This window comes from Mercurialis annua, linkage group LG1-X, assembly GCF_937616625.2.
Source record: "Mercurialis annua linkage group LG1-X, ddMerAnnu1.2, whole genome shotgun sequence".
Lineage (NCBI taxonomy): Eukaryota > Viridiplantae > Streptophyta > Magnoliopsida > Malpighiales > Euphorbiaceae > Mercurialis > Mercurialis annua.
The window spans coordinates 54,303,131-54,375,219 of record NC_065570.1 but is presented as its reverse complement, the minus strand read 5'-3'; the positions used below and the strand labels follow the sequence as shown (position 1 = coordinate 54,375,219).

General features: G+C 32.7%; 5 protein-coding genes and 2 long non-coding RNA genes across 8 annotated transcripts; 2 read left to right on the top strand and 5 right to left on the bottom strand.

Moving 5' to 3' along the window:
• Window positions 1-264: 264 nt before the first annotated feature.
• On the bottom strand, window positions 265-14,264 carry LOC126656727 (acetyl-CoA carboxylase 1-like). The gene is made up of 31 exons (XM_050351333.2): window positions 13,945-14,264; window positions 12,955-13,327; window positions 12,306-12,512; window positions 12,067-12,228; window positions 11,869-11,961; window positions 11,673-11,768; window positions 11,007-11,180; window positions 10,482-10,575; window positions 10,198-10,385; window positions 10,069-10,119; window positions 9,928-9,967; window positions 9,112-9,236; window positions 8,868-8,984; window positions 8,683-8,757; window positions 8,547-8,603; window positions 8,312-8,416; window positions 7,843-8,121; window positions 7,573-7,761; window positions 7,252-7,362; window positions 7,081-7,167; window positions 6,813-6,989; window positions 6,119-6,196; window positions 5,884-6,006; window positions 5,343-5,612; window positions 4,916-5,256; window positions 4,359-4,596; window positions 3,891-4,243; window positions 3,596-3,809; window positions 3,057-3,233; window positions 774-2,927; window positions 265-686 (listed from the first exon to the last, which is right to left on the bottom strand). Exons 2-31 carry the CDS (start codon window positions 13,324-13,326, stop codon window positions 630-632), a joined length of 6,804 nt encoding a protein of 2,267 aa, XP_050207290.1. The 5' UTR covers window position 13,327; window positions 13,945-14,264; the 3' UTR covers window positions 265-629.
• Window positions 14,265-20,995: 6,731 nt separating this feature from the next.
• On the top strand, window positions 20,996-24,326 carry LOC126665089 (uncharacterized). Its single transcript, XR_007637522.2, has 3 exons — window positions 20,996-21,350; window positions 22,843-22,994; window positions 23,883-24,326. It is a non-coding gene; the product is annotated as an uncharacterized LOC126665089 (long non-coding RNA).
• Window positions 24,327-34,340: 10,014 nt separating this feature from the next.
• Window positions 34,341-36,290, bottom strand: LOC126681536 (non-specific lipid transfer protein GPI-anchored 4-like). Of its 2 annotated transcripts, XM_050377085.2 has the most exons (3): window positions 35,787-36,289; window positions 35,155-35,181; window positions 34,341-34,679 (listed from the first exon to the last, which is right to left on the bottom strand). In XM_050377085.2, exons 1-3 carry the CDS (start codon window positions 36,175-36,177, stop codon window positions 34,456-34,458), a joined length of 642 nt encoding a protein of 213 aa, XP_050233042.1. In that variant the 5' UTR covers window positions 36,178-36,289; the 3' UTR covers window positions 34,341-34,455. The 2 variants fall into 2 exon arrangements, with proteins under 2 accessions (XP_050233042.1, XP_050233050.1); XM_050377093.2 differs by lacking the exon at window positions 35,155-35,181 and having other exon boundaries at window positions 35,787-36,290.
• Window positions 36,291-39,495: 3,205 nt separating this feature from the next.
• On the bottom strand, window positions 39,496-49,849 carry LOC126664228 (uncharacterized). The gene is made up of 5 exons (XR_007637381.2): window positions 49,158-49,849; window positions 48,032-48,133; window positions 42,004-46,874; window positions 40,878-40,979; window positions 39,496-39,720 (listed from the first exon to the last, which is right to left on the bottom strand). It is a non-coding gene; the product is annotated as an uncharacterized LOC126664228 (long non-coding RNA).
• A 7,764-nt stretch (window positions 49,850-57,613) lies between these two features.
• LOC126664975 (uncharacterized) lies at window positions 57,614-59,199 on the top strand. The gene is made up of 2 exons (XM_050357613.1): window positions 57,614-58,249; window positions 58,429-59,199. The coding sequence occupies exons 1-2, from the start codon at window positions 58,189-58,191 to the stop codon at window positions 59,034-59,036; spliced, it is 669 nt and encodes a 222-aa protein (XP_050213570.1). The 5' UTR covers window positions 57,614-58,188; the 3' UTR covers window positions 59,037-59,199.
• Window positions 59,200-59,645: 446 nt separating this feature from the next.
• On the bottom strand, window positions 59,646-60,487 carry LOC126666218 (E3 ubiquitin-protein ligase SINA-like 10). The gene is made up of 2 exons (XM_050359224.2): window positions 60,401-60,487; window positions 59,646-60,326 (listed from the first exon to the last, which is right to left on the bottom strand). The coding sequence occupies exons 1-2, from the start codon at window positions 60,485-60,487 to the stop codon at window positions 59,646-59,648; spliced, it is 768 nt and encodes a 255-aa protein (XP_050215181.1).
• Window positions 60,488-61,949: 1,462 nt separating this feature from the next.
• Window positions 61,950-66,815, bottom strand: LOC126677667 (uncharacterized). Its single transcript, XM_050372412.2, has 4 exons — window positions 66,298-66,815; window positions 66,022-66,178; window positions 63,525-65,665; window positions 61,950-63,337 (listed from the first exon to the last, which is right to left on the bottom strand). Exons 2-4 carry the CDS (start codon window positions 66,161-66,163, stop codon window positions 62,042-62,044), a joined length of 3,579 nt encoding a protein of 1,192 aa, XP_050228369.1. The 5' UTR covers window positions 66,164-66,178; window positions 66,298-66,815; the 3' UTR covers window positions 61,950-62,041.
• Between the last annotated feature and the right edge of the window lie 5,274 nt (window positions 66,816-72,089).

The window sequence follows — 72,089 nt, the reverse complement described above, 5'->3', positions numbered from 1 at the left end:
AGAAGAGAAGAAACAGAAAATGAGAAAAAAGAGGAGCAGCAAGCAAAAGAAGAAATGAGAAGGAAAGAAGAAAAGTATAAGAGAAAACTTGAAGAGTTGAAAAGAAAAGAAAGAGAGAGGAGAGAAAAACTAAAACATAACTTCAAAAACAAGAAATAGATTACAATCCCTCTTCTTTTAGCAAATTTCTATTTTACTCCAGCACGAGCTTTACTTATACTCAGAGGAGAAAATGTATTTGTGCAAATCAATGGAATTCGTGCATTTTTCAAAGATCCTAGTGATTTTTTTATTCTACCTTATATAAATAATGATTAATACATGTCACAGATTATTATTACAAGTCAAAAATAATCACAGCCATGGAGAGCATAGGCTGCCAATTCTCACTAATTTCCCCTTTAACAATGCCAATCTACTCTCCTATACTTACATTTACACTTCTGCAGCTATTCTCTTCCATTTAACACCAAGTTCTGCTCTTGCTTATAAATTACAGTTGCCTAAGACAGGCAGCTACATTCATTTTCTGAGCCGGACAGCCCTTACAGCTGTACGGCTTAAAGACAAGCATACTGTACGTACAAAACTATGTTTTGCAAGTAGAACACGCTCCATATATCACAGTATCAATTAAGCACCTTTCGAAGCCCATCGATCAACTTTTCCCGAGTTGACGGTTCCACCTGCATTAAGTAGCAATCGTTAGTTCTCGGGTCCCACATATAAACAATAGTTTTCAGAGCAAAACCAGAGATGACATAAGAAGTTACCTCTCTTAGAAGAGCAGCAAGACCTTGAGGTAGAGCTTTTAAATCTGGTACAGATTCACCAATGTTTGTTAACTGCAGAAACACCTTCTGCACCCTCAACTCTTGCAGCTTTTCTTCATAGTTCCCTGGAACATCTTTCCATGCAAAAAAAGCTTCGTCATTTACCCAGGCTTCCTCTTTGCCACTTGCAATTTCTGATTCCAAATACCATTTTTTGATCAACTCTAGTGCAGCTTTATGCGATAACTGGTCACCAGCTGCATCTTTCACCGTCCTGATCATTGAAGCCTCAGCAATTCTCCTACATAATCTTTTGTAGAAGTAAGCACGGGATCTAACCCAGTCCACAACTTCTTTGATCACCCCTTTTGCAGCCATCCTTAGGGAAGAATCATGAAGCTCTGCAAATTTGGTGGCAATCTGAGTGTAAACTGGCAAAAGTTGCTTTTCTCGAGATTTAATTTGCTGCTGTGTAGATTCAGACATTCCATAAGTTCCACTAGTTCTGGCTTCCTGAATTTTTTCTTTCAAAGTGATTAGCTGTTGATCGAGTCTACCCATGCACTCGAGCAGCTCCTTTGTCCTGAATTTGATCTCAATCATTCCTTCTGGCTCGAGGACATTACCTTTAGCCGTCCGATCTGCATACATTTCGATGTTGTCTGAGTTGATCTGACTGTCCACAACAACCCATGCCCCACCACGAAGCTCACCCATCATGGGGATGTATACAAAAACGGGTTGTTTGTATGTCCTAAGGTTCTCGACTATGTTTGAACCAGCCTGAAGGATACCTTCAAACAGGTCCCTTTGTCCACCTGAAAAGCCTCTCCAGTTGGCAAGAATAAAAAGTGGAAGCTCTTCTCTGTTGAAATCCAATATTGCTTGAGCTGTTTTGGTCGCAGAATCCGGAAACCATACTTGTCCAGCCTGCGGGACAACCCTCTCATGGGAATCGAGCTGTCCGGGATCAGCAGGAATCACTTGCATTACAGTTTGTGTCTCGACAGCGATTACTCCGACGGGAATTCCTCCAAGTTTTGCCCGTCCTGTCACAACCGTCCGCGCCCAGCCTTCCAGAGTTTCAACAAAGCTGTCCTTATCAAAAATACCCCCAAGCCACTTCCCGTTATCATCCACAACACCAGATATAGCAGCGCGTGGGTCACATGAGTTTTCTGGAAAGTATTCCACAGGCCTTTCAGTTGGATCCGAAGGACGTAAAATTGGAAGCATGCCTCCAACATAAGGAGGAGTACAGCTTAACCACTTCAAAATAGCCGAGACACCTTCTAGATCATCTGAGACAGAAAGATGCACAACCCCGTTAGTTGCCATAATTTTTGGTCCACCTAGTTGCATGTGAGAGCTGTACACCTCACGGCCAAGGAGTTTGTTCAATGCAGAGAAACCAGTCAATATGATGGGCTGATCAAGCCTCTGTATACAACGCATCCCAAGCCGAGCAAGGTAAGCGCCAATTCCCACTGTCCTGCCTGTCACATATGTTAAGGTAAATGTTTCCTTGTACGCCCTGGAATATGCACTAGCGATGGCCCCACTTCCAGATAAGTTCTCTACTCCCAAACCATCCTCCTTTCCAACAATTGTATCTATGACCCATCTGATTTCCCCACTAGGAAGCTTTAACTCGTGTGCAATCACAGATGATTCGATGTTATTGTAATCCTCAGGACTCAGATAAATATACTGAAAGCCACGCTCTGGACTTGCTTCATCGGACCAACCCACTTTAAAGCAGGATTTTACTTCTTCAGCAACCCCAATTCGAGCACCAGAGTTTGCTGCCAAATATATCAATGGAATTTTTTTAGTGCATGCAAGATCAGTTACTGCAGAGAAAAAAGCATCCTCTCTGGGGCCAAAAGACCCAGCTTTGAAGGTCACATCATTCGCTACTATCAGTACAGTCCTTCCAGAAGGGAACTCAGGGGTAGACATTTCCATGCACCATGCTACCATACCAACATCATTGAGTCCAGCCCGGCGCTCCATAGGAACAAGTGGAGTACCCCAACTACCTTTCTGATCAGAAAATACAAGCTCAGTGACTTTAAGAAGATCCATGTCCATAGGTTTTTCAGTTCCCGATAACTGGGTTGCCCATATCTGTTCCAAGGCGGTTTCAAAAGCCTGAAAGTACAATGCAGAATAATTTGAGCTATAACTTATTCTTGTGCCTAAAACAAAATGAAGTAACCAATGCTGCTAAAACATTATGAAGTAACCAATGCTGCCATAAATAAACATTAAACAACCTACCAGTGGAAAATCGTAGCAGTACGTGGTGCTGTTTCTCCTTGCAGTCAGACGTTTCCGATCAAGAACTCCTAGGGGCTGATAGACTCCATTTGCCAACGCACCATGCAGAGGACCATGCACAGAGACCGAATGGTAGATCACTCCATGTTTGCTAGAATCCTCTAGTTCTCGGTATATCTGATTGTCATATCAAACAGGAGGATAATTAGACTCTGCTGCTTTCCAATAAAAAAACTTCAAAGCTAATACAGAAACCAGGCCCATTATTTGTTGTTACCAGGCCCATTATTTGTTGTTTCTTCAATACAAATTTCCTTGGTGATTATTTCATACCTTATTTATTATTATTGTTACAGCAGCATTACGAACAAAGTTTTCTATGAAAAGTGATGGGCCAAATGTTCTCCTTAATGATTTAGGCCCCTCTTACTTTAAATAGTGATAGTAGTCGCTGTTATGTCACCCTAAAGGATCAAAATTGAAATGGACAGAAAAAAAGACATTTATCCTAGAACATGTATGAGATGGCATGCGCTTACATGAACTGCGCAAGTGTGGCCCGTTACATTTGTGATGACAACTCTCCAAGCACCATTTGCCTGACCAGATGATGTCATCCATAGCTTCACTTCCCACTCACAAACATTTAATCTATGCATCCTCACACCAACAGATGTATGTATTTCCCTAGCCATTTCTTCTAAGATTCTCTCAACAGCAGCTTCTTCCTGGCCATCATCTACATCAACTCTCCTGGTAACAACCTCAACATAAAAACCCATATGGTTTTTTTAAAGATGTAATAAAAGCAAGCAAGAATAGAGACATAATTACTTGGGGTATGGCACAAGATCATTTATTTGTTGTTCCCTCAAGATACAGAGGTACATATGTGCATGGTCAGAACTGACAATAGCATTGTGCACATTAAGCTCCAACTCCTCCATTGCAGCAACTAAAGACCTCAAAATGCTCCTCGAGGTAAACGACAAGGCAAACTGGGTACGAAGTGCTTCCACGCCCAGCCCTTGATGTGCAGTAAACCCTTCACTAGTTGTGGGCTGCCTCACAAGCGTCCTAAGAAACATCCTCTGAGTTGGCACTGGCTTATCTACAACAGTATACAAGTGCCATTGTCTGTCCCGTGATGGAGTATAGTGTATGTTCCTGTAGCCTTTAAGCTTGTCCTGGATAAAATAAATCACAAGCTTCAGATAAATAATCTAAACTTATCTTATTTTTACTTGTTCTTCATTTTTTTTCCTCCAAATCAATATGATGGGTAGGCATATGGTAACAAACCAATTCAAGGTAGATGGACAGTGGGGGTTCTAGATGTCGTAGTAGAGGCTCTTCCTCATAATAGAGCTTTTCTGCTGACCAGTGAAAGGAGTGCCTCATAGGGGGTCTCCCTTCATCCCTCTGGATGATACAGCTAATAACCCCGACACCTGCAGTGCGCAAACTGGAGCCTACTTCTTGATCTTTAAGAATTTTGGCTAACTTGTTGATTCTCTCTTGAGCCTGATCCTCATCACCACTGCAAAATGTCAAAGAATAATGCAGGTAAGGAGGAAGTTGTGATAGTTTGAAAAAAGTTGTATATGGCATATGAGTGTATGTGTCTCCGTATACTTCTGAGTGATTGTATGTCTTTATAAGTTAAGTAATTATTTATTCTTTAAAGACCTTATCTTTAATGTCATAAAAGTATTACTCCAACCCATCTGATGTCCAAATGAATTAGAAAGCCCCACATGTTATCCTACTACACTAATTGCATATTTTTGAAAATGTACTATGATGATGTTCCGGCTTTAACAGAATTATTCAATAATATAATGTCAGAAGGGATGTACCTATCCTGGAGCAGACTCATCTGGTTGTTAATCCCCACCAGTGCAATATGCATCATATTACCAAAGTTAGCTGGCTGCACTGATCCATTTGAAACCGCTTCATGAAGATTATGGGTTGTTTCCCTTAATGCGGCACTAACTATTGCAGGCAAAAACTGTAGATATTTTATGATAACCATGGCTCCCCATTTCCTCTCACTGTGTTTCTCAACCAATGATTCGTCTGACGTTTGGACTTCAGAGCCATTATTTCTACCAATATGCTCTTCCAAAAACTCCCATGAAGCAATAAGACCAGATCTATGCCACTGCATTCTGACACTTCCCTTTATAAGATAGGGCTGATGACATATGCAAATGGTTAATTGAAGAAATCTTGCCTAGAAGGAGAACAAGAAGAAAATATTACAAACTCAAAATATGTTACCTGATATAGGCGACGGACATAAGTTTCCACAACCCGCCTTTGAAGGGTGTGATCACTGTGATCAAACAAACCCACAAGGGCATCTTCAACAGCCAAAGGAGCACTTACAAGATCCTCCATTCGTTCGTTGATGGCACTTTTCCTCTTGGGAGTATCCATATTTTCACCATCCTCAGTAAACATCTCTAATTCAGAAAGGCTTCTAGCAATGGTGGAACGGAGTTCACTCAGTTTGGTTTGTTCCAGCAATTGACTTGCTTTCAGTGCCAACTGCCAATGCCAATTTGGTATCAGGATTTTGAAAAAAATATTAAGGATGCTGTTGACTCGAGCAACAAAATAATCAACAAGGCTTGAAAAAAAGAGATGGATGAAATAATCCTTGAAGAGAAGAGATTAGAATCTGCTCCCTGTCAACCTTGTGACTAATGGGAAAAGAATAAGAACAAACATATAAAGAACCTAAGTTGAATAACAATAGAACTATATATGTTAAAAAAATTAAAGTGATGTGCAATTAGACCCGGTGCCAATAGCCAACCTCTGAATAACTTGTATGGTTAAGTCGTGAAAACCGGATTAGTTTCTCTCTATATGCAGCAGGGTTAGGGTAAACCAATTGTTCCATGAGCCGCAGTATCAGCTTATTTTTACTCCGGACACCCTACAAACATAGAATAAAACAACAATAAAAATAATATGCAAGATTTTTTATACACAAATGCAGGGAAAAAGATAAATGAAGAATGAGCTAAACACAATGGAAACTTAGTTACCTGATGAGAAAATACAATGTCCACAATCCTCAGTAAATCTTTCTTATATTGAAGTCTAAGACGTTCGATCACATCAGCCTGAAAAAAATATAGATTTATGATATTAGAAAGTAATTATATTCTCAAATGTAACTGCAAAGTAATAGCAATGTTACTGTGGAGTCGGCCTCCATGTTCCTAGTAATGTATATTTGCAAGTGCAATTATCAAACTTTGAGTAACATATATAAGAACCAAGACTGCACGTGGAGTGCATCAACCACTCATCTCAAGTATTTTTCTTTTGTGCATTATTAAATTCATTGGGTTTGAAAGCCAAAAAAAGAAAAATAAAACAAGTACAATAAGAGATGTTCATTGTAAATTTGTGGTGAAGAATGTATATATGATAATTTAACAGTATAATGACATGAGGAGCAAACCAAATAACATTATCTGTTTAACTAGCATGTTTTACTAAAGGAGCCGGCAATGATCACTTGTATACTCACAAGACAGGTTCACACCACAAATAAACAATGTGAAAGATTAACAACACAAAATGAAGGCCAGAAATCTGAACAAAAAATATCCAATGTTCTGCCTGATTGAATCAGAAGTGTTCCTAAAGCTAAAGAAATTTATCAATGCCAATGAATTATAAGAAGAAATTTTTGCCATCAGGTCGTGCTAAATCCTAATGAAACAGGATTACCTGTATGTTGTCACTGAACAATTCTTCAACTGATAAATACTCTCCAAAAAGCGACTGAACAATGACGCGGGCATGGCTCTCCCGCCCTCCTTCATAAGACTTTACAAGACTCATCAAAGGTTCAACAAGCCTTTCCTGGGCTCCCTTTTCTTTTTCAGGGCAGGAGGATAGATGAGCCTGGACAATAATGCAAACGCCATGTTCATTACAGTTAAAGAACAAAAAGAAAAAGAAAATAAAACTGAAGAACATGAGTTAAAGAATTGACCTCAAGGATTCCCCTTAACAGTTTGGCTGGGAAGTCAATGTTCTGAGAGCAAGAAAGTCCCTCAAACTCCTTACATTTGGATTCCAACTAAAACAATTGGTCTAAGAAAAATCAGATCATCTTCTGAGACTAAATCCAATATACACCTGAAAAAGTGGATATGTAATTCACCTCATTTCTAAGATCTTTGGGAAGGCGAGTTGCCAAAACAGACAAGCACTCTAGCCATTGAAGGAAAGGAAGTTCAGGACTGTCAAGACAATTGAGCAAGTTTTGCACTACCTGCAAAGTTGTTGAGAAACGTCAGATTTTAATAAATGTTAACATACAAAGTACGTGTATTTTTTTGTCTTCGTAACATAAGTTAAGAGTTTACAAAGGAAAGGAGAAGTAAACAAAGAAAGGAATGTTGATCCGTGATGAGGAGTTCAAAACATATTAATATTTCCATCAAGCAAGGAACACTTCTTGAAACATAAACATAATACTTACTTCGTCAATATTGTGATCATAGCCAGCAAGAATCATTCGAGCAGCAATTAGACTTGCAGCACATCTCTGATGAACTTTACCAGAAATAGCAGTTGGAGGCTTCAATACAGGGAAGCTCCCATGAAAAGGCTCAGCCTTTCGTACAGCTGAAGGATCATCAAGATCAAGCCGTGCTATAAGCTCACCAGCCTACAAGAAAACAGACTTCTCAAACTCCACCAAAACTGATCATGAATACACTTGTGTAGCTGTTGAAGAATCATAACTTACCTGCATTGCTTGACCTTCAGACATTTTAAAATGAATAACTCCAGAAGCAGGTGAAAGAAGAGGCATGCACATCTTCATGACTTCAACCTCTGCATATGGGATGTCAGCTTCAATATGACTACCATCTGAAATTAAATATCTTAGCAGTTTGCATGGTGTCTCTGCCACTAATTTTGATGGATCGTGATCATTCTGTAGCAAGCAAGTCCTTCCATCAATAAGAAGGCGAGTTCCAGCAGCTTCTTCCTCTGCATAAATCACATGGCTATTTCCATCCAGCTGTAAATAAGTAAAAGCGATATTATTATGCAGTGTCGAAAACATAGTAACAGAAGAAGAGGGAGAAGAGAACTAAATAACTAAAGAAAATAGAGGAAACAGCTCAGGTACAGCATAAAAAAATAAAATAGAAAGGGAATAGAGCCCATGAAGAAATAATAAATGAGCTATAGGGAACTTGAGTGATTGCCTGCATCAGTAAACCTCCATCACGTAAAGTATGTATTTCTGCTTCAATTTCTGATTCATTCAATCTCAACCTATAGCTTCCTGGCCCCCCTCTGACCATGTCAATCTGGTAAGTTTTGCAAAATGTTAGCAACATATAATTTCGAAGCCTAAGATCTACAATTTTTCAGTAATGATAAAAAATAAAAACAAAAGTTCATATTTGAGAAGGATAATGACATGAAAGGTACTCATACCATGTATTTGCTTCCTTCAATATTCAATGAAACTTGAGAGTTCACAAGTGATATGTGCTGAAAACACAATCAGCTGGCATTACAATCGCTAAAAATATAAGCAATATATTAAAAGTTATGAACTCTTTAATAATACCTTGGGAGGGATTTGCCCTTTTTCGAGGTAACCAACGTAATCTGAAACCATAGCTGCACTGCTAGCAGAAGCTTTCTGATTCACAAAAAAAATGGAAGGGGTGATGTATCCAACAAGAAAGAAATTAGAAAAATTGCAGAAAGAAGTTATGAGTTCTCCTATCATGTCAATGCATGACTACTTACATACAGAGCCCCTCCGACAACAGAGAGGTACCAAGGGGGCCTTTCAGCTCTAACCCGCATTGCGATTCTACTGTCCAACCAACCTGTGTGAATTTTATTGTCTTTATAATCAGAGGCCTGCAAAGCAGTTCAAAACTTCAAACCTGTAACCTTTACTCCAGAAAGATCTCTTCAAGTCCAATGTCTTAATTTGTGTTAAAATGAAGGTAAACAGTAATATATCATCAATTGGTAATGAGTGTACATGTAAAAGATCAATTGAGTAGTCAACGTTCGTCCGAATTTCTCCACGAATTTGAATTTCTTTCAGCCCAAGAACCATATTTGCAATAGCCAAAGCTCTGGACTCGCCAAATGCAAAAACATGTCCTGACATATATATATCATAATCGTTAGCGACACTGATATTTAAAACAAATGAACTAAAGGAAGGAAAATGCATACACAGAAAACTTGATGGAAAACAGCCATTGTCTAAGCATTATCAATATATACTTGCTCACTCGAATTTAAGAGCTGCCTTATCCAGTTTGGTAAGCCACGTGAAAGGACTCAGGATTTATATCCTTTTTATGCTTTGAATTTTACTATACTTTGCTACATCTTAACCTTTACTAAATCAAGTCAATATTACATGCAGCAGCACTGAGGACGTCAATAATCATTATTACGTCATGCTTAGGGTGCATAAACATATTCTTATAGTTAACAGTAATTGACAAGGGACGAACAAGATTGCTACCTCAAGTCCATAGCAAATTCTGAGCATGACAGAATTAGAACACATTTGAAAAGATAAATGGAAAGTTTTTTCTTGGCAATAAACTATGTGCTTCAAACAATACAAATATAATTTTTTTCTCCAGTTTCCAGGAAAATCATTTAGGCAAAGAGAAAAAGGCATATTAAACCTCTTGCAATCATTTGGAGTGTCAAATTTACTGATATGAAACAAGTCTAAATTATGAATGTCAAAAAAATATACTACTTTCAATTTCTCAAATAGTCAAATAATATACAGTTTCTTGAAGTATAAACGATTCTAGGAGCTGCTACTTACCAAATTGAGAATCTGAGAATTCATGAATGCCTCCACCGGACTGCACATCAGAATTAAATTATTCTGGTTAGAAATCCAAGATTCCACCAACAGAAAAAAAAATGTTATAGCTTTAAGGAAGGGGAGAAAAAGAAAAAGTACCTTAACGGAGAAGTAAGCCCACACATTTGGCTTGCTTTTAAAACTTAGCTCCTGTAGAAGTCCAAACATAGAGTGGCTGAATATAACAAAACAAACTTCAAACACTAATTGATAATCTGAGAGCCTTACCTGTACTTTTCCACTTGTGGGCTTAAATCCGTCATCTGGGTCCTCACTTGTCACACGCACAGCTACACAGTGACCTTTTGGCCTTATGGACTCTGCCTTGTCAAAATCAAAAGGAGTTGCAGCAACTGAAGTTTTCCTCCAAGCATCATATCCTCCACCATGTTCCATTCCATAAAATCGCCTTATCTCTAATCAAATGGAACCACAAATACAGAATGTAAAAACAATTGTCCTAGGGCTAATGAAAATATGTCGCTAACTTTCCAATCTTGGTTAAGTCATACCAGGAATCTGCCATAGAGGAATTCCCATCCCAACAGCTACCTGAGCTGCTGGCAAATTTATTTCAGCAATCCATTCCGTGACAGGGTGCTCCACCTATGTCCAGATAACATTAAAGATTAAAGATCTTTAAGAACTCAAGAATAATTAATTATAGAATAGATTAGTCATTCACTCATAGGTCATTAGCATCACAATTTAGCAAAATGAGGTAAGAAACCACTCTTTGGTGTCGTTTATCTATGCCTTAAAACACTCTTAAACAACCATGAAAAATTTATCATAATTATTGTAGACAAAAACATTATAAATCATTTCAGCATATCAATACTATTTTCCTATTATCTAGCTATCACGTATTGTAATAGCTTCCCGCTTTCACATCAACTTCAGATGTAGCAATTTATTAACGCAAGCAAAAGCAACAAATGTGGAACATATATTGCAAGAACAAAATGCAACTGCATGAATACACCCTCAACAATTATGACATGAGAGAGAACTGAAGTCTGAAAAAATTCACATACCTGTAACCGAGGATTGAGCTCTAAAAAGTAATACTCGCCAGTGTCCATACTGTACAAATACTCAACTGTAGCAGCTCCGACATAATTCACACATTTTGCTAACCTTCGAGCTGCCTGCTCCAGTTTTTTAACTGTCTCCAATGGTGCAACGGTAATTGGACCCTCCTCGATTATCTATTTAAAGCATATGAGCAAGTTGTATTATGAGAAGATCCTCAGGCAATTCCATCTTAAAACCAATTGGTATCAAGTGGAGGTGTCCAACCAATATTTAAACACATGTCCATTCACACACACAACCAATGTGAGATTCCCACTTCAACACTCCCCCTCACGCGTAGCGTGTCCGGGCCGAGTAACCAATCCCCCCTCACGCATCTTACGTGGGCCGGGCCAAATTCAAATTGTGTGAATGGACAAGGCTTTGATACCATGTTAGATTCCATCTTAAAACCAATTGGTATCAAGTGGAGGTGTCCAACCAATATTTAAACACATGTCCATTCACACACACAACCAATGTGAGATTCCTACTTCAACAACTTATACTTAATATTAGTCTTGCAACGTAAAAGAATTGAACTAATTTTAGAGTGATAAAAAAAGGTTAAAATTAAAGCAATGATGAGTCGGCCAAAACTAAAATTAGTTCAGAAACAAATTTACCTTTTGGTGTCGCCTCTGAACACTGCAATCACGGCTATGTAAAGCGGCTACATTCCCATACTGATCACAGAGTAACTGGACTTCTAAATGTCGACTCTAAATGAGAGAAATGAAATGAAAACATCAAAACTAATGAGCAATCCTGGAAACACAGTGCCTAAGCTCTTCACTCAAATTAAGAAGAAGATAATCTAACCTGGGAAGCAACCTTCATTATAAATATCGGTGATCCTGGAACTTCACCTTGAACTGGCTTGAACAATGCCCTAACTTCCTCATCATTATGAACCTGGCGAATCCAAAAGAAAACATGATAAGTCAGTTCACATCATTTTAGTAGTGAAAATATTTCCAAATTGGGACATGCAAAAAAACTGTTATGTAAAGGGCAGACCTTTCTTATGCCTTTACCACCACCACCCCACGAGGCCTTGATCATTGCAGGGTAACCAACAACTTGACAACTTGCAATGGCTTCCTCTGTTGTATATACACATGCTTCCCTGTATACCTCATCAGGAATGGTAATCAAACAACTATCTGGAGGAATTTTCACCTGAAGAACAGAAACATAGCACTAAAAATGTGGATGACCAGCAAAATTAAATCACAATTTAAGCAAGAGATACGTACATGAGAGCCACTCCAGGGAAGAGTAGGGACATCTGCAGCTTGGGCAATCAAGGACGAGCCAATTTTATCACCTAATGCTGCCATAGATGTAGCTGGGGGCCCAAGAAATAATATTCCTTTTGCATTTAGTGCATCTGGCAGCTCAGGGATCTCAGATGCATGGCCCCAACCAGGCCAAACTGCATCTACATGTGTTATCTCTGCCATCTGGTAACCACAAATTACAACTTTGTAATGAAGCCAACAAGAAGAACGAGGAGATCATAATTGGTAGTGCAATTAATTCATTTTATTAAACAAATAATCAGATAGAATACTCTAAAGCTACGAAATAGCATCATATCTTGAAAGAGTAGAAGCAATTTCATACCACAAATTAGTCTTTACGATATTCTGATATGCCTAATGAAAGATAGAGTCCAAGTTTTTAGTTATAGACTACATGATAGCATTTTCACTTCCAGCATACATTTAAGTCACCAGTTTAAGTTCATTCTCGTCTTCTTTATGGAGATTTGATTGATTCTAATTGAAGCAACCGATACCCAATAGCATTTACCAAGTCCCTTGGTCGACTTAATGATCCTAAATGCTCTTTTCTACATTAAACAATTAAAGAACACCAAATTACAAATGTCAGTATACCCACCTCTAGAATGAGCTGTACATTGGCATAGTTATTATTGTTTGTCCCGCCAGGAACTTCCACAAACTGATCAGCAATTCTGATATGTTCTGCATTAATTCTCATGTCTTCTGGAGTTGCCATGGCCACCAATAAGATTGCTTTCTCAGTCCCGAATGTTTCATAAGCCCATGTCCTAACACTACGTATAAACTTGACAGCTGCCATTCCATTGTTTGCAATTAAAATACTATGAATTGGCTTCTTCCCACTAAGAGCATAACAAAACTCATCCACTTCGGATATAGTTGCAGGGCTCCTTACCCCATTTACATAACCATTCCCTCCTCGAGCAGCAGCCATCGCCGCTGGCGGTCTCCTCTGTGCTTCCAGCATGCTGCTTATAGACAGAATTCATGTTAACAGAAAGAAAAAAAAAAGTTTAAAATTCACTGTTTAAAATCAAGTCATTATTCACTCTCGTTTTCTGTACTTAAACATAGTTTATTGGCAGGCTGGATTTCATCGGTAACCTTTAACTCCAAACTGTAAATAGCTTACAAGCACCAGTTCACAGATTAAAAGACACCAAACTAAATCAAAATGACAGTGATTGGTGAAGTTAAAGGAGAGTGCTCAACTACATCAAGTTTGTGTTTGGTTGCAAGGAATAAAAAACTCATTGATTCATCAGCAGTAGGGAGTGTAGTTATGATAGGAGAGTAGTTTTAAATTAAAAGATTCACATAAACAAAACAGAACACCATATCCATTAAGCATCTCAGATTCAGGATCGCAAACATAAATGTACTCAGAACAACGAAAAGACACTTTAAAGAAAAACATAATTAGATTCCTAAATCCCTAATAAACTAAAGTAAAGCTTAATCAATAAAAAAAATCCAAAAAGCACCATCAGAAAGAACATCACTAAAACTTGCTACAGCTTTTCTAACAAAAAAATGCAGCAAAAGAATTCATAGAAGAGCATCAAAAAATGAGCAGAAAACTAACCAAGGGCGGAGAGAAAGAGAAATAATTGGAAGCAGAATGGGGGTAAGAGAGAATTAGTTGGGATCAAAGAAAGAAAAGAGGAGCAGAGATCATGAATAAAATGCTGAAGTTATAATATACATTGGACAATATTATTTGTGTGAGTAAGTATGTACGAGTTGAAAGAGTGGGGGAGTTAGGTTTGAGTTAGAGAAGAAGGTGGGGTCATTAAGTGTTAACGGCTTTAAATGAGACACTGCACGTGGAACCGCCCACACCCATCCTCCATTCTTCATCGCCCTCCTTCATCTTAACAACCACCTCCCATCTACCTCCTCTCTTTTTTTCCCTCTATTTTTTTTTTAATCAATCTTCTCTGCTTAATTTACTCATTAAAACGTAGGGTTAAATGCAAATAAAAGTCAGAGAAAATTAGGAAAAATACTCTCTTTTTAAAAATAATAGGATTTTCTATCTCAAGAAGGAAAAGATAGAGAAAATACCTCACCCTTTTACTATAATTATTTTTTTACTTTAAGACATATTTATATTATAATTATACCTACTTTTTATTATTATTTTACTCTAATCATATTTCTTTTACTCTAATCATATACTATCTGTCACTTTTTTTTCTTTTTTTCTTTCATTTCTCTTTCTTCTTCTTTCTCTTCTCTGCTTTCTTTCTTTTTTCGCCATTTTTCTTCTTCTTCTTCTTCTTTATTCTTCTTTTCTTCTCCATTTTTATTCTTTTTTTCGTCATCGTTCCTTCATCGATCCGTTGTCGCTCCACCATCGTTTCGTCGTCGCTCCGCCGTTCTTTCATATTTGATTTTAGCGATTTTTTTCTTAATTCGTGGTGATAAATACAATTCATTTTAACTTTCAGATCTAAATAAATTAATTTTGATTTTTTTCAATTTTAGATCTAAAAAGCTGCATGAAAAACGATTTTACGATGAAAAAAACTATTTTCTGCAAACAAAACAGCATTTGATTATCATATGAGTATCACTGCATTATCATCACATTATCATAACACTGCAGAAAAAATTATTTTTTTTATAAAAAAAACAGCCTTTGATTATCATATGAGTATCACTGTATTATCATGTAGTTATCATAACATTGCGGGGAAAAAAATTCTGCATAAAATAATGTTTGATTATAAAATCGTTATCATAATATTATCATATTTCATTATCATAACATTATCATATGATACCGAGATGATGATATTTATGGTATCAAGATGATAATGTTATGATAATATCTATGATTATATTATGATAAAACAATATTTGATTATCATGTCAGTATCAGTATATTATCATGTTGTTATCATAACACCGCAGCAAGATAACTAGATGATAATGTTATGATAATATCTATGATTATGTTATGATAAAACAGTATCTGATTATCATCTCAGTATCAGTATATTATCATGTTGTTATCATAACACTGCAGCAAGATAACTAGATGATAATGTTATGATAATATCTATGATTATGTTATGATAAAACAGTATCTGATTATCATCTCAGTATCAGTATATTATCATGTTGTTATCATAACACTGCAGTAAGATAACTAGATGATAATGAAATATGATAAGATTATGATAATTGGATGATAACGTGCGCAAAAATATAATTACAGAAGGATTTATGATAACCAGATGATAACGGAGTAAAATCATAAATATTTTTAAGCCCAGAGTAAAAACATAAATCTGAAAAAAAACGTGAGGTATTTTCTGCAATTTTTTTGTGTTGAGGTAAAATGTGCAAATATTTTTATTTTTGGAGTAAATACCTAAACTTCCCTAAAAGTTACTATGTGTTTTATAATTGTAAAACGAATTTTTTACTTAATTTTATTTTAAATATAAACTTTTTTATACTATATAATTAAGATATCAACTGTTGGATCTGGTTGTATAGCCTCTACCACAAAATAATTAAAACAGCTGACTCAATAATTTGTCCATCGGCAATTGCTTGCTTTGAGAATTAAGATGGCAACTGTTGGTTCAAAAAGGGATATTGAGCTTTTGAAGCTCTTTCGAGCTAACATAATGATACAAAACTTTTGTTACGTCCATGACTAAACTAGGTAATGCAAATTTTGAAGGTTGGTGCATTGATGACAGTGAGTTAGGTGATGTAGTCGACCAACCAATCAAATTAACATTTTTCTTCTACTTAATTTGCATAAATTTAGAAAAAGGGACAAATATATCTTTAGTCAGGAGCAAAAGTAAAGTCTAAAAAAGATCTGTTAGATTCCATCTTAAAACCAATTGGTGTTAAGTAGAGGTGCCCAACCAATATATAAACACATGTCCACTCACACACACAACCAATGTGGGATTTCCCACTTTAACAAGATTAAACAAGCCTCTAATACATTTAAGGCTTAATTCCTTAAAAAAACCCCACCTTGTATTTTTTTTCGTTTATACCCTGACCTTGTAAAAATACCATTTGTACCCAATTTTGAGTTTTTATGTTTCATCTCTACCCAAAAGCATTAAATTGTACTCTTTTCATTTGAAAAAGAGTTTAAAACAATCCTTCATTTTTAACTTATATACTAATTAGATATTAATGTTATTAATTGTACAAAAATACCATCTTCTTCAAAAAAATTAAAAATAATATTAAATTTTTTTTAAATTTTTTCAAAAGTATTTCAGATTTTTTTTAATTTTTTTAATTTTTTAAATTTTTTTTAAAAATATTTCCGACAAAAAATTAAAAATAATAATATTTTTTTATTTTTTTATTTTTATAAAATAAAAACAATTAATTGATTATTTGGATGTATTTGATTATTTTTTAAGTTTAAGGACTTATTTGTATTTTTTAAAATAGAAAAAAGTATGTTTTAAACTCTTTTCCAAATAAAAAGAGTACAATTTAATGCTTTTGGGTAGGGATGAAACATAAAAACCCAAAATTGGGTACAAATGGTGTTTTTACAAGGTCAGGGTATAAACGAAAAAAAAGTGCAAGGTGGGGTTTTTTTACGGAATTAAGCCTACATTTAATAAGAGGCAAATAAATTATTTTTTTAAACGACTCGTCAATAATGTATGCAGTTGTTTAAAACTTGTATGCAGCCGTACTCATATATGCAGCCGTTTAAAATTTGGGGCCAAAATTTACCCCCCGCACGAGACCTACACGGCTCGAGTGGGTATTAGTCTGAATGTGGAAGACTTAAAGGTGCCGTCTCATAGTTGAGATCCGTTCACAAAACCTCATCGACAAATATCAAAAAAAAAAAATAGTGCATGCATGGCATGTGAAAGTTGTTGACATGAAAAACTTAAATCCTCTCTAGCATTTCTAAATTTACGAATTGCATCTATTCAGCTCTCTTTAAAATGAAAAAAAAAATGATTTTAAAAATACAAACCCTAAAATTTCAAATTAAAAACTCTAATATATAACGTGAAAGTGAAAATTTTATTTGATTTACTTTCACACCTTAAATTAAGGTTCTTAATTGAATTGCATTTGAGATAGAACTTTTATTTTTAAAATTAATTTTTTTATTATAAAGAAAACTGAAAAGAAACAATTCGTCGATTTTGAAAAGTATTGTAGGATTTAAGTTTGCCATGTCAGCAACTTTCACACAACATGCACATAATTTTAACGAACCATTTAGGAGAAAGACTTATATGCCCGACGTTAGGGGCTTATTTTTCTCCTTTTAGACTTTAAGGGCGTATTTGCACCTGATCCCAAACGTTAGAGGTATATTTATCTCTTTTTTCAAAACTTTACTCATAAAAATAAAAAGATTAATTTTTTTATGTAAATAAAAAATTAATTATTTGTAATAGTTTATTATAATATTTTTATAATATTCTTTTAATATTTTAAAAGTCTATTATTATAGAATCACTATATTTAATACTCACAGAATAAAATTTAAAAAATATTTTAATAATTATATCGCTAATTAATATTAAATATATATGAGCCTACACAAATATCAATTTTTTACTTTTGTGTGAAGGAAAAAGTACGAACAAATGATCACTTTACCTTTTGAAATTGGCACAAAGTATCAAAAACGTCTAAATTAGCAAAACGGAATCACTTTTACCCTGAACTTGGCAAATTTGGTACAAAAATCTCCCTCCCCACTCTCATCTAAGAGAGTGAGATATACTCTCCGGTTTTGACTGTGGTTTCATTTTACCATGATGGTTTTTGATAGAAAAAGGCTTAAAATGGTCCTAATTTTTTTAACATTTTAAATTAATACCTAATAATTAGAAGAAAAAAAAAACAATTTCATCCCTTTAATAATAAACTTAAAATAACAAATTAGCCCTCCAATTTTAAACTTTTTACAAAAAAAATATTTTTTTTAATTTATATAGATATTATTAATTTCATAAAATCAAAAACCGTAAAAGAAAATTATACACTTAAAATTAAAATTGACCCCGGCGAAAAAAATTTTGTTCTCAGGCGAGGAGGAGCTTGCCTGAGAAGAGAAGGTGTTGCCGGAGCAGCAGCTCCTATGTTCTTGCTCGTCTCAGATGAGCAAAGTGTTGCTCGTCTCAGACGAGCACCGACCTGCTCGTCTCAGACGAGCACCGACCTGCTTGTCTGAGACGAGCAGTAGCAGGTCTCCGGCGAGGAGGAGCTCCTCCTCGCCGGAAATTGTAAAAAAGAATTGATTTTTTTGGAAAAAAGTTCATAAAAGCCCCTGATTTAATTAAGATTAATGAGTATTTAAGTATGATTAATGAGTATTTAATTAAGATTAATGAGTATTTAAGAAATCCACTCTCCAATTAAGGTGTCACATCAGTATAGGGATTTTTTTGACTCGGTTTTGCCAAGTTCAGGGTAAAAATGATCCGGTTTTTCTACTTTAAACGTTTTTGATATTTTGTGCCAAGTTGAAGGGGTAAAGTGGTCCTTTGTTCGAAAAAGTACTATTATGGTATTTAATTTTTCAATTTATGTAGGGATATAATGGTCGTTTTGTTTAAAATGATTGAATTGAAAATTGAATGTTGTAGGTGAGGGTGACGTATTTGTGTATTAATATTTGCATGGGATGGTGCGGTTGTGGTTGGAAGATTAGGTGGTGCATCCATGCTATCTTTTTTTTTCCTTCTCTTCATTTCGCACCATTATTACATTCTTTTTTATAATTATTGTTTTCTTATACGTAAGTTTTCTTTTTTCTTTTGGAAATGGATTATACGCAAATTATACATGAGTTAGTGTTATTTTTATCATACTAGATTCTACTTAATTTATAATTTTACAAATTCTAATGTGATGAAATTAATTCATTTTCTAATAACTATATATTATATTTTTTTTATATTACACGGCTTTTAATATCATTTTAAGTATTTTTATATTTGTCCATAAAAAAGTATTTTCATATTTGATCTTGCTCATTTGAAGTCTTTATGTGGCACGACGACTTTCATAATAGAAATGCCTTATTAGAAGAAAAAAAACAATATTATTATGGTGATATTTTTCAATTGTATAAATTACCGCGTCGGCCGTCGTGCTAGATAGGACACACTTCATATAGTCAAGAGTGAAAATCATGATCACTTAAAAAATATTAGATCAAATTGAGATGTTATCTCTACTAATATTTTATTTTTCAAAAATAGAATCTAATCTTTTTATCAAGAAAAAAAGATTGACTCTAATCTATGTTAATCAGTTGTTAGGAGAAATTCTTATATAGACTTAGTCTACCACGTCATCTGTGGATTAAACCAATCATATTATAACACTTCATTAAAATGAGGATATTCTTATAATTATATTTGTTATTTGCATACACTTTTGAATAATGATATTACAAGAATACCTTTATTTTAATGAGGTGTTATGACATGATTGGCTTAGTCTACGGATGACGTGGTAGATTTAATCTACCTAAGAATTTCTCTAGTTGTTAGTGACTTAGAATCAACCTAAATTTATTGCATTGAAATTCGAAGTTGAGACCTCTAAAATATATTAGAATATACTTTTCGGAAAGTTAATTACTGAGGAAGTTAATAGAAAGGAAATTGATAATTGTTTTACTTGGTTTGCTTACTAACTTCCTGGGTAGTTGTAATTTAATTTTAATTAATTAAAATTTAAAGACGATATTATCCTTAATAACTAATTAGGCTAATTAATTGTAGGGATATATTTGTATTTTCTATCAAGTTAATTAGGAAAATTCTACTTACCTAGGTTTGGTTAGGGAAGTCAAATTGCTAACTTTCCGGGAAGTAACACGAATAAGTTGAAACAAGTAAGAAAATCTTGCTACTTTCCGGAAAGTTAAAACTTTCCTTACTCACTTACTCCCAACCAAGCGAGATAAACTGTCAGTAAACTAACTTGACTTTTTTAATAAATTGATAGTAAATTATTAGTAAATTTGTTTTTAAGTAAATCAATAGTAAACTTATTTTATTGTAATAAAAGTAATAAAATAAAAACTAATTTAGTACATTTTTTATAATATGGCTAGTAAACTGATAGTAAACCGTTAGTAAATTTATTTTTAAAGTAAACCGATAGTAAATTTATTATTATTTAAAATAAAATTAATAAAGTTGAAACTAATTTAATATGTTTTCTATGATATTGCTGGTAATCTAATAGTGAATTAAATATTAAAATTATATTTAATATTTTATAATTTAAAAATAAAATAATAATAATTTAGTTTTAAAGTAAACTATTAGTAAATTGTTAGTAAATTTCTAATAAACGGATTTTTTATAAACTGTTAATAAACCGTTAGTAATCTGAAATCGTATTTTTGCAAATGAAAAAAAAAATTAAAAAAATTCGGTCAACCCGTAAATTTCGACTAGTTTTAGTCAATAAATTTGTTTGATAATATTTAGGGGTATCTGTCTAAAAATTCCTTATGTCAAGTTTTTTATCATGAGTGTATAATTTGTTTTTGTTGATATTATAATATACTTTATTAAATCAAATGTTATTAAATTTCAGAAAAGAATAACGTAAGCTATTACTAAAATAAAAATAAGAGGAAATTAGGCCCAGCACGATCAAAAGCTTATTTATTCTCACACATACGACGACACACGTTTTCCTTCAAAAATACGATCACCCTCTTTTCTCATTTCTTTTTTATACTTTAACTTAATGTTTCCTCTGTTCAGAATATTGAAAAATATGCTACTGCTTTTCTCCGTTTCTCCGTCAACAATCACCAGCTAAGTTTGCTTTCTCCATAAACGGTCACCGGTCGGTTTGTACTCTCACCGATCTGTTTCAATCACGGACCAAAACCCATCTCCGATTCCCGCACCTATATGTCATACAGCGAGGAGTTTCACTTAGTCTTGAGTAATAAATTCAACATCAATAAAAAATGGGACTCATTTGGTACGTTTTCATTTCGCACCACTTGTAGTTCAGAGCTCTAATTTAATAGGCTAATAATCACCCACGGCCCCTGACTTTAGGGGTATCTTACGCTAAACCCCCTGATCTAAAAAAAGCTGCCATAAACCCCCTAAACTTTACCTAATGATCAGCTAAACCCCTTTTACCCTAAAACCGCCCCAAAAAACCGCCCCAAGCTCTTTATTTTTTCAAAAATACCTAAAATACCCCTAAGGTCAATAACAAAAACCAAACCAACCTAATCTAACCAAATCTAAAATCATTCACCTAACCAAATCAGATATAAACCATCCAAATGATACTTAAATCACCAATCAACTCAATTAAATCAAACCATCCAACCGAAACTTTCACCCGCCGCCGCCGGTTTTTTCCGGCCACCACCGTCCATTGCCGGAAAAAAAATTATCCAAATAATAACTCCTTTAATTTTAAAAAATAATAATTATTATTTTTAATTTAAATTTTTTTTTTAAAATTAATTTAAACCCACCGCGGTGGGTCTGCTCACCGGAGAGCAGACCCACCACGGTGGGTCTGCTCACCGGAGAGCAGACCCACCGGCCGGTGGGTCTGCTCTGTGCAGCAGACCCACCGGCGTGGGTCTGCTCTGTGCAGCAGACCCACCGGCGTGGGTCTGCTGCAAAGAGCAGACCCACCACGGGTCTGCTCTTTGAAGCAGACCCACGGTGGGTCTGCTATTTGCAGCAGACCCACCGGCGCCGGTGGGTCTGCTGCAAAGAGCAGACCCGCCGCGGGTCTGCTCTTTGTAGCAGACCCGCGGTGGGTCTGCTCTTTGCAGCAGACCCACCGGCGCGGTGGATCTGCTGCAAAGAGCAGACCCACCGTGGGTCTGCTTCAAAGAGCAGACCCGTGGTGGGTCTGCTCTTTGCAGCAGACCCACGCCGGTGGGTCTGCTGCACAGAGCAGACCCACCGGCCGGTGGGTCTGCTGCACAGCAGACCCACCGCGGTGGGTCTGCTCTCCGGTGAGCAGACCCACCGCGGTGGGTCTGCTCACCGGCATGAATTAAAAAAAGTATTTTTTTTTTATTTTTTTATTTAAATTAAAAATAATTATTTATTTAATTTTTAAATAAATTTAGGTTTGATTAGATTTGTTTGGTTTGATTTGATTGGGTCGGTTTTAAGTGTGGTTAGATTGAAGTTGTCTGGTTTGTTTGTATTTATTTACAGTTTTGAAGGGTATTTTGGTCAATTTATGCGAAAAGGGGTTTAGCGAGCGCCGCCACAAAGATTAGGGGGTTTACTGATCGTTTTTTTTTATCAGGGGGTTTGTCGTAAGGTACCCCTAAAGTCAGGGGCCGTGGGTGATTATTAGCCAATTTAATAGCTACAAAGTTTAGTATATTTTCTAACAGTAATAACTTGTATACTCATTTTTGTTTAGAGATTTTTAAATTTTCTTTGTTGAATTTTATTTAATTATGTGTTGTTTGTGGTGTTTATAGATGTATTGAGGAGGCAATATATGCATGCTATCTGTTTGATAAAAGTCCTCAATTGATTTTTTAAAAATTAAAAAAAATTGAAAGGAATTAAGATGCAGGATATGAGAAATTGACTGTTGTTCAGGAGGCCACTCTTCCCCTTATACTAAAAGGTTTGCACCTTTCCTATGTTTGGTTCTTGTTCGTTTGTCTATTTTGTTCCTTATGATAGCAAATGCTATAAGAAAAAGTTATGTTCTAGTTAGGCTGCAACTGATATAATGTGCATGCTTATGTTCTGCCGACTTTTGATAAACTGTGTAGTGCGAGAAGATCTTAATTTCTGGATTTTATGATTGTGATGATTTTGATGTTGGTTACCAACGATTTACTAATAGTAGACCAATAATTTTAATTTTAATAATACCATTAGTAAATCTTAAGTTGATCAAATTGCCTCCTTCGAAATTGATGTTGACGATAATGATGACGATGTACAGTAATTACCATTCATATGGTTCAGCTTTATCACTTACCTTATCTTCTGCATAAAACATCTTATAATGAGAGTATCCTACGATAGGTAATTTCAATTTATTATAAGTTTGCTTTATTTTGTTTATGAATATGTTTTTCTATTGTTCGCAATTAGAGAATTTTTGGGTTGTGATTTATAAATGACATATTGTGATCAAATTGGTTGCTTTACATGTAAAACTGGATTAGTATATAATAATGGGTCCAGTTGCTTTTAATTTGAGATTGAAGATTGGAATTTATACAGTTTAAAGAATAGTTAAAAAATATTGGTGTGTTCTGATTTATTTTTATTTTGAATACTCTCATTAGACATGAGATTCACTTTACATAATTCTAAAATTATGGCTAATAAATTATGCTAAAATCCATAAGATTAAATTTGAGTTCAATGACATCTCTTATGCGTGTTTGGTACACCTGAAGGGTAGTCTATCTACTGTTCTTTTTTATTATTATTCTTTCTAATGTTAGAATTGTAATTTTTTTTTTAGCTAAAATCATGTTTCTTACCCTTAATATAGATACAAGTCAGGACGCAGATGCCATGATTTCCTGCTCATTATCTCTAGTTCTTATCACATTTGATGGCGGCAATGGTGGAGGCGGAGATGGGTTGTCATCCATAGCCCACGATTTCTAAGCCTCCCTCCTCGACGCCGGATCCAGTTCTTATCACATTTTATGGCGGCGATTGGTGTTTTATAAGGTCTATTTTATTATATTTTAACTATATTTGATTCAATTGATAAATCTGGTTATCATTTTTTATTTATAAATATTCATAGTTTACTAATAGTTCACTTTTAGTTAACATTTTTATGATAAATCTGTAATAATTTGTAGTGATTTGTCATGTCAAAAAGATACACGGTAAACACTTGATGAACCTACGATAAAATAATTAATTGAAAAGATTAAGATGTATTTATTGTTTATTAACAATAAACTGTGATTTTCTTGCTTTAGTCGTTTCATTCACTAAATAATATCACCTTGACGTTTCACAAAAAAAAATTCAATGTTATGGTTTATGCTTGTTTTTATCACGATATGTAATTCTAAAACTATTGTCTTTTTAGTAAAAGGATAGTAAATTGTTAGTGAACAGTTAGTAAATTAACTTATCTTTTAGTAAACGAATAGTAAACTGTTAGTAAACGAATAATAAATTAACTGTACTTTTTTTTTGATAATTGGGGAGGGGGGAGCGCTTGTGGGTCGAACCCACGACCTAGCAGTTTGCTGCCAGCGCTTATAACATTTGAGTTATAGCTCGTTGGTAATTAACTGTACTTTATACTTAATAAATTAATTATATTTTTTAATAAAATGATAGTAAATTGTTATTGAACGGTTAGTAAATTAACTTATCATTTAGTAAACGGATAGTAAATTAACTATACTTTATGCTTAATAAATTAACTATATTTTTAAGTAAAACGAATTGTTAGTAAACAGATAGTAAATTAACTTATCTTTTAGTAAATAGATAGTAAAATATTAGTAAACAGTTAGAGGACATAAGATATTTATATAGAAAATAACTAAAAATGAAGAAACAAACATACCTATTTACCATGTATTTAAAAAAGCGAGAATTTCTTACTTTGTCCAATTTTATGCTAGTTTTTATTATGATATACTATCTATATATTTACTTATTTTCTTAATTTACAACTAGTATAATTTCTACCTGTATATCATGATGTTTTAAACTCACTCTTTGATGTAGGCAAAATTTAAAAGTATGGAGTCACAGCTCAATGAAACTCTTCGTTCTAATGATGCTATAATAGATAGATTCGAATTGGAAGAAAAATGGAGTCTCCACCTGAAAGAGAAAAATTGAACCTGTTATGTTTTGTGATTTTATTTTGTAATTTATGATTGTAATGATTTTACCAATGGTTTACTAATAGTTTACTAAGGGTTTACCAATAAATTAAACCATAATGAAGGAAAACGAAAGGCTAAGAAAAAAGCACAGATAATGAACCAGGAAAATCAAGCATTACTATTAGAGCTCAAGCAGAAGCTGACCTAATCAAATTCTGCAGCCAACTACAGCAGCATGATTGACCTGAATCTGAGCTCTAGTAGTTTTAATCAAAATCAGGCCAATTCTAATTAAATCTTGTTACCGGGGTTCTATTTTCATGTTTATTATCTTTTTGGAGGGACTAAGATTATATGGATTTCTCAACTAAACTACTTCAACCATGTATCAGAATATCTGCTACAAATACATATAATATAATGTTTATTATTGTTGTTGTAGTCTTAGTTTTTTAAGCAATTTGTCTCCGTATCTTTTATCCCTCTCTACTCAATTTAATTGTTTCAATGATTATTCACTGGTTGCTTCATCCATATAAAAGAAATTTAAGTAAACTGATAGTCAACTGTTGGTAAATTTATATTTAGTAAACCGATATAAACCATAATTTTAATATTTTATAATTATAAAAAATAAACAATAGTAAATTGCTTTTTAAGTAAACTGATAGTCAACCGTTGGTAAACTTATAATTAGTAAACCGATATAAACCATAAGCTTAATATTTTATAATTTTTATAAATAAACAATAGTAAATTGCTTTTTAATAAACTGATAGTCAATCGTTGGTTTATATATAGTTTCTATTTAGTTGATATAGAAACTGAGTACATTAATTTTTTCCTTGTCTCACATGAAAACCTGTCTATATCATACAATTTTTCTTTACCCATCAACGCCAAAGTGTTTATTGTAGAAAAAAAAAGTTACCCAATTAACTATACTTTAGTAAACAGTTAGTAAACAGATAATAAATTAACTATACTTTATACTTAATAAAGTAACTATTTTTTTAGTAAAACGATAGTAAACAGTTAGTAAATAATTTATTTTTTAGTAAACAGATAGTAATCTGTTAGTAAACGGATAATAAAATTAACTATAATTTAACCTTAATAAATTAACTATATTTTTTAGTAAAACGATAGTAATAGGAGATTATATAATAGATGATTATATATGTGGTGTGTGTGTGAGAACTGATTAATAGGAGATTATATAATGACTTTAATAGTAAATAGATTTTTTAAATAAACCGATTACAATTCATTAGTAAACTTATTTTTTGGTAAATTAAAATAAAATCCATTAAACCACTCCTAAAAAAGACCATTCTTAATGAGTTCAATTAATAGCAATTAAATCAATTCTAAAAAGCAACTTTTTTAGTAATTGAAAATGAATGGGTGTTGGGTAACCAATGATTAACATTGGATAAACCGTTGTTTAATTTGTAATAAATTTTATTTCGAATATATCATTAATAAAATTGTTAGTAAACTGTTGCTGAATTTTATTTTTGTTGATAGTTAACCTGTGGTGTACTAATGGTACACCGATAACCTTATTTTTAGTACACTGTTAGTAGAAGTTAGGTTAACTGTTGGTAAATGTGTAATAATTTTTATTTTGAATATATAGTTATAAGTTGTAGTATTTTGTATAAAAAAATCTATTGGCCTTCTTAGTCTTTTTATAATTTTATTTTTAGAATACTGTTAGTTAACCGTGAGTAGACCGTTTATCTTTTTTTTGATAATTAGTGAGGGGGGAGTGAGGCTCGAACACGAGACCTCTTGCCAGACTGCCTGTGGCTATTACCATTTTTTTTTGAATTATAGTTGCCTATAATATCCGTTCTCTAACCAATTTTTATGTGATAAATTCTGAAAATGAATCAAATTTTGGTGTAGTATGTATTTTTTGTACATTAGTTTAATTTTGCAATTTTTTAACAAGGAAAAATTCAAATCAAAGTAAACAGTTTATACTTAATAAAAAAACAAAATTTACCAGTAATTTCCTGTCGATGTAATAAAGAAAACATTCAACGAATCTAATAGTACTTGCATTAATATGGAATTGGTTTGAGGTACAAAATATTATAATTGTGCACAGCATATTCATGTTGGCATACCATTTGCATAATCTTCTCTTTGATCCTGTCACTGAGCCAGTAAGCATCCTTGACATTGAAGCGCATATCCACCTTGGTGTTCACTATCTCATTTACCAAACACAACACACTAAGTAAAAGCATCAAAAAATCACAATAATCAAATTGTTTGTAAATAAAATCAGTACAACAGACCTTTATTCACATTTTGACCTCCAGGTCCCCCCGCTTCTAGCAAAGCTCATCGTCATATTGTCTGCAAGCAGATGCGTTATTAAATTACTTAATTGAAACCTTATTTAGTTCAATTTTCAAAATATTTGAAACAGAAAAACGAAAAATTGATTAATTGAAAGACCCACCCAGTGTTACCTTTGGAGGCGGCTCATTCCCGGCGGAGCTAGCACGTTCTTCAGCTTCTTGAAGAAGCTGCTGGATCTGCGATAACCGAGACGATACTTTCTTCTCATCGGAGGCGGCGCATCGGATTTACCCGCCAAGAAACGGGTATGGGCTTTTAATCGCGATTTCATATCAGACTCTCACCCCTTTTCTCCGATTGATCTCAATCTTGAGTATAAACCCTCGTCCCACGACATCAAAATCAAACCGATTCAAACCGCCGATCGGAACTTACGACCAATCGATGATGAAGAAGAAGAAGCTGACGACGAGATTTTATGCGCCGTTAGTCAAAGCACAGACGGCGACCCAACAGACCCGATAGTATTCAGAGCCAAGAACAGTAAAACGACATTCACGAGCATAATATTTTAAAGCAATATCAGTAACTGCAATAAATCGTAATTTTCAAAACAGAAAATTTACTTTTGCAATAAAACTTTAGTCAAGCTGTAAATATCAATTAATTTTAGTCAACGGGTGCCCTTGAGAATATTTAGGTGTTCTATGGGTATTTGTCTAAAAATCTCTAAAAATAAAGGCTTTTATGTCAATTGAGCCCATTAAACAAATAAGACTCTAATACAACTTCATATCATGGGCTCAATTGACATAAAAGCTTTTATTTTTGTTATAATAATTGATATTTCTTTTCTGAAATTTAAACATTTGATATTAATAAAGTATATTATAAGCATGTGAACTGTTGGCTACTCTCACAAATGCATCCTTCAGAGGGCAGGGTATCCTCCCTTTTATTGTTAAAAAAAAATAAATTTCTGCTAACTTTCGCTAACCATAAACTTTTCACTCATTTTAGACATTCGACTAATCAAAATCCCTGAATTAAATTTTAGCCCGCTGAACCCCTAAATTTCACTTATTGATCACTTATAACGCTTTTGACTCCAAACCCGCCCGAAATCTCTTATTTTTTCAAAAATGCCCAAAATACTCCTAAAATCAATAAGTAAAATCAAACCAATTCAATCTAACCAAATCTAAAGTCACCCACCCAACCAAATTAAATATAATCCATTCATTCAACCAAATCATACCTAAATTATCAATCCACCCAATTAAATCAGACCACTCAATCAGAAACAATCACCCGCCGCCGCCAATTTTTCCGGCAACCACCGGCCATCGCCGAGAAAAAAAACTTATTTATTTTTAAATATTAAATAAATATTTATTTTTAATTTAAATAATAATAATTACTTATTTATTTTTAAATATTAAATAAATATTAAAATACTTATAGATTTGAAGGGTATTTTGGTCAATTTATACCAAAATGGGTTTAGTTGATTATTAAGTAAAGTTTAGGGGGTTTAGCGGCCGATTTTAAAATTCAGGGGGTTTAGTGATAGGGGCCCTAAGTTGGAATGCCGTAGCTGATTAATAGCCTTTATTTTAAAAAATTAACTAAAAATTACAATCAAATTAAAATTAATTAAAATTTTCAATTAATTTAAATAATCTAAATAAATTTTAAGTATATATAATTAATAAATGCTATACATGCAGAACGTTTTTAAATTTGCTTCAAATAAAAAAGATGTCAATTTAATATTTTAGAATATAATTAAAATATAAAAATACGAATTAAGATAAAATTGATGATTTTTCAACATTGGAATATGATCGAAAAATGACCGAAAGATTGGAATTTTTTTTATGACATTAGGTCTTAAAATTTAAAATAGAAAATATTATTAAAGATGCTCTAATTAATAATGAACACACTAATGAACTAACATAATTTAAAAAGTTGTGTGCTGGAATCATATGCTAAAACCGTAGGATCAAACCTCCGACAAACGTTAGTTATTGGTGAGTGAGATACAATCTATCAAATACATTTTCTACATCAACGAAACAGAAGTTTAGAGTCTGTGATTGACCTCAAGGCATTTGTCTGTTCTTCTCATTTTATGCTTTACCAACTAGATTTTCGAGAACGGCTCAATAACTAGTCTTTTTTTCCTTTTTAGTATTTTGGTTATTTTTTTAATAATTTTTTCACATAAATTATTTTATAGGATACTTTAGCTGTATAAATATTAAATTCAAATTTTAAAAATAATGTGTTGGAATTTTCTTTTTTTCTGATTAAATTCTTTTAATCTAAATCAAAAAGGTATTTATAATGGATGGAGTCTGCCTTTTCGACGAAATTTGAATATGCAAAACAGTGTAAGTGGCTTATCAGATGTGGTTGTCCTATTAGCGCTCCGATGCTTTAGTCAGTCTTTGAATATAAGGGAGTTGTATTCAAAGTAATTGTATTGTAGGTGTACCTCAGATCTTTTATATAATGAGTATGATGAATACCTTTTACAGTTGGAATAGGAAAATGATTTATATTTAGTTGTATGAATTTAAATAGGAAAAAAAAATCCTCTTTAACAAGAGTTTTATTTAAGAATGTCTTCTTAAATAAGATTAGCCTTCCATATAGAAATATTTTCAAATTAAAAAAGTAATTCTGCAAGATCTGGTATTATAATCTACATAACATTTGAGCTATTCACGTAATCAGATCCGCTGACAAACCACTTTAAATGTGATTCTAAAATTCAGCCCTTCGGGGGATTTCTTAGAGCGAATCCTCTTTGTCTTTAGTCACGGTTAGTCCTCCATAATTCGGGCACAACTAGCTTGGGTGAGTCTTTGGATTCGCTCAGTGAGCAGATTCTGTACGACTCAGTTCATCGTATTATTCTTGAGTTTGTTTTTCATCAATAATTTTTGTCAAACGTGAATCATTTTAAATTGCAATAAATTTAATGTTTGGAATAATTGTTGTGACATTGATACCGATTGTTGAATTTTTGGTACCAATTGTCGTGACCGGTTCTTGACCGGATTGGTATGCGCAACGAAATCGAAACCATTCGGTAGGTATTTAATAATAGATTTGATCAACAAACAATAATATAGCAAAATAATAAATAACACAAGAGATTTACGTGATTCTGCTTTAAAGCGTACATCCACGAGCGAAAGATTCGAGCCATCCACTAATCATCAAAAGGAGTACAAAATTGATGGAGAATCACCAAATAGAGAACATCTCTAGTAAATATGTCATTAGAAGAAAAACCCACAAAGTGTTTAACTCTCTACAAGAAGTAACCTGAAAGGGTTAGAATTAACTTTTATTCCTCACACCACACACACCCCCTTTTCCCCTTATTCACATTAATGTCTACATTGTGTGTTCGGTTTTTGGTGTCTTGTAAAAGGTGAATAAGGTAGTGTATATATAGTGAATAAATAGTCTATATGGCATTAGGAATATTAATCCTAATTGGATTTATACTTCCTAATTAGCCAGTGATAACAAAGTTATCCTTCTCCCAAACACTTCATTAATAGAGTCCTAATACAAATAGGAATTAGAATTCTAGGCATATTCCAACAATCTCCACCTTGACTTGAATTCTCCAATAAACTGTGATTACCGTTGAGCTCCACCTTCTCCATTTAAGTCCAAATTGAACTTATTCCAAAAGAGGTTCTTTGAGGAGGACCATACAAGCTTTAAGAACGTCTTGAACTTGCTGAAACCAAAATGACTTGAAGATTTACTATCTTCGGGTGTATCAATCAAAATTTCACGAAGCTTCGAATTTTATTGGTCTTAAAACTGATACCAGAAACAAACGTCATTAGTAGCCTATAATGATTAAATCAAAAAACAAATGTTGAGGTCGTAGCATATCCCTTAATCTTTATAAGTCGACCAACCCAATGAGCATACATCACAAGTGCAGCATCCAATATCACTTCATCGCCAAATAATCCATAAAACTCGTAGTTTTATATATTTGAGATACTATACACGTGCATATAGAAATCATGTTGAACATTCATTATTGTTCTAACTGTCTCATTATGCATCTTGTCCTTGACTGAACCAATATCCCAAAATTCTGCATGTATTGACCGTTGCGCATAACTACACTCCACTATCAACTCAGTTGTAGTCAGAAAACCAATCGGAATTGACACATATGTGATATGAACAACCTAAATCTGCATAAATTTTGAATCAAAAAATATTATGCTGCAATTTTAGCCTAGACCGATCCATAAGCCGGTTCGTCTATAATTGCTAGCACACGGTCCTCATCTAATTATCTTCAAATAAATTGACTTATGAGTGATCCAATAGTGACGCCATTCCAAATTACAAACGTTGTAATCCATCTTGTGTCTAAGATTGCTACTTAATCAAATAAAATCTCTTTTGCAATATCATGATTTTATCAAAATCTGATTATGCCCAAACAAACTCTTCCTTCAACAAACTCTTAAAAGCAATTTTTAAATTCAAATCAACAATAGAATTTCATGAGAGTATAAAGAGATTATCCCAATCATTCATCTTACAAAGGTTCTATAAAATCCTCAAATAATTGTGTGTTTAGAAAAGTCATACCTTTCTTCTTTGTAGTTTAAAGTAGCATATTGATCTCCATCATAAAAATCTCCTAAATAATTTTAATACCCAAGTCTGTCTTTAATCTGAATCAACGACTTTCGGCACTTCATAATTTGTGGCTTCTCTATCTCCAAAACATCTTCTTTGTGTCAAGTAATTGCGTCTTGCGAAATCCTCCAAATAATAATTTGCCATAATAATCATAATCCAAAATTAAATATGAAAACCAAATTGGCTTTGATACCAATTGTTGTGACATTGATAATGATTGTTGAATTTTTGGTACCAATTGTCGTGACCGGTTCTTGACCGGATTGGTATGCGCAGCCAGTGACGAAGCTAGCCCCAAAATTGAAATAGGGCACAAATTAAGATCGTCTCTTCAAAAACTCAAAATTAAATGAAAATAAAATTAGTGATGAGTTTTTATCAATTGATTATGAAAAAATAGTAATTTTTTTAAAGTTTACTAATTGATTATGGAATTTAATTTTTTTTCACATATATTTTTAAAAACTCTATTTAATTTTTGCTTTTAAATTTTTGATGATTTTTTAATATACAATAATTAATAATTATATAAATCAACTTAATTAGCTCCAAATTAAAATAACAATTTTTTATTCAAAAGTTAATATCTTCAAGTTGAAGTTTGATGAGTGATGAAAACCGATGATCGGCTCTGAACTTTCATATTAACAGAGGAGCATTAGAAAAAATAATAAATTAGAGAATTAGTTAAATTGTTAAATTGCTAATGCACGCCGTGTGCATTTATGGAATTAAATTACCGTATTCGAAAAGGATTAGGAAATTAAGAGTATGTTTTTGAATAAGAAAATGCTAGAAATTTTGGAACTCGAATTTAATTTGAATAGGAATTATGCAACTTAAGGAATTTTCAAATTGATTTATATAATAATTAGGATTTACTTATACATTTTTCTTTGTTACACACTCTAACCTTAATAAGATATTTTAGGCTAATCAAAATTGCACATTAAGATTCAATACAAAGCAATTTTTTACGCCAGTCTCACAACTTTCCTTTATCAGATTAAATTGCATGTTAACTTTTGCAAAGTTTAAGCTAATTCGGGAATATCAGGGTTATTTAGTTTAGGTAAAAAGAAAAAATGAGGTAGGGCCCAGGCCCTGCCTGGCCCTACCTCAAATCCGTCCCTGTGCGCAGCGGAATCGAAACCACTCGGTAGGTATTTAATAATAGATTTGATCAACAAACAATAATATAGTAAAATAATAAATAACACAAGAGATTTGCGTGATTCTGCTTTAAAGCGTACATCCACGGGCGAAAGATTCGAGCCATCCACTAATCATCAAAAGGAGTACAAAATTGATAGAGAATCACTAGATAGAGAACATCTCTAGTAAATATGCCCTTAGAAGAAAAACCCACAAAGTGTTTAACTCTCTACAAAAAGTAACCTGAAAGGGTTAGAATTAACTTTTATTCCTCACACCACACACATCCCCCTTTTCTCCTTATTCACATCAATGTCTACATTGTGTGTTCGGTTTTTCGTGTCTTCTAAAAGGTAAATAAGGTAGTGTATATATAGTGAATAAATAGTCTATATGGGATTAGGAATATTAATCCTAATTGAATTTATACTTCCTAATTAGCCAATGATAACAAAGTTATCCTTCTCCCAAACACTTCATTAATAGAGTACTAGTACAAATAGGAATTAGAATTTTAGGCATATTCCAACACTAATTAATGTTTAACACAATTTGATGTTCATAAAAAAAACGATAAATTTCAATTTTTTCATTAAAGATAGAATTTTAAATGAAAAATTTTGAGGGACGAGGGATTTTTGCAATCCATGGATTCCAATGCTGTTTTTTCATGTACCAAATAATGAGATTTTATTTTTTCAAATCTCTTAATCCAAATGGTGTCTAACTCTGTAGACGGCAATCATTAACGAGGCGGGTATTTTTGTTGGACTAATCGGCAGATTATGGTGCATCAATCTTGTATTACGAGCCAGCAACATAAATCACAAATGCCATACCAAGGATTTTGTTGATAGAATATATTCAACATTGTCAAATTACTAATTGAACCAAAAGGATTCCAGAACGAAAATTAATTGGAACGACAGGAAATGAAACTTAATACTAATAAATTAGATGGTATATTAAAGAAAAAGAAATTAATCCACTGGTGCAACCAATAAATTTTAGTTAAGAAAGAACATGAAATTAAACAACTGCCAAAGGAGGAAGCCCTAATTAATGGTGCAAAATAATTGACTAAGCTAACACAAAGGAGAAATAAACAGCAAATAAACTAATGAGACTCAGAAGGGAGACTGAAGTTGAATATGCTCCTCCTTTTGATGGGCTTGGAGCTGCGTTTCCGTTAGCCGGGGCGGATGGTGAACCATCAGAGGGTGGCTCTGTCGATGGAGATGTTGGTGGCTTAGTGGACGGTGAGGTTGGTGGGAGCTCCGGTGCTGCTGCATCTGGAGGGCCAGCTGCATACATTCGTTCGAACCAAAACGAATGTTAATTATACATGTAGAGATACACACTTGCATAATAAAATTAAATTTATTTTATTTATAATAAGAGATATCATTACAGCTATTTTGATTTTAAGGACCAAAATCGTGGTCACCGAAACCTATAATTTTGTCATTGAAAGTTCAAAGACCAATTAATATTGTCGCAAAAAGGAGTGTCAATTTGGAAGGCGACAATACAATTTTTTGCAACGAAGTACATTTTGTCAGTATTAGACTATTGGACAGTGAGATACATTTAATCTCTTTTTTTATAATTTGAAAAGGGCAGCACTTGTGGAAGGATTTAAATCCACGATCTAACAGTTTGTTGCTAGCGTTTATACTATTTGAGTTATAACGCATTGGTTAATTCATTGTTAATTGACTATTGCACAATATAACACATTTCGTGCATAATTAACTGAAACAAATTATATGTATGTACCTGGTCCTGCACCAGGAGCGGGAGAGACTGCAAAAAGTAATACATTTATTAAATTTTAGGCCTAATCACTCAAAAACCCCTCACCTTTAAACTTTTTTTCAATTCCAACCCGACGTTGAAAATTTGTCAATTTTACCCACTTTTGAATTTTCCGTTTTCAATTGTATCCCAATATTTTAATTTTTGTTATTTTTTTAACTTAAATGATGAAATCATTCAATTAATTAAGTCTAAACATTAAATTAAATATTTTTTTATTCAAAAAAGTACAAATAAGTCCTTTATTTTTAAAAACTAACTAAAAATCATAATCAAATTAACACTAATTTAAATTCTTAATTAATTTAACTAAATTTAAATAAATTTTAAAAATATACAATCAATATATGCGAGACATGAAGAATGTTTTAAACAAATTTCCAAACGCAAAAGACGTTAATTTAATTTTTCAGGGTACAATTGAAACACAAAAATGCAAAATAGGGTAAAATTGACAAATTTTCAACGTCAGGATATGATTGAAAAGGGGCTAAAAGGTCGGGGTTTTTTAAGACTTTAGGCCTAAATTTTAATACAATTAAAAAAAATACTTAGTTTACGAACAATAAAATCATAGGTTTAGATTTAATTACCGTTGCAGTTTTGAGCAGAAGGAGGAACATTAACTTTACAAGCACGAGGCAATTCAGTGGCTCGAGTCATATTCACACTAATTCCCATTTGATTAGCCAGATTATATCCTTCACATAAGCAATCGGGACTTACTTCCACAATATTCTCGAGTCCGGTGCAACAACTCGAAGACGGCTTCGTGGTATTACTGCCACTTGTCACAAAATCTATGCAGTCGTACATATCCACCACAATGCTATCGCAATCAGCCGATGGCGCCGGCACTGACGATGGCGATTCACCGCCACTCGGGGGCGGAGCCGGTGAAACCGCGGGTGAATGATGATGGCGTGATGTAGCTGACACAGTGAGTGTGGCCAAAATCAATATAGCAAAACTAATTAATCTCATTTTTGTACGCTAAGAGAATAAATTTAATGCAATATATTGAGATTTGGAAATGGAATTGAAATGATTATAGAGATGTGAAATGTTGAAGTATTTATGATAACAATGTTTTAGATATGTTTTGAATTATGATTTGACTGTATATTTTCTGTTCAACAGTATAAACAGAGCCGAACATATAGGAAAGTTTGTTTATCAGTTATGATCTCTTTGTAGAGTTCTGTTAAAAGTGGTATTATTCTTTTATTTTTTATTTAGTTAATAACTATACTGGAGGAGACTTATGTAAATAATTAATGGTGGAAGTAGATTTTAAAATCAAATCAAGGCTGTATTTGATTAAATTGCTGTTTGCTAATCAATTTTAAACACTTGATAATTTATTACTGATTGTTATTAGTTTTATGTTAAATAACTTAACAGTAGATATTTAATTTCGTCTTTCTCTGTATATATTTACTATTTATGAAATAACAAAAAACGAAATACATAGAAGACTTAATCAAAAAACAAAAAACAATACAGAAGAACAGAAAGAAGATGTTATAGATTTTTAACATACATAAAACACTATATCCAACATTTTTATAAAACCATGATAAATATAATTACTATCATTTGACGAGTCCCACTATAAGCTACATGTGTAACACGTAAAACGACATTAATTTTTTTTAAATACTTAATGTTGAAAGATTTAATATGGAAATTTAATAACTTAATTTTTTTTAGTAATTATAGTTATCAAACAAATTTATTTAGTTCATCACTTAAAATAATCAGCAATCATTATTTTAAGCACTTAAACTTAACACTTAATTTTCAGTTTTATCAAGCGTCACCTTAGACTTGATGTTTATAATTGTGAAGTTCAAAGGTTATTTTTGATATTAATTTTTGGATCATTGCACTTTAAGAATTATACTGAATCGATTGATTTAGCCTCCAATTTAATTCCTCTTAATAGTTAAAAAATATTGTTCAACCGTTTTAAACCGAAAAAATTATATGAGCTTGTGAGTCACTAAATCGATTAAACCGTAAAACTATCTTATTTTCATAATTTAACTAATCTTTATTTATATTTTATTTTAAAATAAGAAAACACATATATAAGTTCTGTGACGAACAAAAACTTCCTCAATTTAACGAAACAAAATCATTTTACAAATTGTTGTTTTCTTTATTTCAGAAGAGAGATTTCTCTTAGAGTGTATTAATTTTCAAAAATATTGTTTCGAGATGTAAATACCCATTTCCATACTTCTTTGCGTCCATAACCTGTGGAGCAACTCTATCAATAAATAAAATCTGTAACCTTATGTGCCATGATTTGTTGGAACATTTGGTGTAACAGGAACAATCTGGTGTGGTCTTTGAAGGGAGTTTCAGCTGTTGAAGTGGTGAACAGTGCTGGGGTTCAGTTAGCTGCTTGGTATAAGGCTCGGGGTGCGACATCTCCTATGGCTGCTGTGTTGCTAGAGAAGAAGGATGGGAAGGTGAGGTGGTGTAAACCTGATGAGAATTGGGTGAAGGTAAATGTTGATGCTAGCTGTGATCCCAGAGGGACATCGACAGGGGTTGGCTGTATTGTTCGAGATGCGCGGGGCTGCATTATTCAAGCCAGAGCAGTTAATTTCTTGGGTAACTTTGAGCCAAGGGTTGCAGAAATTTTGGGTATTAGAGAAGTGTTGAGTTGGTTGAAGGGGACTGAAAAAGTGGTGATTGAATCCGACGCTTTGGATGTTATTTTGGATATCAGAAGTCCAAGCCACGGCGAAGTAGATTTTTTGATCTCAGATTGTGTAGAGTTGGCGAAACAGTATTCCAGTTTAACTTTTGTCTATGTAAGGCGATCTGCGAATTAGGCTGCGCATGTGTTAGCGCGTTACGCCCGTTCTTTGTCAGGTCATCAGGATTGGTATAACCAATTTCCTGAATTTCTTACAACTGTTGTCGATTCGGATCTGAGTTAATAATATCGATCTTTTTATCAAAAAAAAAAAGTTTATAACATTTATTGTCAAAAATAAAGGGATGGGCTCAATTTCGTCCCCTTTCAATCTGGGCCTAATAATAAAATTCATAACTTTTTATTAAAAAAATTCAGAAAATGACAATGTTTTCTAAAAAATATGCTCTTTTAAAAACGTTTTTATTTAGATTTTTTTTTCACTTGTAATCTAAAAGCTTTTGCTTTGTATATTCAGCAATGTATATGTGAGATATCAAATATATATAAAAATGTATTTTTTTTCTCTAAAAATAAGTACGTAAAATATGAAAAAAAATCTCATATTTTAAGTAAAATTGATACTTTTACTAGAACATATTTTAAAAATTAAGTGATTTTTAGTTTTTTTGTTTAATCCAACTTAAAATGTTTCTATCTCCCTTTTTTTTAGTATTTGTATAAAATATTTTAAATTGCAATAAATTTATAACTTTTTTCTTTATGTTTAGACACCGTTTGAATTGATGGATTCTAAACGATGGATTCTAAACAATCCATGGATTTGGACAAAATCTATCGTTTGTCTAGAAAAAAAATTAATAAAATCTATGAATTTACAAATTCCCTCATTTTCTACAATCCATCATTTTTGAGGGTTTTGATTTCCCACCTACTAGGTGGGAAAGTCCAAATCTACCATTTTTTTATAGATGATGGATTGTTATACTATTTATTATTTTCCATAAATAATATTAAAAATCCATTAATTTTATATTCAATCCAAACGATGGAATTTTAAAATCTATAGATTTAAATTCCATTGATTTAAAATCTATCGATTTTGCTAAAATCCATGGATTTTAAAAACCCTCGATCCAAACGGTGCCTTAGAGTTTTTATATGTTGCTCCAAAAATATATTTCTTTATATTTTTTAAATTTTCTAAAAAGATATCTAAAAGATTTTAGACCTTCACTTTTTACTCCAATCAATAAATCTTCTTATTTATCCTATATGTATATTTCTTTTATTTTTTAAGAGTTTATCTAAACATTTTTTTTCTTAAATCTCCACGATTTTAAACTTTTTTATTCGACGGTAACAGTTTATTGAATTATTATGGTGCTAATTTCCCTAAATACATGTTTCACCAAAATAATTATGTCACGACCCGAAATCGAGGGCCGCGACCGGCGCTAGGGAATGGGAATTTTGGTTCCGAAACCCGTAGCAAGCCTAAATTTACCAAAAAAATTTTCGCGTATCAAAATCGTTATAATACTTAATAAAACCATTTTCGAAAAATCGGCAATATAACGCCTGTAAACTTAATAAACCACACCTGTGAAAACGCACAAACCACTCTGTATAAAATACCAATTAACCATATATTAAATTTCTGGATAATTCATTTTCCCAAAATACATCATTATGTCATGGCATAAAATAAACGTAAATTGTTTGCTACAAGCTAACTCTAATATCTTGACTACTGCAGCTCTAAGAAAAATAAGACTCCCCATAATTGAGACTTCCGGAACAATGGTTGGAAGCTCGACCACATCATCAAGTATTAATCCTGAAAGAAAACACTGTTGGGGGGTCAGACAACGCTGAGTGAGTTCACAATTTACTAACGGTATTATAATTCAAACAAGGTCGCATTAACGATAAAACATACTTTTCTAAATATTTCAACAATGAATTTGTATTTAACCATACTTCGATAATAAACGATTAATTAAACATAAATAAACATAAAATATAATGTAATAGTTTCCAATATCGGATCCGTTTGAAACCCTAAACCCAAATGCTATGAACCTATAGAACATAATCAACGATAATTGTTTTTCGAATCATATCGTCCGAGTGGCCGGGTCCCGAGATAATTCGACCGAGTTACCCGCTACCACGTGGCATAGTCCCGAGATAGTTCAACCGAGTTACATCATGCCACTACTTAATCCCAAGTTGTGGGTCCCGAGATAGTTCGACCGAGTTACCCACTAGACACAGGTCCCGAGATAGTTCGACCGAGTTACCTTGTGTCTATCACATTTCTTTTTATCCTCCTTATTCCATTAATCGATCGATAATCATAATTTATCATTTCAAATCATTGACCATAGACGCCTAGACTCGACTCGTATCAGTACTGGTGATCACACAGCCTATTGACGCCCAATAGGTAGCTCGTTTCCCACGGATCACTTATTGGGTTTAAATAATAATTCCACAGGACAAACAATGTATAAGCTCGTATAATAATATACATATAGCGAAGCTATCAACATAACAAGTATTATAATAAAATTATCAAATTCTCTATACTAATATACATGCTTAAAGGTCCAAAAAGAATAAAGAGCATTAACTAAATAATACACGCTCTTTTCAAATAAACGATGCTATTTCAAAGGCGATCTCACGATCTAGCCATCATCAACTATAAATCGCATTATCCATAATAAAGATCAAAGTCTAGTATCAAACATTTTTCAATATATTTCAAACTCAATTTATGCGACCTTTAATAAAATGTAATATATTTTATTCGTTTATAGCATAAAATAAACTATTAATAAAAGTCATAAACTTATTATTTAAAATATTTTAATAAAGCTCTATTAATATCAATATGAGTTCTATAAACAAATATATAGGTTTAAATTAAAACATTCAATCAAATACATGTATCTATTTATAAATAAAAATAATAATACTCGAAAGTAAATCGCGAACTCACCTCGATCGCTTAGTCCAAATATAATAACAAGCAAATAAAATGAACGGCACGTCGTTTAATCACCCACTTCCTTCAAATCATCAGTCATATGGTTCGTAGAATCTATAAATAAAAATATAATGTTATATTATATTTTATCCATAAACTTAGTTTCTTTAATAAACTTAAAACTTATATTTAAGTATATGAACTTGAATCGATATAAACCCTTTCTTTGACGCTTTTCTTCTTAAACACACTTAATCTCCTCAATTTATCTTTTTAACAATTCGTTTAAATAAACTATCTTTAAATCCACATTCAAGTATTTATACTTGAATTAAAACTATTCCTTTACTTTTAATACTTTCTTTATGAAACTACACTTTTGAATATCTAGCATTTTCGTACGAAAATTACTTAACGTTTTTTTTTGTATTTAGCTTCGCCAAATCCTTAACATTTTAAGAGTTTACATAAACCCAAAAAAACTCCAATCTCAAACACATACAATTTACCTTTTAACAACTTGTCCAAATTATTAACATTTTAACTCGATAAATAGCGTGGTTAGGTTGGCACCTAACTGTCACCGCCACCACCATCTCCGGCCTGTCCATTGGCCGGAGAAGGTCTGCTTTTACAGCAGACCTGGGCTGCTCTCAGGGCAGACCATAGGGTCTGCTCTCTGAGCAGCCCTAGCTTGCTCGACGAGCAAGCTGACACTGCTCGTAAGAGCAGTACCTGCTGCTCTTGCGAGCAGGTCGGGTTCAGGCCTCCCATGGCCTGAACTCAACTCCTATTTGGTCCTTTAAATCAGCCAATAATCACTCTAAATCATCACCTAAGCAATTCACTTCAATTCCCATAAGAATTCATCATAAATTTCTTGCAAACTAACTCAAAAACATGTATAAACCATCAATTAAACTTTTAATTATCTTGTTCTTTAATCTCATAACCCTAACCTTTAAACATTAAATTCAGCCCCTAAGACAAGATACCCATCAACACATGAATACCCAATTTAAACTCATCTAATTATGGCAATCTAACATGATTTAACCATCAAAATCATCAATCCACAACTCCATAGCACAAACAGCCCCAAAGTTCTTAAATCCTAACTGAAATTCGAATTTCTTACCTTGAATTGAAGCCTTAGATCAGTAGGAAATCCTTCCCTCGTTCCAACGCCGCGAAAATCGCTCAAAACGGACAAGAAATGAAGCTTTGGTGATGAATAGAAGTTTTAAGAAATTTAGAGAAGATGGAGTTCTTCTTCTCTTTATGTTTGCTGGAAATGAATATTTGAAGAACAAATATTCATATGTAAATGACACAAATGGCTTGGCAAAATGCTTCTTTAGGTCCTTTAAGTTGTTAACTTTCACCATTCAATTTCTAATTTAAAATCCTTAGGTAATAATCTTAGAATTAACCAAGTCGTTTTTGTACCGAGCTGAAATCCAATTTTTTTTTTTAACGACTATAAATTATACGGAGTCCTTTTAACTAATCCAAACATATTAATTATTGCCTTTTTCCTTTAAATTTTTATTATTTAACCGTATAATTCACTTGTCGTGCTTAAACCCGTATTTAAAAAGAATATTCCAATTATTTATGGATTCTCTTATAATAATCCAAATAATAAAATTTGCGGATATTATTTAAATATCCATTTTAAAATCATTTATTTTATTTAATGGAAATTTCTCCAAATTTTCCATTAAATCCCAACAAGCTTATCTCAATATCAAAATATGAGATAAATTTTAATTCCGATTAATTTAATCTAATAGCATAATCAATCTTTATTAAATTTAATCTCTCGATAAAATTCTATTTTCCGTCTTATTTACGGAAATTCTCTTATTTTAGCTCCAATTGGCTAAAATAATATAATTAATCCAATCAAATACTTTTCCAAAAATACGGGGTATTACATTCTTCCCCCCTTAAAAAAAATTCGTCCTCGAATTTTCTTATTATATTTATCGTCCAATTTGTTTTTAATATCGCCTTTTTCTTCAGTAGTACTGATTACTTCCGTCACTTTCTCGGGGCACAATCTCATAGAATATTTTATTCTATGATTCTCTAAAACTTATACTTATTTTATTTTATGTTATTCATATATCATGTAGTTAGTTTTCCAAACTAACTAAAAATCACTTTTTCTCAACTTCGTAAAATTTTTAGGTTTTTAGCCCACTTCAGGCCACAAAACCAACGTCCAGAATCTGTCCAAATTTTAGTTTGTCACTTGAAACTCATTCTATGCAAGGCCGTCTACAACTTTCATTTTGTTCTCATGTCCAAAATAGCACATCTTGAGATCGGAAATTGATCCAGAAATAGTCTTCGTAGGTTAGCTTTAAAATATACTTAACCTTTAATTTATAGGCTTACTTAAATGTGTATGTTTGCCTGCTTGCCTAAGGCAGGTCTTACTTTTCGGGATTAATTTGGGCTTGTCGTTATCCTTTCCGACATATCCTCTTCTGCATATTACTAAGAACTTTTACGAAAAACTTTTGCGAACATGTCCAAAATTACCTCTAAAATAGCTATCTCGAACACCTATTACGATCTTTATTTTCACATCCTAAATACGATAACTCTCTTAACGTTAACTAATTCGCAATGTAAAATTGCGTTTTAAACTCAAACGAACTACAACTTCTTCCACAAATAAATTCATGGTATTCTAATTGTTGAAATTTTGATATTATAGCTTCTATCAAAGTCAATGTATTCCAAAATGTTAATGATTTAATGGTAACTTTAAACCATTAAATGAAACGCTTAAAATCGTCCAATTGTCTATTACTTTCTTTAAACGCACTCTTTGCACTTTCTCTACAATTTCCATTGAGATTTGAATTGACTTTGACAAGCGTTAGGGGTCGGAAAACTTGTCCAAACTACCTACCTCGGGCATCTAAACTTTTCTTAATTTGACATGTAGTCTCTTTAGTTGAATTCTTTGAACTTTTTCGAAATTAACTACTAGTCCAAACGTAGTTATAAGTTTTGGATTATCCCACTTGATATATAACCAAAATCCATATGAAATGTTCGTAGTCACATTCACCTTCACCTCACCTTGACAATGAATAATCCATCAAAATATCTTTATTTAGTGTCTGTATCCATTTTGCGGACGCCTGAACCTTATATTATAAATTCATTAATAATTTAACGCTGACAGCTAACATGCTTACTCGCTCCTCCATATCTCTTCCTCTACTACGACTTTATACAACTACTTTAATGGCTTGTCTCTTCCTTAAAGTTTTACAACTCATATACCATCCTTCCGTCTTACTTCATTGATCCGGGCACATAATTAAATAAGACTTATTATAAAACATGATTTAACTATCCTGCAATTAGCTTTAGTACTTGTGAAGTTCCGTTACTTCAATCTTTTCCATTAGGTTTGCATACCTTTGCGTCTTTCATGTATCTTTTTTTTTTTTCAAATCATATGCCTTCATCATTTCTAAAAAATTTACAAATAATTTGTATTATTCCGTCCTGAGTCATTTCTCATATCCTGTTTCAACACTTATCTTTTAATATATAAATTCAGCGAAGTTCGACGTCACGTTTCTTAACGTTTTCCGCCTTCTTTACGTTCAATCATGTACATGTTTATACATGATATCTTTATCGTTGTTCTATAGTAGATGGGTATATTCCTTCTTTGATACCAATTACCCATTTCATGATCTCTCGTATTGAATCTTATGGAGTTGGATCTATACTAGATATCATTTAACATACATCATACCCTTTCCTCATTTTATTCCCTATAGTTTCAACTGTAGAGTAACTAATTCTGAAAGTTTACCCTCTTCAATTCCTTATTCATAACTATCATTACGGCTTATGTTCTTATCCAGTTACCTTCGTCTTTAATACATTATATACTTTAAACATTAATTTACTTTGATTCCTTCATTGGTTCTAATATATAAATCCTCAAATAATATATTTGGTACCATCTGCGATATGAAACATGTGCTAACCTTTCACACGCAGTGTTCACGTTCTCCTTTATGAGTCACCGACAATCTTTTATAGCTACCGTAGTATAACTTTCATTCTTTGCTATTAGGATTCTCATGACCTTATAATTACGTTCCTTAATTCCTTAATCAGCACTTCTAATTTCCTAACTTTCTCCGTATAATACACATGTCTCGTCTCTTAATCTCATTAACCAAATACTTCATAGTATTCGTATCTATACAGAATTTCCATTAATACTCTTAATATACTATATATTCTTATAACTTGGTCCTTTCTATATATATATAAATCTTATAGTACTACTTTTTATAAACATGTTGCCTAACTCTTCGTTTGACAATCACCGCAGTTCATTTCTAAATGATCTTCTTAGGAAGGTCATACTCCAGCGTCAAACCGATCCAACGGTTCCATTAAAAGATACTTTAGTTTTACTAATCTTGGCGATTCTCCGATATCGCTTAAAATTCGCTTCTTTAATTAGTAGAGATCGTCTTGTAAATCTACAACTTTGGTCTTACAATTCGTTTAATAGGTTTGGTTATCTTCCTTTATACATCTATTATCTGATAGCATGATGTACTAAACACCTCATTTACAGATAAGAAAATCTTAACTCATTGCTTAATCATATATATATATCGCTATACAGATACGCCTTACTATTCTACTCACACTATAGTTCGTTGAACTACTACCAACGTTGTATATTCAAAACACAATTCTTCATTTTGTGTTTTAATACACGTTTGTCGTGCCTTTTAGAGTTGCTTGTAACCTAACCTCGAGCATTTTACCTTCGTTACAGAGTTTCGGTCTAGGTATACTTACGTTTAATACCAACCTCTTAAAAAAAAATAATTCAAATATCTTTGCAATTCAAAGAAAATGACCCTTTATAAAAATCACATTCAAATCCTTTAAAGATTAGCATAATTGTGCTCTAGGGTGATGACGTCTCTCATCCCCAAGGAGTTGCCACAACTTACCTTTTGTCTAGGCCAAATGAGCATGATGCATGTCCTACTAATGTATGAATTCATTTATTATTCTTTCCATTTAATGTGTATGTAGTGATGCAGTTCTATTCATGTCGTGGCAATAATGCATTTCTATCTCGGGTCTAGGCACAATTATGCTTTTAAAATCGTTTAAACAATTAACTTTAATTCATAAACTTTTAACTTTGTAAGTTCTCCAGACTTTAACTCTGTAACTTGGTAAGTTCTTCCGCTTCTTTAAATCTACACCTTTCTATCAGTCATCCGCAAACGCTTATATCGTATGCTTATCATAACATCCCCACACTATACATTACTTCCTACCTAAGCCTAGTCACCAAGTCGCATAAATACTAATTATTTAATTCGCACGCAGTATCACACGATAATTGCGGCTTATATCCTAAATAGGAAGGTTGAAACTATAGAGAACAGAAGACAACCTGCAAAAGACATGACTCGAATCCTATGTGCTGCAGTAGTTTCCTAGGTAGACTCACACAAAGCAGTGGTATCCTGGACCAACTGCTCTGATACCACATTTGTCACGACCCGAAATCGAGGGCCACGACCGGCGCTAGGGAATGGGAATTTTGGTTCCGAAACCCGTAGCAAGCCTAAATTTACCAAAAAAAATTTCGCGTATCAAAATCGTTATAATACTTAATAAAACCATTTTCGAAAAATCGGCAATATAACGCCTGTAAACTTAATAAACCACACCTGTGAAAACGCACAAACCACTCTGTATAAAATACCAATTAACCATATATTAAATTTCTGGATAATTCATTTTCCCAAAATACATCATTATGTCATGGCATAAAATAAACGTAAATTGTTTGCTACAAGCTAACTCTAATATCTTGACTACTGCAGCTCTAAGAAAAATAAGACTCCCCATAATTGAGACTTCCGGAACAATGGTTGGAAGCTCGACCACATCATCAAGTATTAATCCTGAAAGAAAACACTGTTGGGGGGTCAGACAACGCTGAGTGAGTTCACAATTTACTAACGGTATTATAATTCAAACAAGGTCGCATTAACGATAAAACATACTTTTCTAAATATTTCAACAATGAATTTGTATTTAACCATACTTCGATAATAAACGATTAATTAAACATAAATAAACATAAAATATAATGTAATGGTTTCCAATATCGGATCCGTTTGAAACCCTAAACCCAAATGCTATGAACCTATAGAACATAATCAACGATAATTGTTTTTCGAATCATATCGTCCGAGTGGCCGGGTCCCGAGATAATTCGACCGAGTTACCCGCTACCACGTGGCATAGTCCCGAGATAGTTCAACCGAGTTACATCATGCCACTACTTAATCCCAAGTTGTGGGTCCCGAGATAGTTCGACCGAGTTACCCACTAGACACAGGTCCCGAGATAGTTCGACCGAGTTACCTTGTGTCTATCACATTTCTTTTTATCCTCCTTATTCCATTAATCGATCGATAATCATAATTTATCATTTCAAATCATTGACCATAGACGCCTAGACTCGACTCGTATCAGTACTGGTGATCACACAGCCTATTGACGCCCAATAGGTAGCTCGTTTCCCACGGATCACTTATTGGGTTTAAATAATAATTCCACAGGACAAACAATGTATAAGCTCGTATAATAATATACATATAGCGAAGCTATCAACATAACAAGTATTATAATAAAATTCTCAAATTCTCTATACTAATATACATGCTTAAAGGTCCAAAAAGAATAAAGAGCATTAACTAAATAATACACGCTCTTTTCAAATAAACGATGCTATTTCAAAGGCGATCTCACGATCTAGCCATCATCAACTATAAATCGCATTATCCATAATAAAGATCAAAGTCTAGTATCAAACATTTTTCAATATATTTCAAACTCAATTTATGCGACCTTTAATAAAATGTAATATATTTTATTCGTTTATAGCATAAAATAAACTATTAATAAAAGTCATAAACTTATTATTTAAAATATTTTAATAAAGCTCTATTAATATCAATATGAGTTCTATAAACAAATATATAGGTTTAAATTAAAACATTCAATCAAATACATGTATCTATTTATAAATAAAAATAATAATACTCGAAAGTAAATCGCGAACTCACCTCGATCGCTTAATCCAAATATAATAACAAGCAAATAAAATGAACGGCACGTCGTTTAATCACCCACTTCCTTCAAATCATCAGTCATATGGTTCGTAGAATCTATAAATAAAAATATAATGTTATATTATATTTTATCCATAAACTTAGTTTCTTTAATAAACTTAAAACTTATATTTAAGTATATGAACTTGAATCGATATAAACCCTTTCTTTGACGCTTTTCTTCTTAAACACACTTAATCTCCTCAATTTATCTTTTTAACAATTCGTTTAAATAAACTATCTTTAAATCCACATTCAAGTATTTATACTTGAATTAAAACTATTCCTTTACTTTTAATACTTTCTTTATGAAACTACACTTTTGAATATCTAGCATTTTCGTACGAAAATTACTTAACGTTTTTTTTTGTATTTAGCTTCGCCAAATCCTTAACATTTTAAGAGTTTACATAAACCCAAAAAAACTCCAATCTCAAACACATACAATTTACCTTTTAACAACTTGTCCAAATTATTAACATTTTAACTCGATAAATAGCGTGGTTAGGTTGGCACCTAACTGTCACCGCCACCACCATCTCCGGCCTGTCCATTGGCCGGAGAAGGTCTGCTTTTACAGCAGACCTGGGCTGCTCTCAGGGCAGACCATAGGGTCTGCTCTCTGAGCAGCCCTAGCTTGCTCGACGAGCAAGCTGACACTGCTCGTAAGAGCAGTACCTGCTGCTCTTGCGAGCAGGTCGGGTTCAGGCCTCCCATGGCCTGAACTCAACTCCTATTTGGTCCTTTAAATCAGCCAATAATCACTCTAAATCATCACCTAAGCAATTCACTTCAATTCCCATAAGAATTCATCATAAATTTCTTGCAAACTAACTCAAAAACATGTATAAACCATCAATTAAACTTTTAATTATCTTGTTCTTTAATCTCATAACCCTAACCTTTAAACATTAAATTCAGCCCCTAAGACAAGATACCCATCAACACATGAATACCCAATTTAAACTCATCTAATTATGGCAATCTAACATGATTTAACCATCAAAATCATCAATCCACAACTCCATAGCACAAACAGCCCCAAAGTTCCTAAATCCTAACTGAAATTCGAATTTCTTACCTTGAATTGAAGCCTTAGATCAGTAGGAAATCCTTCCCTCGTTCCAACGCCGCGAAAATCGCTCAAAACGGACAAGAAATGAAGCTTTGGTGATGAATAGAAGTTTTAAGAAATTTAGAGAAGATGGAGTTCTTCTTCTCTTTATGTTTGCTGGAAATGAATATTTGAAGAACAAATATTCATATGTAAATGACACAAATGGCTTGGCAAAATGCTTCTTTAGGTCCTTTAAGTTGTTAACTTTCACCATTCAATTTCTAATTTAAAATCCTTAGGTAATAATCTTAGAATTAACCAAGTCGTTTTTGTACCGAGCTGAAATCCAATTTTTTTTTTTTAACGACTATAAATTATACGGAGTCCTTTTAACTAATCCAAACATATTAATTATTGCCTTTTTCCTTTAAATTTTTATTATTTAACCGTATAATTCACTTGTCGTGCTTAAACCCGTATTTAAAAAGAATATTCCAATTATTTATGGATTCTCTTATAATAATCCAAATAATAAAATTTGCGGATATTATTTAAATATCCATTTTAAAATCATTTATTTTATTTAATGGAAATTTCTCCAAATTTTCCATTAAATCCCAACAAGCTTATCTCAATATCAAAATATGAGATAAATTTTAATTCCGATTAATTTAATCTAATAGCATAATCAATCTTTATTAAATTTAATCTCTCGATAAAATTCTATTTTCCGTCTTATTTACGGAAATTCTCTTATTTTAACTCCAATTGGCTAAAATAATATAATTAATCCAATCAAATACTTTTCCAAAAATACGGGGTATTACAAATTACAACTTTACATTGCAAGTTTTGAGTTTTATTTTTTAATTTTTTGCCCTAACTTTATTTACCTGTTTTGTTTTTTTATTTACCAAAATACCTTTTTCGGTTTTTCAATTTCGGTTTTCGGTTTTTTCGGTTCGGTCAACTGAACCGACCGACAGTTTTTTTATATAGTGTAAGATTAGTGTATATATAGTGTTAATTTTTATTTTTTGTAGATTTTGTTTCCTGAAATTTTTTATTTTATTTTTTATAGTGTAACAGTAGTGTATATATAGTGTTTTTATGGTGTTTATATAGTGTAAATTTAGTGTATAAGTAGTGTATAAGTGGTGTATAAGTAGTGTATTTATAGCATTTTGTAGTGTTTTTTGTGGTTTAACCATGAAACACTGCAAATACACCATAAACACTGTAAATACACCATAAACACTGTAAATACACCAAAAATACACTAAAACATAAAGATATTATAAAATTATTACAAATGCACCATAAATCAATATTTTCTTTACAAAATCAGTAGCAATAAACAAATCTATGAATAAGAAAAGATAAAATAAATAATTATATGAACAATAGAACAATTTTATAAACAAAAAATTATAGATCTAGAATAATTTATTTACAAAATATTTAAATCATTAAAAAAACCTAAAAAATTACATAAATCTAAAAACGAGTCGAGAAATCCATAGCGCGAACGGAAAAGACGAACGGACTAGCGCGAACGGAAAAGACGAACGGAAAAACAACCGAAAAACGACGAGAAATCCATCGGAAGTAGACGAATGGAAGCGCGACCGGAAAGACGAACGGAAAAGTAATCGGAGGAGATAAACTGAAAATTAAATGAAAAAGAAAAAAAAAAGAAAAAGAAAAGAAGAGAGAAGAAGAAGAGAGAGAAGAGAGAGAAAAAAAGTGGCTATGTAAAATTTAACCTAAAATGAGATAAAGCTTCTTTATATAGTGGGTATTTTTGGTAAATAAGTTAGTTTATTATGTAATGTAGGATAAGAGGAAAAGATGAGGTAAACTGGTGTAAATACTTTACCCAAAACAGATATTTGGAAAATAATCCCATTATTACGTTCTTTTACTCGTTTATTTTTACTTTACTATTCTATTTCAATTGCATCACATTTTTATGTGTTGTTTTATTATTTGTTTGTTACCTTTATATTGGTCTTTGCATTATTTGTGGATTTTTGTTGTTGTTTGTGAATTTTTATTTTATCATCGATTTTTCATGGTTCAGTGTGTAATTAGTAATCACTCGTGTAATATATTCTTACTGAGTCATCGATATAATACTCAAATAAAAACTATTTTATAAATATTTTATAAGGGTATCATAATTATTTATTGACCATTTTATATGTGTTACTTGAGCATAAAATACATGAAAATGATTAAAATTATTTTCAAAAGCTTTTTATATGGAAAGTTTATGACACTGCCATGAAAAAGTCATGAAACATAATAGTTTTGTATGCAATAATTATAAATATGTTACATGCAAATGTCTCTACAATAGTATTTTTTAAACATTAAATACAATTTATTTATTTTTAATAATAGATATTAAAATGAAATTTTTTTCTTTTATTCAATAAATATGATCACAAGTCAGCTTGTAACCTCTTTAAATTCATCTAATTAAAATTCAGTTTGGTTGATTTTTTTAAATGAATAAATATTAATTTATTAGTTCCTTAATAATATACTCTTTCAGTCTTAAAATTTATGTTTTCAGTTATATTTTAAAGGGTTAATTACTTAAAAACCATCAATGTTGAACTTTTTTTTCGTTTATACACACGTTGAAAAAAAACAATTGTACCCTTTTTTTTAGATTTTTTTCGTCTCTATCCAAAAGCATTAAATTAACCTCTTTTTATTTGATTTTTTTTAAATAATCCTTCAATTTTAATTTATATACTAATTATATGTAAATATTATTAATTGTACAAGTACACCTTCTTCCTTAAAAAATTCAACAAATAATAATTGTTTAATTTATATTAATAATTAATAATTTTTTAAAATTAAAATCCGTAAAATAATACAGTTTACACAAAATAAAAAATACATTTTTTCGGAAAAAAAATCGTTTTTCTCCTCGAAGGAGGAGACCGAACTGCATGAAAGGAGGAGCAACAGATCTGTTCCTCCTTCAGATCGTGCTCCTCCTTCCATGAAAGAGGAGACGTTGCTGCTCCTCCTTCCGCGCAGATCGTACTCCTCCTTCCATGAAGGAGGAGCTGCTCCTGCTCCTGCTCCTATGAGAAGCGCAGATCCTCCTCCTTCATGGAAGGAGGAGCTGCTGCTCCTCCTCCTACATGGAAGGACGAGCCCGTCCTCCTTCCGAGGAGGTGAACCGGAAAAAAATTAATTTTTTTGTAAAGAAATTTCGTGACGGGTTCGTAAATCGGAAAAGTATGGTAGTGAGTCGAAAGTGTTTTTTAGTTTTTTAATAATTTTTTTAAAAACAATTAATTATTAGAATTTATTTGAATATTTTCAAAGTTGAAGGACTTGTTTGTATTTTTCTAAATAAAAAAATATATGATATAACCTTTCTATTTAGTAGTTTTTAATGTTGTCAACCTTAAATTAATTAAATCGTTAATTGTACCCTTGTTGTAGGTAGAGACGAAACCTAAAAATTCAAAAAATGATACAACTGGTTTTTTTTTTTCAACATGTGGGTATAAATGAAGAAAAAGTTCAACATAGATGGTTTTTAAGTAATTAGGCCTATTTTAAATGTAATTGTTTTGTTTTGTGGCAAAATGTCACTCATTATTATTAGAAGTAGTATCAATTGAAATTTTACTCATATTATGTATTTAGTAAAATTTCAATAATTTTCTTAACTTTATTTAACTAAAATGGTTTACTATATTTAGATTAACGTAATCAATATATTTATATAATTGAGAGAGCCAAACGAGCATTTTCATTATCTCCCGATTTAAATAAGTACTTAATTAATTTTGATTATTATTAAAAAATAATTCTCATTAGTTTCCAATTTAGATAAAATACTTACACCAAATAAACATTTTAATGTATTTTAAATTTAGATAAAAAATTGTTTTTATTTTTAAAAAATTATTATTAATAGATAATTTTAATTTTTATTTAAATTGGATAAATTATTTTAGCCAATATTTATATATAAATATATTTGTAAATTTAATTATTAATTATATTCCGTGCATATGCACGGTCTTACGATTAGTTGCAGAAAAATATTTACTCTCTTTACTTGTTGGAAAACTAAATGATACTAATCCACCACTATAAATGTTGGAAATTTTTTAAAAGGGTGTTTTTAGAAAGGAAAAAGGATCATATATGCCCCTAAGGTTGACTTTCAGGATCAATTAAACCCTCAACGTTCGGAAAGGTTCAAATATGACCCCAACGTCTTAAAAAGTGAACAACCAAGCCTCTATTTTGACTTATAAATGAAACGTTGGAGGACTAGTTGTCAAAATTGGGGGGCCTGTTTGTTCGTTTTTTAAGACGTCGGGGGCATATTTGAACCTTTTCGGACGTTAATGGCTTACTTGATCCTAAAGCCAAACTTTAGGGGCATAAATAACCCTTTTTCCTTTTAGAAATAGGCAGAAAGTATAAAAAATTCTTATAGTTTCTTTAAAAATACACATAAGCCCTTAAACTAATTTTTGGCACAAATAACCTCTTGTTGGAGTCGGGAAATCAGAAAACGCACCCGAACATCTCACCTAGATTGACATCCTCTTAGTGTATACGTCACTTTCTTCGCTACTAATAATACAATTAATTAACTCAAAATACAAAATTCATTTGATATAATCTTTTCGATGAAAACATTTAGTAGTAAATCTAACATATCCGATACGATTAAGTCATCACTGTTAAACCAAGAAAAAGTCTTGCAATCCATTTGAACCAAGCACGAAACTAACCAAATACCATACCCCTGCTGATTATGAACAATCTCATACCCTCATGTTTAATAAAACTTTCACCAAAGTGAGCAAATAACAGTATCACTTGCACTTGTGACTAGGTTGTGCAAAACTCAAACCAAATAAAATCGTTTCATTGAATCAAACCAAAATTACAATTATGATTCGGTTTTTTAGTAACTATAGTTTGGTTCGGTTTGTAATTAGATAAAAATTTGGTGCTCGGTTTTTGTATTTTAAAAACCAAAAAACCGAACAATCAAATAAAAAATATAAATTTATGTAAATTTATATTTTTTTTATTTATATTTGTTTATTGTAATTGATATATAAGTTAATAGATTTCATAAAACATATAAAAATACTAATAAATATATAAAAACATTTATTAGACACGTATTATTTAATATAAGAATTAATTTTATGATAAAAAATTAAAAAATAGAGAAAATAAAAAATTTCGGTTTTTAACCGAATCAAACCAAACCAAAACGAATTTTTTGGTTCGCTTTGGTGTAAGCCAAAATTAAAATTTGGCCCGGTTAGGTTTGGGATTTTTACCAAACTTCGGTGTTCGGTTTATTCAGTTCGGTGACCGAACTAACCGAATGCACGACCCTACTTATGACAACGAAATATAAGCAAATATAGTTATTGTTTTTACTTTTTTTAGCACGCCGTTAATTGAAAAATAATAAAAATACTAATTTGATATACTTTAATAATTTAAAATATTATTTTAAAGAAATAAAATATCAGCCATTAAAATGCTATATTTTTTTCAAAAAGTGAAGACATTATTTATAGTATTTTTTTCTTTTAGATTTTTTTTTCTTCTCATTTTTAATATACTAATTTTGCATTACGTGCTACGCATGTGGCTCGTAACATGACTCCCCAATGCATATCTTAATAAATTTATTATTATTATATCATATTTATTTATTCATAATCAATAACTAATAATTTTAATAATTTATTGTTTTAACTAAGAATTAAGTTTAGACTTATTATCGTATTACAAAGAATAAGATATTAAAGAGCTGAACTTATAAATAATAACTTATTTTTTTTCATATTGAATTTCTTCTTTTTTTGATTTTATAATAACCATAATTAAATAATTAACTTAATTTTATTAATTATATTTATAACAGTAATAGAATAGAAATTTAAATAATAGTATATTGATCAAATGCAATATTTTAATTTTGTAGTTCAACCTCAATTTATACTAAAAGGTAGCTATTTCTATTAATTTAAGACAATTTAGGTAGCTATTTCTACTAATTTGGAGAAAATTTAGCTATTTTTTCATACTAAATTAGTAATGTTCCACTTAAAAAATTAAATAGGAGATAATTTAGCTATCTATCCTATTTAGAATTTTAATTATAATATTTATTTAGTGATTAATTAAATAACTAATTAGTTAATGGCTATAAACTCTTTATTTTATAATAAATTAAAAAGGGTTATTCGGTAAATTTGCCTGCCCCCCCATCTTTGCTTTCATATATAGTATATATATAGATATAGATATAGATTAGATAAATGAGATTGCTTGTTAAAGAGGTTTCAATTAAATAAAATTAATATGTTAAAAAATAATTTTACAAGTTAAGGAAAAAAAGTTATTTTATCTGAAACTCGAAAGCACTAAACTTTTAATCCATGCGCAATGAATGAACAAAATTAAGGATTAACCTATTTTAAACTCCATAAAATATACAGTCGACCCTCTAATAGTTAATATTTTATAAATTAATAATTCTAATAATTAATAGAAAATTGAGAGAACCAACTTCGTTCCACTTCAGATAATTAATAATTCTATTATTTAATAATTAATAAAATTTAAAATATATTCTACATGAATATTAATTATTAGAGAGATATTTTTAAAGAAATATATAAGAATTGATGATTTATTTGAGGCAATATTAATCTTAATTCATAAATTGGAAGTTAAAATACCATCAAATTATGACTTTTTTATTCTTTTAAGAAATTTTAAAAGAAGTTATTAGATAAACAAATTAAAATAAGTAAAGTATCTCTAATATAAAAATATTAAAAATTATTTTACTTTATGAATACAACTTCTTAATAATTATTTTTTAGTTTGATATCAATTGATATTTTTTTAAATTGAATATAAAATTATTTTTTTAAAATTGAGTGATTGAAAAGTGTATTTATTTAGTTTTTTTATAATATAATATTAATATTAGGTCTATTATGGTAGATGCTTTAAAATATCTTTTATAACTTATTTTTTATACAAATTCAATAAATTAATAATTCTAATAATTAATAAATTTTTGATCCACCATGTGTATGAATTATCAGAGAGTCGACTGTACGTCCTTTTGTTTTAAAAACCCTTCAGCCTCAAATTCCCTTCAGCCTCAAATTAACTCTTTGTTTCATTATTCGTATTTATAGGTCCTTTAATGGATGTCCTTTAAAAAAATTACACGCGTTTGATAGTCATCCATCGAAGGGTCTATAAATAAAAAAAAATATTAATAGGCCATTCGATTGGTGTCTGTCAAACACGTGTATTTTTTAACGGACATCCATTGAAAGATCTATAAATATAAAAAATAAAAAAATAAAAGTGAAGAAAAACTAATTTAAAATTGAGGGGCGTTTTAAAAAGATAATGTATATTTCAAAGGTCTTTGCAATGAGTTAATCCTAAAATTAAATCTGTCTAACCTGTCATTCCCACACCTTGGACCCAAATACTGGAACTCAGTTTGTACCCTTTTTTAGATGAAGACCATAAAGATTTCGAGCTGCTCCTCAAGTCCATCTTAATCTATTAATTGATAGATATTATAATTATACAAAAACTGATAGAAATTATTTAAATGAAAATTTATTTTAAGTTATAAATAATTATTCTATTAATATGAAAATATACATAAAATATTAAAAATATAGGTCTAATTACTTAAAACCGCACACATTGAAACTTTCATTTACACCCCGTCGTAGGAAAAAAAACGTTTACACCCTTTTTTGAGTGTTTATATTTCACCTCTATTTCAAAGAATTAATTTGACTTTTTTTTTAAAAAAATTATACTTCATTTATAGCTTATATTCTATTTGGACTTTAATGTTATTAATAGTATAAAAATATCTTCTTCCCTAAAAAAATTCAAATAATAATAATTGTTTAATTTATGTTAGTTATCAATAATTTTTAGAATAAAAAACCATAAAAAAATACAATTTATATAAAACAAAATCAATTTATATTTTTTCAATTTCTTTTCGGTTCTCTTCTTGAAGGAGGAGAATGAGTTGCTCCTCCTTCATGAACGATTTGCTCCTCCTTCCATAAACGAGGAGTGCGAAGAGCTGCTGCTCCTCCCCTGAGAAGAGGAGCAACAATTCCTCTTCTCGAACGAGGACAAGGATTTCCTCCTTCTCCTCGCTTAATACCCGAAAAAAATAAATAATAAAAATTAATTAGTTTTGCAAAAAATGCAATAGCGGGTTCGTAAATCAGAGGATTACAGTAAAGAGTCAAAAGTGTTTTTTAATTATTAAAATTTTAATAAATTTTTAAAAGCAATTAATTATTAAAATTTATTTGAACATTTTTAAAGGTGAAGGATTTATTTATATTTTTTTAAATAAAAAAATATGATATAACCCTTCTATTTACTTGTTTTGGCTAATAATCACCCACGGACCCTGACTTTAGGGGTACCTTACGCTAAACCCCCTGATAAAAAAAAACGATCAGTAAACCCCCTATTCTTTGTGACGGCTGCACGTAAACCCCCTGAGCCCATTTCTCGCCGATATTTTGGCAAAATGATGACGTGGCACGATATATTCACTGACGGCTCTGCAAGTCACTCTGCATGCATGTCAGACATGTGTAAGAATGTGTAAGGCTGTGTAAGGTTGTGTCGGTTGACTTTTTTAAAAAAAAAAAAAAAAAAAAAAAAAAAATCATTTTTACCGCTCGGTTAAAAATCACTTTCTCTCTCTAACATTTTTAACTTTTCCCTCTGTTCCCCCTCATTCTCTTTAATTGTCATATTTTCAAATATTTCATCCTGTCTTCGTCTTGTTCCTTTTTTTTTCGTTCCTTACCCTAGGTCTACTACTCCTGCACTCTTATCGCCGTCCATCGTCTTCATCTTCTTCTCTTCCATCTTGTGTGTTATTTCGCCCCTATTCAGTTCTTCGTTTTTCTTCGTTTAAATATTTTTCGAGGTCTCTGTTCTTTAACAGAAAATGGGATCCACAGAAATGAAAAAAATGGGAAAAGAAGACAGAAAAGGGAAGAAACGAAAAGGTATGTGTGTTTTTTTTCGCCGGAAGAAATTTTTTTTGAGTTGTGTTTGGTTCGTTGGTGATTGTTTTTGAATTTTATTGGTATTTTATTTCTTGTTCGTCATTGCCTGTTGTTTTGGTTTGGTTTTCATTGGTTCATTAATTAAAAATTGGTCTTTGTTTATTTGTTGGTTTGAGCAGCTTGTACTGAAGATTGTCTTTTTGAGGTCTTTGAAATTATTCTGAACTACAATGGACAGTTTGAAGACTTTGGTTATTTTAATGAGGATTTGGCTGTTAGAAAATTTCATATTGAGGATATAGGATTAAATAGTCTAGATAAGTGGTTACTTGAATTGAAGGTTGAGGGATTGTTAATGTATTATTGGAGGCGGGCTGGCATGTATACTGAAGAATTAATTCCCATGGAAAATGATGACCATGTCATGGACATGGCACTGGCTGGGACACAAGATGGTAGTGTTGATGTGTATGTTAGGAAGTTAAGTTGTGTTGACGTGTGCAACCTAAGGCCTGTATTTGGACACACATTATTTGAGTTGAAAGAACTTGAAGATGGGGATGATGCATTGGAGCAACAGGGTGTTGGTGAGGCTGAACCGGTGGGGGTGCTGCAGATTGAAGGTCCTGTGGAAGCAGTGGAGGTGCCGCAGATTGAAGGTCCCGGTGAACCAGTGGAGGTCCTGCATATTGAAGGTCAAGAAAAAGGTGAACCACTGGATTTGCTGCAAATTGAAGCAGTTGAAGAACCCTCGGAGGAGCAGCAGCAGATTGGTGGGTCAGACTGAAGGCCGAGACACTAGATTGACCTATTTTTGGGCCATATGAAACAACATTTGTAACCTTTTAGGTTAATATGTATGTTGCATTTTATATTATTAGTGACAATTTGGATTTTAGATCAAAATGAATGTTGATTACAAACTTGGAATGTATTGTTTGCTTATGTTATTGCTGTTTTGTTTTTAATATTGGTTGTTATTGTTATTGAAATTGAGTAAAGTTTGTAGTTATCGTCGTTCGGTTCGTTTGAAACGACCTACATGTTCCATGAAACTGATAATTACATATGGACCCTATACTTTTATTTTATAATCCGCCATGGACCCTCATGTATTCTTACTGATCATCTGTGGACCCTTCAATAAATACGCACTTTTGAAATTTATTAAAACAACATTAACCCCTATCAATAATGAAAATTAGTCAACCATAAAGATACAACATATATCAATCAACCATTATATAAACAAATTTCCAAAATAAAACAACTACGAATTACAACTATAATATTCATCAACGATACTACAATATTCATCAAGCAAAAAAATAAAACCTATACTAGAATATTCCAAATTACAACAGAAAACCAGAAAACATGTTGACTAAGGGCAGCGTTAAACATCATCTGCAGAACCAAGCTCCAACGATCGATATACCGAAATTTCCATCTTGATCAACCCGTCAGCAAAAAACTCTTGGTCGCTACTATCAAGAAGGAATCCTGTCAATGAACGGTAATACTTGTTGGTGTCTTGAAAATTCTTGGTAGAAGAATGAAACCTGTGCACTGACGATTCATCAAACTTCACTTCGATGTCATAAGGGCAGCTTCCGTTTGACAATGGGCCGAGACAAAACACTGTTATAATATTCCCATAAGAGCACTTCGTGTTGTTCAGAACAAACACAACGTCTGATTGTTCTTCTTGGAGAAGCAAACCCCTATCATGCATGTCCACAGAAACTGCAAATTTACGTCCAAAGTTAAATAGTGTGAGAATATCTTGATGCAACTCTTTGCAGTGAGCATAAATGGTTTCGGACGAGCCCTTCACATTGCACTCTGGAATCGGGCATGAACACTCTATAAAAGAGCAGTATTTCTCGTGATCTGTCTTCTCGTCGTAATTGAAGCTTTCTTGGCAACCATATACTCTGTTCTGGCAGTAAACCGTTAAAGACTCCACGACTGCTTCCATTATCCGACAGCGCATCGGTCCGATTGGCAAAGTGCAAGCATGACATTTACCCATCTTTACAGAGCAGGAGTTGCATGTTGCATGTCCATTCTGACACTGAAGAAAAGGAAAAGTTAGAAAATTAAGAATAACCTAAAGTGAATAAATATATAAATGATGTGGGGTCAAACCTGAATAATGGGAGGGCGTAGAGGTTCACAGCATACGGCACAGTCCATGAGTTCAAGATCAAACGAACGGACTCTATTTTCAGGCATTGCTGCGTTGTTTTGAAGATGAAGGCGAAAGTGGATCACTTTAAGTATGAATGATAAGTGTCTTTGTGTGTGTTAGTAAGTAAGCATGATTACATATTTAAAGAAGTTGGATAGATGTCTTTTCATATTCTTCACTTAAGCGGTGTGTTGTTTCCCAAGTGAGTGGATGTCATTAATGACGATTTTGGTTAATGAAAGGGTATATTGGTTTCTTAAACAACATTAATGCTGATAAGACAAGTCAGTATGTACAATTAGCGATATTGGGCTGTAAAACATCATTAATAATTACTCTAGCATATTTAATTAATTGCTCTATCATAATTAAAAAAACACTGTCTGAAATTAAAAATTATTTAATTAATATATGTAGCATTACAACCCATAATAATAATGAAGCAACATCATTTAATAATTATTCAATTTTTCCTCATGCAATGCAAGCCTACACTGCATCCTGCAACTGCACAAGCAGCACAAAAACCAAACTTCATGTTCCTGGTTGACCTCTCCAAGTCTGCACACTTGACCTCCATGTCCTTGATCTGGCCCTTCAGTATGTCTATCTCCATAAAAAGTAGACCGCTTTCCTCAAACAAGATTCCATTTTCATCGCGAAACATCTCAATGGACTCCTTCAATCCCTGATTTTCGTCTATGTACATTTCATGGGACTCCTTCAATCCCTGGAACTCGTCCTTTTTAGCAGCAAGCAAACTTTTGGCCTCCTCCAGTTCAACAGTCATGACATGGAGGTCAAGTTTCAAGTTTCGGACCACCGACATTTGGTAAGGCATGTCATTCTCTAGCCAGGCAAAAAAATTACACTGATTCTGGACAAATTTAGTTCGAAAAAATAAAAGGCGAAGTAAGGTCAAAAAATTAATGTAAATTACTTACAGTTTGAATTTTTTTGTAAAGCACATGAATTACTTACAGTTCGCTTTGAACAAGCGTAAAATCTTCGAGTGGGGTTCCTATCCGTTGAAGAAATGTCTAGGCGACATGGGATTCCGCAATCGCAAACCACTTGTGCAGCTACTCCTTCCATTTTTGGTTGTAATTTTTGAGTTGAGTTGTAAGCGTTAAACACTGGATGAGTGGGGCTGGATGAGTTGTAGGCGGATATTTATGGGCCACACTGTGGGCCAAGGATGATTGGGTTGTTTTTCATAGGGGCTAGGTCTGTTATAATAATGAAATATTAGGGTCCATGATTGATCATATAAGAAAACAAAAGGGTCCATGATTGATTATTGCTAATACATGGAGGGCCGTAGGAGATATTATACTTTCACTCAAGCGTATGACAATAAAAGACAACCATAATCTGGCACAATTAAAGACAATCATAAACGAACTTCATTTACACAAATAAAAACCATTCAGAATAACATTTCCAACCATTTACATTTGCACATACACCACCGTACGCTTCTAAACACAACAAAGTTGGGGCATCTAGTAAAATATATCCATGTGTTGCCCAAAACAAAAAACGTTCCTTAACAAAAAGCACATGGTACAAAATATACATCCATCTGTTTTGTTGCACTACTTGTTCGTTGTTCGTTTCCTCAAACAGTCCCTGTATCGCGAAGGGACTTCTCGACCAGCAGGCCTCTTTCCTTTTCTCTTAGCAGCTCGAGCAGCTTGTATAGAAGTGTCATGACTGGGTTCCCCTGCACCTTGCTGTTCAACCGAGGCTTGTTCTGTTGCAGAATAGGCTCCACTTAGGTGTACGCCAGACTCTCCTGTTGGGGCCTGCTCTCCAGTTCCAAACTCCCCACCTGGAACCTCCCCTGCATCTGGTGCTTCTCCCCCTGTTTCATCCCCTGCAGCTCTTGCTTCTGGCTGAGTGTCACCCCCACATGCAGCTTGGTCATTGTCCTTTTTGCACGTCCGTTTGTTGTGGCCAAATCGGTTACATTCACTGCATTTAACCTTCTGAAGCCCCTTACGTCCTAACTTTGCCCTCTTTGCATGGGCCTCCTGTACAGTCTGTTCATGTTGCTGCTCTAGCTCTTCCGCTTCCTTTCGTCTTACCGTCGATTTTCTACCCCGCTTCTTTGTTTGCACAGGCGAGGGAGGAACTATGATATGGAATGGATTTGGATCGGTTTCCCACATATCAGCCCCATTCAAAGGGTTGATAACATAGCTGTACACTTTTTGGTAGGTGGCTTTTGTGTAGCAGTCGTCCACATAGTTCTCTGGGACCTCATTGTTCTCATAAATACAGGGGCATGCGTGAACGCATGGAATCCCAGTGAGGTCCCAACGCCTACATGTGCAAGTCCTTTCATCCAAATTTACCACGAACTGACCTCCGGGACCTATAACTTGCACTTGAGGACTGCCGGCAGGGTGTGCGGTGTAATTCCAACCCTCTTCAATTATCTTGTCCAGTTTTTTCCTAATTTTAGGGCACAACCGCGAATTAATCTTGCTCCCAAAAATCTGTTTGTCATGGATCCGCCTCATCAGCTGAGTCCTAATCATTTCAAACATCGTCAAGATAGGTCTCGTCCTCGAAGTCAGTACATATTTATTGAAGGCCTCCGCTAAATTGTTCAGCAATATGTCACACTTGACTTGCGGCCTGAAATGTGCCCTGGACCAATGCTCCCTAGATCTCTCCTCAATCCAGTTGTAGCCCGCCGTATGAGTATTCTCCAAAACTTTCATGGCAGCATTCAATTTGGATGTGTAGGTTGCAATCCCAATGTTCCATATAAGCGGCTTTAAATGTTGCAAGTGGAAGGTGGTTCTGAAATTTGCCCACAGATGCCTCCAGCAATACCTGTGCTCTGAATGTGGAAAAAGCGCGTCCAGTGCATGTATGAGGCCCTGTAGAAGCACAAGTTAAAGACATTAACAAATGATCAACTGTGGACCCTAACGTTTAACAGATGATCAACTGTGGACCCTAACGTTTACTAAATGATCAACTATGGACCTTACTGATAAAAATGCACAACTATGGAAAGCAATTACCAGCTTATATAATGAATGTTCTGTTATGGAAAGCAATTACCTTCTGTTTGTCTGACATGAAGGTTGTCCTGTTGCCCAGATGCAAATCAGCCTTCAATAGCTCCAAAAACCACGTCCAGTTTTCAGTATTCTCAACCTTCACCCATGCCATAGCCAGAGGATACATGCAATCATTGGGGTCAATCCCAGTTGCAGATAGCAACTGACCCCCATACTTCCCCTTCAACCAGCAACCGTCCAGACAAACGATCTGCCTCAGCCCATTCCGGAAGGCATTCTTCATTCCAGCCAAGCACATGTACATACCCGCAAACTTTCCTCGAGGCTCTTTAAAATCCACTGTGCTCCCCGGATTGGTTCGAAGGACCTCCCTTCGGTAGTCATACAACTTAGCATACTGCCCATCCTCATCCCCCTCCAATTTTCTTACAGCCCTGAGTCGTGCTCTTCGTGCCGTCTGCACACTGATCTTCTGCTTCAGCTCCCGTGCAATCTTAGCAACAAACTGCTCAGGGTTGTAATCTGGATTGGCCCTAAACTCCTCCAAGAAACTCTCAGCCAGATAGGCACTGGTCATGTGGAAATTCGATCTTCTCTTCGGGCAAGTGTGTACCAAGTTCAGGGTCTTCACTAAGAATGTTTCATCATCCGGATCTGACATGTTTTGCTTGGATGCAAATATTTCAAACCGACACTTAGGTACATTGTCACTCTTGTCAAAGCACTTAGCCCTGACACGGGTCTTCTCGTTGACAGGAAAATGCAGTTGATACCTGTGTTTGATGCCCCACTGCCTACATGCTTTCTTGAATTGCTCTCTGTTCACAAATTGCAATCCATTCTTGAAGGTTGGATTTTCCATCTCTTTCTCCTCGTTGAACATCCTGAACTTCACCCGACCGTCACCGTCAGACTCGGAAGCCGTGTTGTTATCATCTGAAGCAATGTAGTCCGAGTCTACCTCCTCCTCCTGCTCGTCAGCTTCTGGATGTATAGTTCTATCAACGCCCCCCGGGCGAAATTCTGCCTGACTCTCTCCCCTTGGTCTCCCACCAGATCTCTGTGAAGATCCAACATCTACATCATCCTCATGTTGGGCATCTGGTCCCTCTTCAAAATATTGGCCCGTCGATCTAAGCTCCGTTATCAAATCGTCATCGTCGTCCCATATGTCGTAGTCTGGGTCGACGATGTAATCTTCGACATTTAGCTCGACGTCGTCAAGAGTTGGCTTCTCACCCTCATTCTTCCCCCTTTGACCGGAGTGTTCCTCTGCTTGAACCTCATTTTGGTCATCGTCATCAAACAGCCCCTCCATGCCCTCTAGCTCCTCAGCCATATGATCAAATAGACCCTGTGCCATCCTCTCTAGAGTTGAAGGGGGACAATCTGGCCCCCCTTCTGGCACCTCCCCCTCTTCAGTAACCTCTTCCAATCTGGCCTCAGACTCTTTCTCTGTCCCAACCACTTCTTCATGTTCATTTAAATTTAAACCCTCTGCCAGCCCCTCCTGCGCCTCATCCAGCCCCTCCTGAACCTCATCCAGCCCCTCCTGAACCTCATCCAGCCCCTCTTGCACCACATCTACAACTGCAGCCTGCACACCCTCTTCCAGCCCCGCTACTGCATCCTCCGGCTCTAATGCATCTATAACTGGTGCCTGCACATTGTTGCCGTGCCACTCAATCAACAAAACCCCCTCAATTTCTGGTAAAATCACAGGTGGCCCCTGATCTTGAACTGGTATATTCACCTCTACCCCTGGCCCAGCCTCCGGGTCCACAAGCTCCTCAATAACAACAGTACTAGGGGGGAGAGGAGGAGGCTCCAAGTCAAGCTTAATCTTTTCATGTAACTCTTTAATGTCCTTGACAGAATACTCCCTTACGTATACCTCAACAGACCCTGCCTTTAATCCTGTCACAGCCATTTCCCTGAAATCTTGTTCATGGTTTATCGCCTTTATCCCATCCCGGTATTCGATTCCCTTCGGACACCAATGGTAATCAACAATGGCTTTTCCGCCGTATAGCCTCCTACACCATGTGTCAAGGTTGGACATTTCAATCTCACCAATATGGTATATCCTACTTTGAACTTCCCCACCATAATAGGCCAAGTCACCAAGATCCCCATGGTGATGTAAATTAATCTGGAATAATTTGCCCCCTCCTGGTGAAACTGCAAAAAGAGAATAACCAATGCATTCATTTCTAAAGCAAACCAACAAACCGCACAATTGGATACACCCACCAACATAACAACGACAATAAATTCTCTATATCCTAAACAACCAACACAGCAACAATATTTAATTTTAAACAGGAACAGACCAACAATAAACTATTCATAAAACCAACACACCACAATAAAGTATTCACAAAGCCAACACAAAATCCAAATTTTCACCAAAAGCAAGCATATAAAGAAATATTATCACAAATGGACCCACAAAAATCATACTTCATTTTCAGCACACCAGTTCAACATAAGTGGTCCTAGAGGTTATGAGGTCAACATTTACACAAGTTTCGTACCTTCGACTACTTCTTGACTGCTTTCACTATCAGTATCATGGAGTTGTAAAGGGTTATCTCGACTATTTGACCCTTTTTCCCATCTCTTGTCTCTTTCACTTTGCCTTTCCCGCTCCCTTCGCTCTCGTTTTCTTTTCCCCATTTTTTCCCTTTACACCTGCCAACCACAAGCCTGTTAAAGTTATACATTACACGAACCAAATAACATAAACACAAACCCATTTTCAAAAATTCAAAAAAATTTCCATTTTCAAGAAATTATAAAATGTTACATACCCAGTTGCTAAGAAACGAAGAAAACCCAAGAAGACGATCAAGAAACCAAACCCTAACAGGAAACTAAGAAGGCGACGAAGAAACGATCAAGGCGAAGAAGAAACGAAGTAGGTACACGAAAAGAACAGAAAGGACGTTTTTTTTTGGGACAGAAATAAAATCAAATAAACTAAGGGAGAAGAAGAGGGAAAAGTTAAAAATGTTAGAGAGAGAAAGTGATTTTTAACCGAGCGGTAAAAATGATTTTTTTTTTTTTTTTTTTTTTTGAAAAAAGTCAACCGACACAACCTTACACAGCCTTACACATTCTTACACATGTCTGACATGCATGCAGAGTGACTTGCAGAGCCGTCAGTGAATATATCGTGCCACGTCATCATTTTGCCAAAATATCGGCGAGAAATGGGCTCAGGGGGTTTACGTGCAGCCGTCACAAAGAATAGGGGGTTTACTGATCGTTTTTTTTTATCAGGGGGTTTAGCGTAAGGTACCCCTAAAGTCAGGGTCCGTGGGTGATTATTAGCCACTTGTTTTTAATATTTTCATATTTAGCTTAATTAAATCATCAACTACTCAACTATACCCTTATTTGAGATAGAGGTGAAATATGAAAATCCAAAAAAAGATACGAACGGTTTTTCCCTACGTCAGGGTGTAAACAAAAAACTATTTTCAACGTGAATAGTTTTTAAATAATTAGAACAAATATACATTGTTACAAGTTAATTCATTTATGATATTTTATTTAAACAAAAGACTTTTTATAAATTTTACTTTTTTAACAATGAACTACAGTTCAAAAAATATAAATATTAAATAATAATTTGCTAAAATTGCAAGTTTAATTTTTTTCATAAACACTTTTCCTCTCTAATCGTACACTTTGTATTTCTCATAAGCTGCCAATCGATCTAAAACTGCGAGAGCATACATAATTGATGGGCACCACTCCCTTCATAATTTTGTTTCCGCAAATCATTACCAAAACGATTCAATAATTTTTGTAACCAACTCTTTATTTTGTCCTTAACCCTACCGTCCAAAACAAATTTGGCAAATTTGTACGAATTTACAATCTAATTGCATCCAAACAATTCAAATATTTATTGCTTCTCATAATTTAATTTAATAAATGCAATAATAACTGCTCCTCGAGTCAAATTAAGTTCAATTGATGTAATTACAATTTCCAAATTTCTTAAATCGTATTATAATTAATAAAAATAAAATTGATGAAATGGTACATGTTCAAATTCTTTTAGGTTATAAGGTTTAATAATTTTGAGTTCTACTTTGTAAGTAGCATAATATGAATTTTTTAACAAATTGACAAATGACAATGAACAAGCAAGACTTGACTGCAAATTTGGAAGACCGATTCAATCAATTATTTATTTTAAATATTAATCTGAGTTAAATTAATTATATAAATCTCATAAAATCCTTGTCATTCCTTTTTAAAAATAATTATATACATGTAAATATTGTAATGTTCATAATTGAGTAAGTAATGAAATTTAAGTTGATGTAGACAATTAGAATGATAAAATTAGCAACTGTTGGCACCAAATGAAGCTACATGTGATGTGGAGATTGGAAGAAAAACTCTTTAAAGTTGAAAAGGGCACACAAAGCAAAGGTAACTATCAAAATGGTGGACCAAAACCCAAACAAGTAGGAACCCAGAAAACTACATTTTTGTTAAATTAACACAAAATTAAAATTGAAATCAGTGGTTGAAATTGACAAGCCATTTGGAAATTAAATGGGGTCCATAATGCTTAGGTGTAAAGTTATAAATGGTTGTGACTTCTGGGCCCCGTAACAAGGACCCATCATCACGACTGGTGTCTTCTTCACCCGTTTGTTTTGTTCGAGACTAAAATATAATTTTGACCCTTATATTCTGGTCGGTTTGCAACTTGACTCTTTATTTGTTTGTTCCCGTATAGAAGCTAACGTTATTATGAAGCTTAAAGATATTTGAAATCCATAAAATTTACTATATTTGTAAATTTTTAATCATTAAAATTTGAAATCCAGATGTACAAATTGCATTATTCAGATTAAACATAGATTCATAAATTTATAGGGTTTTTGTTCCACCTTTTAGTTGGAAAATCAAATAATTTTTTTCAAAAAAAAATTAACGTTGTCATAATTTTCTATCATATCAAACAATAAACATATATTATATAAAAACTTAATGAATTTTGTACATGAAAAATCTCTAGTACAAGTAGTGCTATGTGAAAGAAAAAATTATTTCAGCTCTTCTAATAGAATTGTTAATTTTATACTCACAACGCAAATATCATATGAAATTTTAGATTTTATCAAAAGAGGGCATGCTTTGTTACTTTTTAATAGGGGGTGGGCATGGATCGTTAACCGGTCCGCTAGGATAATTTATAAACCGGTTCATATTAGTACGATTTTTAAACTTAAAAACCTAAATCTAAAATTTTAAATGGTTAACCATTTAAAACAATTTGGTTTTGCGGTTTTACGGTTTTTAACCATGTAAACATTAAAAAAATTAGATACAAAAAATATAAAATTTTAAATATAATCTAATAATTAAACTTTAATCTCCATTCTATTTAATTATTAAAATATAAATCTTATATATTCCTATTTCAATTAGGTAAATATTTTATAATTCTAAATAAAATATTCTTTAAATATTTTTTTGTGTTTAGAATTTTTTATGTGTGTAGATTATAAATTGTATTTTATTTGAATCATTAAAAACATATATATATATATATATATATATATATAATTTATAAAAATATATATTATTTACAAACAGGTTAACTGGTTAACCGCGGTTTTTAAAACTACAGAACCTAAAGCTAAATCATTAACCATAAAAATTAAAAATTAAAATTTAAAGCTTAACTCTTAAACCGGTTAACCACATTTTACAGCTCGATTTTTTCTAATTTTGGTTAATCAGTTTAACCGATTATTTTGTCCATCCCTATTTTTTAAGAACACTTGATTTCATATGAGAACAAAAATTTATTAGCGTTCAAGATGCAAACGACCCTAATATAATATGAGGGTAAAATTGTACTTTTGGCCTTTTTGTTATGGTCAGGCAAAATCAAAGTATAACATAAGAAAGTTAATTTTGGTCCAAGTGGAAAAAAAATAAAAAAGTTGAATAATTTGTTTTACTATGTAAGAAATGCTACTATTATATGTGGCCATAAATTGTTTGGAATAAAGATATTTGGAAGTTTGTTTTTGGCCTAATCACTCAAAAACCCCTCACCTTTAAACTCTTTTTCAATTCCACCCTGACGTTGAAAATTTGTCAATTTTACCCACTTTTGAATTTTCCGTTTTCAATTGTACCCCAATATTTTAATTTTTGTTAATTTTTTTACTTAAATGATGAAATCATTCAATTAATTAAGTCTAAACATGAAATTAAATTCTTTTTTATTCAAAAAAGTACAAATAAGTCCTTTATTTTTAAAAACTAACTAAAAATCATAATCAAATTAACACTAATTTAAATTCTTAATTAATTTAACTAAATTTAAATAAATTTTAAAAATATACAATCAATATATGCGAGACATGGAGAATGTTTTAAACAAATTTCCAAACGCAAAAGACGTTAATTTAATTTTTCAGGGTACAATTGAAACACAAAAATGCAAAATAGGGTAAAATTGACAAATTTTCAACGTCAGGGTATGATTGAAAAGGGGCTAAAAGGTCGTGGTTTTTTAAGACATTAGGCCTTTGTTTTTAAAGGTAAACAAAAGCTACTTTATAGTATTCTGGTTTGAGATGGTTGGACCCATGACAGCTAGAGCCGGAGCTTGGTTAGCCCTTCTTGCCACAGAGAAGGGAACCATGAGCTGGTTTGCACCTTCTCATGCAACAACTCTAAAAAAAACAGAACATACACTTAATATTAAATATTCATCAAATGTTGAATTACGAATAACATAAATTTATATATAAAAATGTATAAAATAAATTAAACAAATTAAACAAATTTTATAATAAAATTAAATTACTGATAAAATATGAAAAATATTATTGAGTCACAAACCCAATTTTATAAGGCCTAATACCTTAAAAAAACTCTGACCTTTCAGCCCCTTTTTAATTTTACCTTGACGTTGAAAATTGGTCAATTTTACCGTATTTCGCATTTTCTCGTTTCAATTGTATCCTAATTTTTAATTTTTTATATTTTTTTTAAATGATGAAATCATTTAATTAACTAAGTTTAAAGATAAAATTAAATTTATTTTCATTCAAAAAAGTACAAATAAATCTTTTAATTTTAAAAACTAACTAAAAATCATAATCAAATTAAAATTAATTTAAATTCTTAATTAATTTAGTTAAATCTAAATAAATTTTCAACATATACAATTAATATATGTTAGACATGGAGAACGTTTTTTTAATTTTTTTCTACATGAAAAGGACGTCAATTTAATATTTCAGGGTACAATTGAAACACAAAAATACAAAATAGGATAAAATTAATCAGTTTTCAACGTCAGGGTAGAATTGAAAAGGAGTTAAAAGGTCGGAGTTTTTTGAGATATTAAGCCATTTTATAATGTCTCTTGCAATTACTCCCTCCGTCCCACTCTAATTGACAAAATATGGAGTTTTTGGTGTCCCATTCTAATACAAAACTAACATAACTATAATTTTTTTTCTTTAATCTTCCATATTTATCCTTATTTAAAGTCATGTCTTTTATGGAAAAATGGTGAATATTTAATGAAAATTTGACTAATATACTAATAGCATTAATTAGCTCTATTATCAATAGAAGGGTATACAAGTAACTTTTTATGTCATTTATTAGTTTGTATTGGTTATTGTAATTTAATTATTTTGTCAATTAGAGTGGGACGGAGGGAGTATAATTTATCACTTCTTGAGTCAAACAAGAAAACATAATATAGAAATTGATTGATATATATTTGCATCGGAAATAATTTATTGTAGATGAATTGACATGTTTAATATTGAATTAAATGTTGCATTCATCTACCAATAAACTATAACCAAGGAGGAAACCAGAAATTGCTCTAAAGGAGGTCAATTTTTTATAATATTATAAATTTAAGATGTTAGATAAAATTACAGACTTAGGTGGGCAGTACATGAAGGAAAAAGCTAAAGTATTTTTTTTATTGATTTATAAAAATTTTGTTTAAAAAATTAAAAGAAAAGGTGGTCAATAGCCCACTTTGGGTATGGTGTAGCTTCGCTCCTGATTATAACTCAAATGATATAAGCGATGAACATTATTCTGCTGGGTTGTGAGTTCAATTTTTTTTTATAAACTCTTCTCTCCTCAATTATATAAAAAAATGTTGTATTCATCTATTAAAATAAAAAACTAAATTATTAGTATTTGTTTTCAACTATATTAGTATTTTTCTTCATAATTTAAGACAGAAGGAGAATTATCTTGGTATGTGTAATATTGGCTAAATGGACAACTAAAAAAGAACGGAGAATAGGTTGTGATAAAAATAGCAAACCCTTATGTTAATGATAAAAAAGTTTAATTACTTAAAAGTTATAAATTTTAATTACTTTGCAGTTTTTACAAGAAAACATAATATAGCAAACCCTTATGTTAATGATAAAAAAGTTTAATTACTTAAAAGTTATAAATTTTAGCGTGTTTTGCAGTTTTTACACGAAGTTTTTATGTTTTCCAAAAAAACAAACACAAATTATTAATTTTGGCGATTGAATACATGAACTATCATTTTTCTGCAATTCGAAAC

What these genes read in the sequence shown, in the direction of transcription:
- LOC126666218 (XM_050359224.2), bottom strand. Translation starts at nt 60,487, where the DNA reads ATGCCTGAAAATAGAGTCCGTTCGTTTGATCTTGAACTCATGGACTGT. An exon ending in TACGCCCTCCCATTATTCAG is followed by an intron (nt 60,327 to 60,400) that starts GTTTGACCCCAC and finishes CCTTTTCTTCAG; the next exon opens with TGTCAGAATGGACATGCAAC.
- LOC126664975 (XM_050357613.1), top strand. Translation starts at nt 58,189, where the DNA reads ATGGGATCCACAGAAATGAAAAAAATGGGAAAAGAAGACAGAAAAGGG. An exon ending in AAAAGGGAAGAAACGAAAAG is followed by an intron (nt 58,250 to 58,428) that starts GTATGTGTGTTT and finishes TGGTTTGAGCAG; the next exon opens with CTTGTACTGAAGATTGTCTT.
- LOC126656727 (XM_050351333.2), bottom strand. Translation starts at nt 13,326, where the DNA reads ATGCTGGAAGCACAGAGGAGACCGCCAGCGGCGATGGCTGCTGCTCGA. An exon ending in ACTCAATTGATCTTTTACAT is followed by an intron (nt 8,985 to 9,111) that starts GTACACTCATTA and finishes ACTGCTTTGCAG; the next exon opens with GCCTCTGATTATAAAGACAA. An exon ending in CTGAAGGTCAAGCAATGCAG is followed by an intron (nt 7,762 to 7,842) that starts GTAAGTTATGAT and finishes GTTTTCTTGTAG; the next exon opens with GCTGGTGAGCTTATAGCACG.
- LOC126681536 (XM_050377085.2), bottom strand. Translation starts at nt 36,177, where the DNA reads ATGAGATTAATTAGTTTTGCTATATTGATTTTGGCCACACTCACTGTG. An exon ending in TTCTGCTCAAAACTGCAACG is followed by an intron (nt 35,182 to 35,786) that starts GTAATTAAATCT and finishes TACTTTTTGCAG; the next exon opens with TCTCTCCCGCTCCTGGTGCA. An exon ending in CGCTCCTGGTGCAGGACCAG is followed by an intron (nt 34,680 to 35,154) that starts GTACATACATAT and finishes GAATGTATGCAG; the next exon opens with CTGGCCCTCCAGATGCAGCA.
- LOC126677667 (XM_050372412.2), bottom strand. Translation starts at nt 66,163, where the DNA reads ATGGGGAAAAGAAAACGAGAGCGAAGGGAGCGGGAAAGGCAAAGTGAA. An exon ending in CAGTCAAGAAGTAGTCGAAG is followed by an intron (nt 65,666 to 66,021) that starts GTACGAAACTTG and finishes CTCTTTTTGCAG; the next exon opens with TTTCACCAGGAGGGGGCAAA. An exon ending in TCATGTCAGACAAACAGAAG is followed by an intron (nt 63,338 to 63,524) that starts GTAATTGCTTTC and finishes GTGCTTCTACAG; the next exon opens with GGCCTCATACATGCACTGGA.